Source organism: Haliotis rubra, unplaced genomic scaffold, assembly GCF_003918875.1.
Source record: "Haliotis rubra isolate DU_JTF1 unplaced genomic scaffold, ASM391887v1 Scf2228, whole genome shotgun sequence".
Taxonomy (NCBI): Eukaryota; Metazoa; Mollusca; class Gastropoda; order Lepetellida; family Haliotidae; genus Haliotis; species Haliotis rubra.
The window spans coordinates 1-53730 of NW_025766257.1; the positions used below are offsets into that span (position 1 = coordinate 1).

Genomic DNA, 53730 nt, shown 5'->3' on the forward strand with positions numbered 1-53730 from the left:
AACCCAGCCCCATCAACACAGATATGGTAGTTGCCATTTGAGGGTTTAAGCGCCACATAGGTCTACAATCTGACAACCTGTATACTGTATATTTCCAGACTGTGATTCTATCTGCTTGCTCTGACCGAGTGTCCTGTGCCACTGAATTTAACAAGATCACAGCTCTAGTCTGGAAGCTGTACAACAAATTAAATTTAGCCATGAGGTGAGTGTGTCATTGAAATGAACGAGATCATGGTTCTACTCTGGAGCCACATGAACCTCTTATACCTGGCCATAAGGTGAATGTGTAAATGATAGAATCACCTTCAGTGAAGAGCATATATTGTTTGGCTTTAAGGGTAAACATAAAAATCCTTTGAAAGTTGTTATTATGATACCGGTAACAAAATCTTCCGTATACAAATTTTATAGAAAAATGACTAAACCAAGCTTTTTATCCTTTCAAAAAGAAATAGTAAGATATTACGAAATTTCAAAGTTTATTCATATTCAAATTGTAACTTTGCAGGCATTCATGCCTTCTGGTCCTCCTTCTTTTTACTGTTTAGAAATCCTCTACTCTAATTCCTGAAAACTGAACACATTCTATATAGTATGACTAGAAATTATTGAGAATTTTAGGAATATATTTAATTGGATTTCTAGTATAGACGACCTTGACCAGCTATCAAGTGCTTGGTTTCATTCAAGAGAGACAACTCTGTTACTCCTTTTTCATTAGTTTGTGAAGAGTTATCCCCCTTTGTTTACTTGCTAGCAGACGACATTTCAGTGATCCTCAGTATGGATGATTTAGAGAAGAGGAAGTTGATTTTAGAGTATTATAACAAGGACATCAGATTAGCTAAAGTGATTTCAAGTAGAACAGGCATCCCTTTGTCCACTGTTTATCGTGCTTTGAAAAATATTGCAAATGGATATGGCACTGAGCACCAGGGAGGCGCAGGTAGGCCCAGAAAATTGAATGTCGTTTTATTTCTAAAAACAAACGAAGGAGTTTAGAAAACTTAAGGCTGGATATGATTGATAGAGGAACTGTGGCTGTCTGTAAGGAAACAATTGGAACTGAGCTGCATGCAATGGGTTGGCAGAAAGGTCGAGGAATTCCATCACCGATCATGAAACCTGAACAAAAAGAGCGAAGGTTGAACTGGTGCTCAGCATAGAAATTTTAACTGGGACAATGTGATTTTCTCAGATGAAAGTTCTGTGTGGCTGTTTCCTAATACACTGAAATTCTGGACCAAACAAACTGAAAAACCTTTGTATCAGCGTCCAAAGTACAGTCCGAAATTTAACATGTGGGGTTGCATATCTGTGTTAGGGGCAACACCCCTCTGTGTATTTGAAGGGAGCGGTACACAGATATTCTCGAGGGACATTTACTTCTTTCTGCTCATGTGTTCTATGGAAATCTTTGGATTTTCCAGCAGGACAACGACCCAAAACATCGTTCAAAGCATTCACAGGCCTGGTTTCAGACCCAAAATATGACATGATTAGATTGGCCAATCTGTAGCCCTGACCTTAATCCAATAGAAAATGTTTGGGGACTTATGAAGGAAAGTGTCAATAATAAAAATCTGACAAATATTGCTCAAATGAAAGAAGAGGTGGTCCGATATTGGGACAGCATGTACCACGACTTTCTAACTTCTTTTATCAGTAGTATGCCCCATCGCATTGAAGCCTGCATTGCTGCCCATGGTGACTTTACAAAATACTAACTGTTCACCTGTCTTTGAATCTGAAGTTATGTTCTGCTAATATTCAAATTTAATACGTGAGTAACGTGTGAAAAAAATAAATAAATTTACAATCTTTAAATTCTCAAAAAATTCTGGTTGTACTGTACATGTGTGTATGTGTATACGTCAGGGCAGAGACTGCGATCGGAGTCTCTACTGGCAAAATCTCTGATCCTACTGGTAGGGATTGCAATTGAAGTCTCTACCAGTAGAGACTCTGATAATATAGAATAACCTATACAATCGCAATCTCTACCAGTAGAATCTCAAATCTGATCCTACTAGTAGAGATTGCAATCTAAGTGAATATTTAGAAAAACAAAATTTACTTTCATATATTGTAAAATTACATCTTTCATTGAAAAGTGCACACTGTTTGTCCAACTTAATGTTTACAAACAAAATGAAAAAAACAACCCATTGTTACTTTGTTTTCATTTATTATTGTTATTGTAAACAAATGTTAACTCTAAAATTAATTTAAAAAAAAAATTCAATGTTCATTTTAGAAAATCTCACACTTTGTTGTGAGTGCTAATGTCAGCTATGTCCATCAATAAATGACATTAGCAACATTTAGGTCTGTCATAAATGTGACATTATTTGTTATCAACAATCACTTTTCAATGGAAGATATCGAATATAAACATAAAACAATATGTCACAATAGTGAGTTTTGTCGGATCCATGTCACCTTCTTAACATGTCTCAGATCTCACCTCTCTGACCAGTAACTGACTGGTGTAATTGTTCATGGTGTCCTCCCAGGAATCCAGTCATTTCCCCACCATTTCCCCAGCCGGAAAATACCTCACCCAAATATATATCTGGCCAGTCATTTCCCCACCTTCCTGTTTTTTTGGTTGTTATTTCACTCAAATATAAGAATGAATGAACAAGAAGTAGTGAATGAAGAAGAAGTAGTGTAAAATACATTTCATTCTTTAATATTCAGGTCCCATCCGGGTTTAAGGAAAGGCTTCCAAAGTACTGACAATATTTTTGTGTTGGACACAATAAATCTCTAAATATTTAGCACTTCATTATTAAGAGTTTTTCGATTGATTAAAAACATATATTTTAATGTAAAGTCTTGTGTCTCACTAAATGAAGACTTTACTGATTTCTTGGAGTGTATGTATGACATTTGACAGGGCTGTCAGTTGTCACCCTAATCCAGGAAGGAGGAAAGACCGGCATAGCACCCAGCGAAAGATTATGCCCCTTTTGTATTGTACCCATTATTGAGTCTGAACATCACTTCTGCTTAGAATGTAAATTTTATAATAATCTTCGTCAGGCCCTGCTCCCTAAGTATTATTACACTTCTCCATCTCTCCATAAATTTGTACAATTGTTGACATCTTATAATGCTTCTCTTCTTAATAATCTAGCTAAATATGTATTTCTAGCTTTTAAGAAAACGTTCACAATTTCTCAACTGAATTGATGCAATGTGGTATTTTACCTTATTTTATCTCATCTCTTATACATCATGTTCTGTGTACCTGTATAATGGGCTGGTGGCCCCTTTACTGAAATAAACTAGAAATTCACTGGAAACAGTCTAGTGTTACATCCGAATAAAATGCATATTATTGTTCAGCAAATAAAGTGTCTTTGTTGTTTGCCCACAGATGAATCGGAGTCTCTACCATTTGAATTGGAAACTGTACTGGTAGGATGTACCCGATTGTACCTAGTAGAGACAGTAGAGACCAGTTGCAATCTCTACTAGTAGGATCTCTTGGAGATTCTACCAGATTGCAATCTCTACCCTGACATATATATGTGTGAGTGTGTATATATATGTATATATGTGTGAGTGTGTGTGTGTGTGAGATAAAAATATATGTACATGTATATGTGTGTGTGTGAATATGTATATGTTGCTAATACATTTACAACAATAACTATACATTTTGATGCACACTTTACCTTTGAATGTCCATTAAGGAGGGAAAATGTAACTTCAAAAGATGGAAATAAAAAAAATAACTTTAGCCTGTGTCTAGTTTGTCTAGACATGTGCAAGTGTTGTGGAATAGAACAAGATCACGTTTTAGTCTGGCAGATGAATCACCAAGTATGTCTAGCCATGTGGCGAGCGGGTCATGATCACAACTCTAGTCTTCCATATGTGACATCGAACTATCGATGGATTGCAATTGTTGAGTCTCTGATAGCAATTAATTGATGGGAGAAATGAATAACTATGGATGCATCGATAGTATGTGTGACTATTGATAGTTTAGTAATTGACTTCCGTTGATAAATGCGCAGCTCAAAATACAGGACGTACCAGATTCGTTCACTTTCATTTAGAGTCATTAGCTAGCCCCTGTTACCTCTTAAACAAACTTGAACTGGGTTTCAGGTTTCTTGTCAGTTATTAAAAGAGACTGAAACTACTTCAGCTTGTTTATATTTCATATAAACTATACATTCATTTGGGAAATGACTTCAAATGAGACAATTCAAGGAAAATCTATTGCAGTAGTATTGCAATAGTTGGTCGCAATAGGCTATCGCTATCGCAGTTAGTATGTTGCAATAGACTATCGCTGTCGCAATAGTTGTTTCCCCTCAATAGTCACCACTAGTGACACGCAAGTATATCTAACTGTGTGGTGAGTTTGTCCACAAGAGGATTAAGAGGATCTCTTAGTGTCAAATAACTGTACAATGGCCACATACATTTTGTCCAAAGGAACCTATGAATGACTTCATGCTATGCTTGTAACATAGGGACTACTTCTTATAGTCTAAGCTGTATTTGGTCAGATTATAATTTTTGACTGTTTTAGAAACATATTCTAAGTGAGTATATTTTGCCCTGTTATTTTCAGGCTTGTTGTCATTCCAAGCAGAGACCTTTTATTGTGTGAAAGTCTGAGGGTGGAGATACAGATGTGGGCCCCCAGTGTCAGGAAGTACATCAAGGTAGGGCTTGTTAAACAGTCCAGACAGACACCTGGTGCTGTGTGAGAGTGTAGGGTGGAGATACAGATGTGGGCCCCCGGTATCAGGAAGTACATCAAGGTAGGGCTTGTTAAACAGTCCAGACAGACACCTGGTGCTGTGTGAGAGTGTAGGGTGGAGATACAGATGTGGGCCCCCGGTATCAGGAAGTACATCAAGGTAGGGCTTGTTAAACGGTCCAGACAGACACCTGGTGCTGTGTGAGAGTGTAGGGTGGAGATACAGATGTGGGCCCCCGGTATCAGGAAGTACATCAAGGTAGGGCTTGTTAAACAGTCCAGACAGACACCTGGTGCTGTGTGAGAGTGTAGGGTGGAGATACAGATGTGGGCCCCCAGTGTCAGGAAGTACATCAAGGTAGGGCTTGTTAAACAGTCCAGACAGACACCTGGTGCTGTGTGAGAGTGTAGGGTGGAGATACAGATGTGGGCCCCCAGTGTCAGGAAGTACATCAAGGTAGAGCTTGTTAAACAGTCCAGACAGACACCTGGTGCTGTGTGAGAGTGTAGGGTGGAGATACAGATGTGGGCCCCCAGTGTCAGGAAGTACATCAAGGTAGGGCTTGTTAAACAGTCCAGACAGACACCTGGTGCTGTGTGAGAGTGTAGGGTGGAGATACAGATGTGGGCCCCGGTGTCAGGAAGTACATCAAGGTAGGGCTTGTTAAACAGTCCAGAGAGACACCTGGTGCTGTGTGAGAGTGTAGGGTGGAGCTACAGATGTTGGCCCCCAGTGTCAGGAAGTACATCAAGGTAGGGCTTGTTAAACAGTCCAGACAGACACCTGGTGCTGTGTGAGAGTGTAAGGTGGAGATACAGATGTGGGCCCCCAGTGTCAGGAAGTACATCAAGGTAGGGCTTGTTAAACAGTCCAGACAGACACCTGGTGCTGTGTGAGAGTGTAGGGTGGAGATACAGATGTGGGCCCCCGGTGTCAGGAAGTACATCAAGGTAGGGCTTGTTAAACAGTCCAGACAGACACCTGGTGCTGTGTGAGAGAGTGTAGGGTTGAGATACAGATGTGGGCCCCCGGTGTCAGGAAGTACATCAAGGTAGGGCTTGTTAAGCAGTCCAGACAGACACCTGGTGCTGTGTGAGAGTGTAGAGTGGAGCTACAGATGTGGGCCCCTGGTGTCAGGAAGTACATCAAGGTAGGGCTTGTTAAACAGTCCAGACAGACACCTGGTGCTGTGTGAGAGTGTAGAGTGGAGATACAGATGTGGGCCCCAGTGTCAGGAAGTACATCAAGGTAGGGCTTGTTAAACAGTCCAGACAGACACCTGGTGCTGTGTGAGAGTGTAGGGTGGAGATACAGATGTGGGCCCCCGGTGTCAGGAAGTACATCAAGGTAGGGCTTGTTAAACAGTCCAGACAGACACCTGGTGCTGTGTGAGAATGTAGGGTGGAGATACAGATGTGGGCCCCCGGTGTCAGTGGTCAGGAAGTACATCAAGGTAGGGCTTGTTAAACAGTCCAGACAGACACCTGGTGCTGTGTGAGAGTGTAGGGTGGAGATACAGATGTGGGCCCCCGGTGTCAGGAAGTACATCAAGGTAGGGCTTGTTAAACAGTCCAGACAGACACCTGGTGCTGTGTGAGAGTGTAGGGTGGAGATACAGATGTGGGCCCCCCAGTGTCAGGAAGTACATCAAGGTAGAGCTTGTTAAACAGTCCAGACAGACACCTGGTGCTGTGTGAGAGTGTAGGGTGGAGATACAGATGTGGGCCCCCCAGTGTCAGGAAGTACATCAAGGTAGGGCTTGTTAAACAGTCCAGACAGACACCTGGTGCTGTGTGGAGTGTAGGTTGGAGATACAGATGTGGTCCCCGGTGTCAGGAAGTACATCAAGGTAGGGCTTGTTAAACAGTCCAGACAGACACCTGGTGCTGTGTGAGAGTGTAGGGTGGAGATACAGATGTGGGCCCCAGTGTCAGGGAAGTACAACAAGGTAGAGCTTGTTAAACAGTCCAGACAGACACCTGGTGCTGTGTGAGAGTGTAGGGTGGAGATACAGATGTGGCCCCGGTATCAGGAAGTACATCAAGGTAGGGTTTGTTAAACAGTCCAGACAGACACCTGGTGCTGTGTGAGAGTGTAGGGTGGAGATACAGATGTGAGCCCCAGTGTCAGGAAGTACATCAAGGTAGGGCTTGTTAAACAGTCCAGACAGACACCTGGTGCTGTGTGAGAGTGTAGGGTGGAGATACAGATGTGGTCCCCCGGTGTCAGGAAGTACATCAAGGTAGGGCTTGTTAAACAGTCCAGACAGACACCTGGTGCTGTGTGAGAGTGTAGGGTGGAGATACAGATGTGGGCCCCCAGTGTCAGGAAGTACAACAAGGTAGAGCTTGTTAAACAGTCCAGACAGACACCTGGTGCTGTGTGAAAGTGTAGGGTGGAGATACAGATGTGGGCCCCCAGTGTCAGGAAGTACATCAAGGTAGGGCTTGTTAAACAGTCCAGACAGACACCTGGTGCTGTGTGAGAGTGTAGGGTGGAGATACAGATGTGGGCCCCCAGTGTCAGGAAGTACATCAAGGTAGGGCTTGTTAAACAGTCCAGACAGACACCTGGTGCTGTGTGAGAGTGTAGGGTGGAGATACAGATGTGGGCCCCCTCAGGAAGTACATCAAGGTAGAGCTTGTTAAACAATCCAGACAGATAATCTATTATGTAAGCACATACATGCTGAACTGGGTTAAGGACCATTCCCTCTGCAATTTCAGTTGGCTCATGTTTCCTGCATTGATGACTATGTTGCTAGGCGTCTGATGTGTTACCATAGCAACAACCAAGCAGATTATAAACAATTTCAACACCTACAGATGGTATGTACATAAGGTTTTGTTTATTTATACACTATCAGAACATGATTGCTGATGCTATTTTGTTACCATAGGAACTGCAATAATCGATTCATTTATTCAGGTGATTACCATTACACACGTTTCTCAGAAATAAATGACATTTTATAAAAACCTCTTTCTCACTTATTGTGTTACATGTTTTATAACATTCTTTGAATTAATTCGTGACATGGATCATTTTGCTTTGCTTTGAAGGCGGATTTTAGTACAGGTATTTATAACAGGGTTTTACATGACGTGTGATTCCTGCATATTTGACGCAACAATTTTGTAAAAGACTCTCAAAATATTATCATACGAGTCATTCTTGACGCAATTTTTATGAGTGACCCTCAGAATTCAGTTCAATAAAATCGATTTGATAAGCAAACAATGATAACTTTCGTTTTATTGTAAACTATATTGAAAACGCTCGTTGTATTAACAGAAAGTACGGGAACACCTAGTGGCTACAAATATAGAGCCATGCTAGAATGCGGTAAAGATACCAGCCAATAGCATTTGAGTATGCCATTCACTATATTTAGACAGCCAATAGCAGTTGAATAGGTCAGACGCTATGTTTAAACTTTGTTTTGGTCATTTTAGCATTGTCAGTCCTGCTAAGAAACAGCTGTAGCTTGACTCGTTTTTCGGTAATGAAAGCAAGAAAAACTAATCTCATGACGTTTCTAATGATGAGCACTAAAACCAACTGCAAAATCATGACCTGTGATATATACATTCGGGCAAAAATAAATCGAACCCCTTTACATTTGTTTGTCAAAATTTTAAGAACTCAACCTTAACCAGTCATAAATCTTCTAAAGATGACATTGACTCAGTTAAAATTCACGTGCAAAATCATTTCAGCATATCTGTCAAAATGCAGAAAAGGCTAACGAAGTTCACCGTAGTGACCAGACTGATGGTCACATATGCAAATGCGCACTGTTTATGTCATGGCTCAAAATATATCCATGCCGATACCTTTAGAGATTTGATGAATCTACAAGTTATCAATGGTGTAGAACAGTGCAGTAACTTTTACAGAAATGCTCAGAGGAATCGATCTTCGATATTATGGAAGAACAGCAAATTGAAGCCATAAAAAGCAGTCCATACATTGGCCTTTTGTTGGATGAGACCTGTGATATCACCATAGAAAAAAAGCTTGCAATTTATGTTAGGTACATTGATGGTGAACTCTCTGGGTGAACCTGCTTGTATACAGTATACTGGACTTTGTTATAGTTGAATTGAACAGTGAAAAATATACTATTTATTAACTAATCTTATAAATGAGTGAGTGAGTGAATTAAAATTTTATGTCACCTTGGCAATATTTCAGCCATATAGTGACGAGAAATGTTTTACATAGGCAATAAATTTTAATCGTTAAATAATCAGTCATCAAAGGACTGTAAAATAACTAGAGTATCACAGATGGAGTCTAAAACTAGCATGTAAATCTAAAACTATTTTACTTATGAAGACAATGCAATATAAAAACAGGCTATAGATCGCCAACTGAAAGGTAGATCGCCACACTAGGGACCTTGGGGACTTACATTGCTGTTTGCTACCTACAAGGACTCATATAAATGACAATACAACACAAAACAACAAAATCGTTGCACAACTCTTGCTTTAGGATTTACACATTGAAATATTACACCAAATATTAAACTAAAGTTTTCATGACTCCCAAATACTGAAAATGACTCTCCAAAATAAATACTGTGAGTCACCATGACTCCCGTTTTTCTAAGTCTGTGTAAAACCTTGATATAGAATGGTCCAGTTGATGTAGGGGTTTTAAGAGTGTGGGACAAAATTTATTTACCAGCAGTGAAAATTAAGATAAGAAAAAGTTTTTTAGTTTATGTCTGAAGAAATATTCAGGGCAAGTGGGAGATTGGAAACGAAGAAAAAATATAGGCAGCCTTACTTTGTCCATGTTATATGAATTGAGTATGCAGGAATCCTGTGGTTGGTATTTAAATCCCTGAATATGTTCATTGTTTGTGATAAGAATACCCTTGTTTGTGCTTTCAGTAAAATGGTAGGGTGTAGGGGTAGCCTAGTGGTTAATGCCTTCGCTCGTCACGCTAAAGACCCGGGTTCGATTCCCCACATGGGTACAATGTGTAAAGCCCATTTCTGGTGTCCCCTGCCATGATATTGCTGGAATATTGCTAAAAACAGAGTAAAACTAAACTCACTCACTCAGTAAAATGGTAATCATTTGACCTTCATTGCTTTAGCTGTGTTCCCATGTCAAACTGGCATGCTGCACTACATTTGAAGAGGAACACTTTTTATGGATAGGCAACTTCTTTGTTGCAGTAGATTCATTGTTTCGGTGTAGATCCTAACACTGTTATCAAACAAATGATGACGATGTTAGAATCTACTCCGAATCGTCACATCTATTGCAATAAATCAGTTGTCTATCCAGAAAAAAATGTTCCTCTTCATCATACAGGCTTCTAATTGTCAGTTAACAGAACTTTGCACAACATGACAATACAACACAAAACAACAAAATCGTTGCACAACTCTTGCTTTAGGATTTACACATTGAAATATTACACCAAATATTAAACTAAAGTTTTCATGACTCCCAAATACTGAAAATGACTCTCCAAAATAAATACTGTGAGTCACCATGACTCCCGTTTTTCTAAGTCTGTGTAAAACCTTGATATAGAATGGTCCAGTTGATGTAGGGGTTTTAAGAGTGTTGGACAAAATTTATTTACCAGCAGTGAAAATTAAGATAAGAAAAAGTTTTTGTTGTATTGTCCAAAGCGGTGTAGAACCCATATCTCTCACTCATGCTTCAGGGTATTAGTGACGGTAGATGTGTTATCATTTAGGTCTATGGAGAGGTTTTGGATGTGACTCGCTTGTTGGGAGTTATGTTGGAGCAAAGACCAAGTTCCAGTGATGTGGTAAGTGTGAAGTTATGATTCCATGGGGGTGGTGGGGTAATCTAGTACTTAAAACATTGGCCCCTCATGGGTACAATGTGTGGAACCTGTTTCTGGTGACACCACTGTAATATAGTTGGAATATTGTTAAAAGCAACATAAAACCCAACACACTCGCTATGACTCACTTAGTCCAGTTTAGATTTGGTCCCTTGCATCTTTAGGTTGTTAACCCCGTGAAGATCCAGGTTAGAATTGATCTTCCGTAACCCATGCTAGTCGCAAGAGAAGACTTACAGGATCGGGTGGTCAGGTTCGCTGACTTAGTTGACACATGTCATTGGTTATCAATTGCATAGATCGATGCTCATGCTGTTGATCACTTTATTGCCTGGTCCAGACTCGATTATTTACAGACCGCCACCATAGCTGGAATATTGCTGCGTGCGGTTTACAAACTAAACTCACTCACTCACTCACTCTTATGGTTGTTGTTTAAGGTGACTGGATGAGTTGGTTGGTCGTTGACCTGGTTGATTGCTCGTCAGTGTACCCCAGAAGCTTGAAGATTTTGCTCATAATGTCAATCACTGCATTGTTTGGCCCAGAATAAATCATGAAAAGACTACATTTTGAATTTTGCTCATAATATCTATCACTGGATTGTTGGACTCAGAACTGTTTATGAATAGACTACCTTTAGGTTTTTGCTCACAATATTAATCCCAGAACTGTTGTGTCAGGAACTGATTATGAACAGGCAACCTTTTGGTTTTTGCTCATATTATCAATCACTGGATTGTTTGGCTCAGAATTGACAAAGGATAGACCACCTTTGTACAGATGGAATATAGCTGCGTGCAGTGGTAACTAACAAATGAACAAGTAACCAACAGTAATATGTATACATTTTGTCAACTAGTTCCAGTACACATACCTATCGATACAAACAAATTTTGGTGACATTGTGACAGTGTAATATTTTAAATGTATACTGTATTGACAGTGTAACATTGAATGTAGAATCTATTGACCATGTAATATTTTAATGTACGCTCTATTGTTAGTGTTACATTTTGAATGTACAACATATAGACAATATAACCTTTTGAATGTACAACATATGGACAGTGTAACATTTTGAATGACATCATTTGACGGTGTAACATTTTGAATGTACAAGATATGGACAGTGTAACATTTTGAATGTACAACATATTGACAGTGTAACATTTTGAATGTACAAGATATGGACAGTGTAACATTTTGAATGTACAAGATATGGACAGTGTAACCTTTTGAATGTACAAGATATGGACAGTGTAACATTTTGAATGTACAACATATGGACAGTGTAACATTTTGAATGTACAAGATATGGACAGTGTAACATTTTGAATGACATCGTTTGACAGTGTCACATTTTGAATGTACAACATATGGACATTGTAACCTTTTGAATGGACAACATATAGTCAGTGTAACAATTTGAATGTACAACATATGGACAGTGTAACATTTTGAATGTACAAGATATGGACAGTGTAACATTTTGAATGACATCATTTGACAGTGTCACATTTTGAATGTACAACATATAGACAGTGTGACATTTTGAATGTACAACATATGGACAGTGTAACATTTTGAATGAGATCATACGCACAGTGTAATATTTTGAATGTACAACATATGGTCAGTAACATTTTGAATGTACAAAATGGACAGTGTAACATTTTGAATGACATCATACACACAGTGTAACATTTTGAATGTACAACATATGGACACTGTAACATATTTAATGTACAACATATGGACAGTTTAACATTTTGAATGTACAACATATGGACAGTGTAACAATTTGAATGTACAACATATGGACACTGTAACATTTTGAATGTACAACATATAGACAGTGTAGCATTTTGAATGTGTGCTCAATTGACAGTGCATCATTTTAAATGCATGCTCTATTGTCAATGTATCATTTTGAATGTGTAACATGGACATTGTAACATTTTGATTTATCCAGTCCTTCTTAAATCCTAAATAGGCAGTGCCAGTGGACATGTTATCTGATTATTCTATACTCGTCCATCGGGCTGGCTAGCTGTAAAATTAGACCGTCCGGCAGAAATGAAATAAGGACGGGCCTTATTTCATGCACTGATATAGACAGTGTAACATTTTGAATGTACAACATATGGACATTGTAAACTTTTGAATTTACAGCAAATGGACAGTGTAACCTTTTGAATGGACAACATATAGTCAGTGTAACAATTTGAATGTACAACATATTGACAGTCTAGCATTTTGAATGTGTGCTCAATTGACAGTGCATCATTTTAAATGCATGCTGTATTGTCAATGTAACATTTTGAATGTGTAACGTATTGGCTAGGTGATCTGTTGACGGAGTAACCTATCAAGAGTGTAACCTATTGACAGTGTAATCCATTGACAGTATACCATGTTGACAGTCCAAACTATTGCAAAGACATGCCACGTGTGAAGGGATGATGAGGCTGTGGTTATTGTTTAAGGGTATTTGTATGTGTTTCAGAGTGACCTTATGTTGCCTGACTTTGGATTAGGGAACCAGGGACCAAGAGCGGCATCTGAGGAATATATTCTCAGTCTTCAAGAATTGTTCTTCTCACCAAAACATTTGGTGTCATAGAAACTAGTCTTTTCTAGAAGTACACAGGGTTTAACAGGAACCTGAGTGTATTCTGAATTTTGTTGAATGTAATTATTTTTATGGATTGCATTAAAGTTCTTGATGCACATTATCTCATATGCCTTCACTTGTTGAGCAGTATATTTTTATTTGACAAAGTATCCTGGTGCATGTAGCATCACAGTTTATTTCTATTAATGTATAGCTTTCATAGTCACGATATGCTTAAATACTGCCAATGCGAATAAATCATAGCAAAATGCATGGTGTGTTGTGTTTTCAATTTAAGAATAACTGTATTATGACATTTACTAGTATTTGGCAGGTAGTATGGGATGGGTGGGGTAGCCTAATGGTTAAAGCGTTCACTTGTCATACTGAAGACCTGGGTTCAATTCCCCACATAGGTGAAGTCCATTTTTGTGTCCCCTGCCGTGATATTGCTGGAAAATTGCTAAAGACGGCATAAAACCATACTCACTCACTAGTATAGGAGGGTATGGTCTAGGGAAATACAGATTCAAACTGGCCGTACCATCCCAAGCTAACTTACAAATGGCAGTGTCATGGGCAGGGGTGTTGTCAGTGGTTTGTCAAAATCCCACCTCGATTACATGTCTTCCACATGTTTGAACTCACAAGTTAGTTACCATTTACACATAACTTTAATAGTCATATGTATGCTGATTCAGACAGTGGGGCGGTGGGGTAGCCTTATGGTTAAAGCGTTGGCTCGTCACGCCGAAGACCCGGGTTCGAATCCCCACATGGGCACAATGTGTGAAGCCCATTTCTGGTGTCCCCACCGTGATGTTGCTGGAATATTGGTAAAAGCGGCGTAAAACCAAACTTTACAGACAGTAAAGGTTTCCTGTTTCGTTCAATATTTATAAAGGCAATGATAACATTGACAGAATAACAACATTAACCTCATAGTGGACAATAGAAACAGAATCAATGACCTATGCTAAGAGCTGTGGGAAGGGATGTCAGAGCAAGAAGGATGGGAAGTGGGACTGAATCCAACCTGACACTGCATGGACTTCTCCTTATACAGACATATGGAGACCACTTATGCTATGTTGTACTAGAGACCATATTATATGGTCTCTGGCTTTGCAATGATATTCCTGTGCTGGTATCTCTAGATGCAGATAACTGGATGATTATCATTACTAAACGTTGAAGTCATCAGGGACCAATATTGCGTACAGCTCAACAACAGCCCTCTTAATAACACATCCAGCAGACATCATTTTCAGTCTTGGACAAGAGGGCTGTTATGTGTTTCACCCTTCTGATCCTGACCCGAGTTTTATTATCCGTTTTTCTTGCTTCCAAAGAATCTCCGGATGGTCACTAAACTGGAAGTACTGAACCGGGAATACCTTTGACGACTTCACAAGGTTCAGACGGAAACAATTCCGAATCTCAGTCAGCCAATCTCCACATGGGACTCTATGACCTTGTTACATAGTTACCTGCCTTGGATGCTCGATCAGCCATGTTCTCAAAGAATATATTAGGAGTAACACTTGGTTGTAGGCATACCTTACAGTGAGTTACCTTTTTACTCCAGCCATGAGGCTGGTTCTTGTGAACAATGCCTCAAATGGCAGATTGCCTTTAAATTGGTGAGCAGAGATTATCCTTCAAGGAAAGAAGTCCCTGAAAGTGGAAAAGAGACTGACCGGAAGTGACGTCATTGTGACTTCATCAGGTGTACTGTTCACTGGAAGTGACGCAGTAAACGTCCACCTATGTAATTGTGGCAGCAAGATTCCAAATGTCACAACCGAATACGAGTCTATTTAACAGTTAATGTTTAGTCACTGTCGTTTATGGGTGTCCTCCTTACTTGTTAAGGGCCTCACCAAACCCGATGTGAGATACAGCAATATAAGGGTAATGCTATTTTTGAGGCCATTATCATTTGCAGAAGCCCGAGGTCTTCCATTAACTGAAAAAGACCGAGGGCTTCTGCAAATGATAATGCCCTCAAAAATAACATTACCGTTATTATTGCTAAAATACATGGAATTTGTGTTGAAAGAAAAGGAAACAATGAAGAAATTTGACTGTAAGTTTACCCAAATCAACTTCTGACGGGGTTGACTGCCCGAATGCAATTACGTCATCGAACAATTCAAGTGACGTCACAACAGAAAGTGACGATATTCGACCTTGACCTTTGACAATACCATAGCCTACAACATGTCAAACTCTGTCAGTATTCGATTTTGGTCCATCAACAGACTTAATAGTGCAATTGTTAAGGTTAGCACCAACAAGAAAGCCAATATTACCGCTATTTAAAGCGGGAATTCGGCCAGTTGTCGAGTGAACCGTTGACTATGTTTGACCAGAATATCTGCCAGTCGAAAGCCAGATAATTAATGATAATTCCCGAATGAACCGTAAGCCCATGCACCTGAACCACTATGACGTCATTTGACAGGGACCAAGAACTGATAGTCAGCCAGTCGTCAAAACATAGGTTGATCGGTCAGGGTTTAACAATATCATGGATTGCAGCGGCCACTTGTTGAGCGGTATAATTTTTCCTGGTGATAATACAGTTTGGAGGGCCGTTTGCCAATGCGAATAAAATTGCCATGTAACTTTTAGCTACTAGTATTTGGCAGGTCATGGGAAATGAAGTAGCCTAGTGGTTTTCACGGCGAAGACCCAGGTTCTTGCCAACGTTGGTACTTGAAGCCTATTTCCAGGGTGATATTGTTGAAATATTGTTCACAAAGGATAATGATAATCCACCTGAAGAAGGGCAAGAACTAGCCCAGGAACGTTGTGAAAATTAAATCAAGTAGTTGTTATCCATAAGATTTGTCTTGTGTTACTACACCAACTTCTAAATGCCTTTGAAGAATATAATACAGCTCGTCACGGCGAAGACCCAGGTTCGGTTCCCAACGTTGGTACAATGTGTGAAGCCTATTTCTTTTGTTTCCAGGGGTGATATTGCTGAAATATTGTTAAAAGCCGCGATAGAAATGGCGTTTCATTGTTTCATATAAATGTGTGTAAGTTTATTTTATTCAATTTATAGCCTTTCCAAATATTACAATTACATTTGATCATTTATATCACAGGTTTATGAGAGCACTTTGCTAGCTAAAGCACTATGAAAGTACACGCACGCACGCACGCACGCACGCACGCGCGCACGCGCGCGCACACATCCATGCATTCCAGAATGAAATATTTTATGATACATGTGACATTAATATCATTCACAATAATGACCCTTCTACTGAGTCATTTAATACTTTTGAGAGACGATAAATGCTTATGCTAAACGAAGTGAGGGACAAATATATACTGCCTTGTGGAACCCCTGATGCTGATTAGATTAACCAGGTGTATATATGTGGGCGATCCATCGTTAAATATGCATACATTATTATTTGAAATGAAGTCGTCAATCATTTCTTTGCTGGTATCTGTACTACCCGTGAGGATCCAAGTTAGAACTGACCTTCAGTGTCCCATGCTTGTCGTAAGAGGCGACTAACGGGATCGGGCAGTCAGGCTTGCTGACTTGGTTGACACATTTCATTGTATCACATTTGCGTAGATCGATGTTGTTGATCACTAGATCGTCTGGTCCAGACTTGATTATTTACACATCGCCGCAATATACAGAACAAACACGGAGAAGGGAGGTCAGTGATCCGCTGGTTGGATATGCAATACAAGCCATGAGGCCAGTGAGGTGGTGATTAGCTTTGGTGATAAACATAGGCGATGCAGACAGGGTGCTGTTGGCTGTTGACTTATGACACACCTGCTACAACATCTCAACGCCCAACATCCTAGAATCAAGTTCACGTTGGAAACGGAGACCGACCACCAACTCCCTATCCTTGATGTCTCCCTGCAAGCCACAGACCATGGACTCACGATGGTCGCTCGGCACGCTGAAGACCCGGGTTCGATTCCCAAAGTGGGTACAGTATGGGAAGCCCATTTCTTGCGTCCCCGCCGCGATGGATTTGGTGGTCAAAGATGGAGATTGGGTGGTTGGGTGTGGATTGGGTGGTCAGTTATGGAGACGTGTGAAGTGGGTTATCAGACTACAAACTGGGAGGTCAGGCTTATGGACTGAGTGGTCAGGCTTATGGATTGGGTGGTCGGGCTTATGAATTGGGTGGTCAGGCTTATGGATTGGGTGGTCAGGCTTATGGAATTGGGTGGTCAGGCTTATGGTCTGGGTTGTCAGTGGCCTAGAAAAATGTGAAAAAATCTTCATAGAGTGAATTCTATCTAATTGGCTTTGTGATTATATAGCTATCTTTGTACATTCTCCCACCTTGTATTTTGAAAACATGTTTTACAAACAGAGTGCAGTCGATCCGGACATTTAGTATTTGTAATATTATCATGGGAAAGGTTTTGTCGCCTTTGTTAACTGCTGAACATGAGAGATACGTTTTTATTCTAATTTTTGCCATGAGGGAATAAAATTATGTAATTATAAAAATGTTCATGGCCAACCGATCGTGTAGCATATAAATTATTTGATCTTGATGTCCAGTACAGACATCTTTAGGTGATACTCATTTATATGCAATCCTGTTCATTACGATTCAACTTCATGAACATGAAAAGCGACACAAACATTTCATGTTTATGGAAAGATCTTATCTTCGTTTACAAAGCACAAATGCTCGCATCTCGTATACTTAGATATGATAGGGGCGGTTGGGTCGCCAGCCTAGTTGTGAAAGCGTTCTGAGAAATCTGAACGTTCACAACGGATGGAGAAGTCTGCTCACACACACAAATCATGTGTTGACAGTAAAACGCTGACTATAATGCCGTCCGTTTAGTAAGCTGAAATGTTCATAGTTTCATTCGGATATGAGGTGTCTTCCCATTCTGCCTACAGTCCCATTCTGTAGTGCGAAACGAGGGTTGTGGAAGCCTGAAACGATATCTTACTTGTGTTCAGATCGTGACAAATATAACCCATTTAGCACGAACTGCGGGGTCCTGTGGAAATCTGTGCATGGTGACGCCATCGCCCGACATCGGGGAGCAATTGACGACAACGCTACGATTCGGCATGTCTTCGTCGAAAAATTTTGACACTTTTGGCTTGTTTTTGTTAGGGCGACAACGTGACAATGTCCTTTCCAGGAGTCCACATTAACCCGACCAATGAGATACAATTTCCGTCTCACTCTGAACATATCTTGAAACAATTAAGTCTTTTAAATAAATGAAGATTTAAAGAAATTCATTTTATAACAACAACATCAGGGAATATAATTAAGTAATGTAAGTTAATTAGGTGTTTCCCCACCCTTGTTATTGTTATCTCTTTATCGTATCTTGTATATAAACTGGTGTACCCCATCATTCCCCAATATGCTTGAAAACGGTATAAGAATCTATACCGAAACGTCGCCATTGTTAACATAAAGAAGTTGATCATCCATAAAGTTGTGTCATCTCGACATAATTAGTTGTACATGTATTAGCAAATAGTACTGTGTATTGCTGGTCAGTCATATTTTTAGGCTGAAGGAAATATGATATACAAAAATATAATTGAACTGGTTAACTTAATTGTTTTTAGACATAATCAGATTCCTAAATTCTGCTCCACCCCCACCTCACTCTATACCTAATGTATAATGCCATACTATTTATTTTACAGTAACGCTCATTATTTTGTAAACCTGGTTTATTATAGTATCCCTTCCATAAAACACTTACCTTAAGTACATATGCTCTTTACAGATGTATTTAAATTCCTTACACATTTATAAATTTATGAGCCTTAAGCACTGTATTCATTACAATGAACTTCAGCTCGGAGAACTGCAATAATGCAGGAAGCATAGAAGGAATAAACAACATGCAATTACTTTGCATACAACTCGGTTAAACATTTCATTTTGCGAAATGTTGCATATATCTTTCTTCTTCATATTGCAACCACATTAGGTCAAATACTGAGTATTTTTTGTAGTTGGAAAATCGCCTTTGAAAGGATGCACCAATTAATTTGAAACAAAATGCTGAGTCATCGCTTCATCACATCCGAGTGGGCTATGGACACAGTTTGGTTTGTTGTTTTACGCCAGCTATGTGTCGGCTACCTGTAAACAATCGAGTCTGGACCAGACAATCCAGTGATCAACAGCATGGGCATGGATCCACGCATTTGGGTTACAATGACATGTGTCAACCAAGTCAGCGAGCCTGACCACTCGATCCCGTTAGTCGCCTTTTACGACAAGCATGGGTTGCAGAGGATCAACACTTAGCCGGATCTTCGCGAGTCCACAGCTTTGATTTGTAAGACTAAATGTTTTAGGTTCAAAAAGACAGTTATACCTCAGAATACATTTTCAAACCTTTTGACTTTCATCGATACAAAAATCCCCCTTGCTCCTAGACTCTATATTATTAGTGTTGATTAACTATAAAGTCTTTGTTGTATGTTGGTTTCACGCTGAGTTATTTGGCAGAGAGGTTTCAGGATTAGTCACCGAGCCTGAACAAAAGACCCATTTAGTCAACAAGAACAGGTATACGTTGCTCGGAAATCCCAGGACACATGTTTGTGCAGATGTGTGAACCATGCATCCGAATATTTCAAAGACGCCCACAGCTGGTTGTAAACATATTTCTATCAAGGTTAGTAAACAAACTGCGACCCTGTTTCGAGTTGGGCAATGTATGGGATCCTAAAAGGGACATTGTCACGTTGTCGTGCTTTGTTAATTATTGATTTTATGTAGTAATTACTTCAAGCGTGACAATGTGGCGGCGCGACAATGTGACATTTTGGTGAAATGTTGTGGATATCGCTTTGTCGCATTAAGTGAGTGAGTATGGTTTTACGCCGTTTTTAGCAATGTTACAGCAATATCACAACGGGGAAAACAAGAGATAGGCTTCACATAGTGTACCCATGTGGGGAATCGAACCTGGGTTTTCGACGTGGCGAACGAACGCTTTAACCACTAGGCTACCACACCGCTCTTGTCGCATTAACGTGCTTGGACAAAACGAAGGGAATGCGTGCTCATTACGAAAGTTTGATTGGTTAAATGGGAACTGCAAAAAAAAAGAAAAGAAAAAACCCTATTTGGATCAAATTGGTCTTTGTTATTTTTGAATAAGAGAAACAGTAATAAATCCAGTGTCAATTTCATGGGCTTTCCCTGAAACGGCTTAACCCCTGACCGGAGACCTTTGGAATACAGGTTGAATATGGGTATGTATACTGGATCAGTTTGATAAACATATTTTGATCTTAAACACGTGTATGTTAAGTGAAAAATGAATGTTATTGTTATTTTAATAATATACTCGAAGATTGCTTGGAAAATCCTTTTTAAAATGTAATGCGTCACACCGAGTGCATTAAATTTCTGTTAAAACAGGCAACTAAATGTTTGTGCTATACAATGCCAACAAACAATGTGTGACCCACAATCAATCAGACCACCTGTTAAGTGAGTGAGTGCGTGAGTTTAGTTTTACGCCACACTCAGCATTATTCCAGCTATATGATGGCAGCCTGTAAATAATCGAGTCTGGACCAGACAATCCAGACTGAGTGATCAACAGCATGAGCATCGATCTACGCAAATGAGATACGAAGACATGTGTCAACCAAGTCAACGAGCCTGAACACCCGATACATTTGTCGCCTTTTACGACAAGGATTGGGGGTCTGAGGATCACTCGTAAAATTGGGAATTCTTGACCAAACCTGAAACGTCGAAAAATCACGAGCAGAAATCCATTGTCCAACTTGGGAGAAAGGCAGAACATATCCAGGATATGATCATGAGGTAATACATGTAATAACTCGCCGCCCTTATATACACAAGAACAAGATACCAGAAAGTTCTGCACTAATACAGATGATCTTTATGTCTAAATATATATCACACCACTACCCCCTAACTGAATTGGGGCGGTGGGGTAGCCTAATGGTTAAGTGTTTGCTCGTCACGTCGAAGACCCGGGTTCGATTCCCTACATGGGTACAATGCTTGAAGCCCATTTCTAATGTCCCCCGCCGTGATATTGCTGGAATATTGCTAAAAGCGGCGTAACACTAATATCACTCACTCACTCACTCACTCACCCTAACTGAAACTACAGGTACAATCATAAGAGTTAAAGCATTGTTGCGCAACGTATAACACAGCATCTCAACAATTAACACTGGCATGTCCTTTAAGTGCGATGCTATGGCAAGCAGTTTTCACATTTAATGAGAAATTAAAGATATCTTCAATTGTTTTAAAGATATATGCATTCTGTTTAAAGATATCAATAATGTTTTTAAGATATCGTTAAATAATTGAAGATATCTTTATTTAATTTCTGATATCCAAAACAGAATTACTGATATCGTAAAATGTTATTCAGATATCAAGAAAATATTTTGTGTTGTCTCTAAATGTGTTTCATTTATCAATAAAACAATTCAATTCAAGATATCTTGAAATAATATAAATATCTTCATTTCTGGCTTTACTGATATCTTTAGTCAACTTAAAGATATCAGTAATAATTTTGAAGATATCTATATATCAGTTATTAATATCTAAAATACAAATTTCAGGAAAGGAACTATCTCAATTTAAGGTATCTTTAATTCATTCCAAGATGTATCCAATTCAATTAACGATATCTTCATTTCAATTTAAGACATCTTTAAACAATTCAAGAAATCAGTTATTTCTCAATACACAGTCTCTGTTTGAGATATCATTAATTTCATGACATTTCAAGTTTACCTCAAGATATCAGCAAATCTTTTCAAGATATCATTGATATGCTTCATCATATCCCTAATTCACTTTGCGATGTAATGAATTCTATTGCAGATATGCAGTGTCCGAAATAGTTTCCAAATTTTGCAAAGCAGACTGTCTAGCTATGCCTGAAAGTTACTTGCCCACAAAATTATTTTCTGGCCCGAAATTTGAATGCAGACACGGGTTTCACCAGTAAGCTGCTAATATAATGCACATTTGTATCAGGCCATAATCTTGCATGATTTAAAAGTGTATTATAACTAAACAAGTCGGAGAGAGTGATATACATGCATTTACAAAATGACCCCTTGAAAATTCACTAGCCAGTCGGGCCAGTGGCTGTGGAGATTTAATGGCCCGACTGGATTTTTACTAGCCACTGGCTAGCAGGCCAGGTGTGAGGGAACACGCCATAAATGGCTAGTGTGGCCACCCTACACGCCAACACACGTCCCTTCATTGGCGTCGTCAGTCAACGGATGACGTCAGCAGGCATCATGTTCTATAAGTCCAATAGAGTCTGTTCAAGTTCCTGTCGGTTCGCTGGAGGCGGTACACGCTGCCTCAGATGACGATCAACATGATCCCAGGTATATCCAATGGGGTTCATGTCTGGAGAACGCTCTAGCCAAGGAAATTCGTTGAGGTTAACGTTGTGCAGGTATCCTCGAACAATTCTGGCGGTGTGACGCCTTGTGTTGTTGTGCTGCAAAATGACCCCTCTTGGCTGTTGTCGAATAAAGGGCATCACAAAAAGGTCTCAACGCTTCATTCCTGAATTGACCATGCCCAGTCATTCAGATTTTCGCAGACTTTGGGGCAGCTGCGTTGTTAAAGGGACCATGTTGCGTTTTGGGGAATGTTTTCTGCTTGGGTTCAAACCTGCACCAGCGTTGTTTTTTTTAATAAAATTACTTTAAAAGTGATGTTTCTTTTGCCCGGTAGTTTATATGTCACTGAATGCAGAACTATGACAATACACAGATAAACTGTGTTTAATAACCTAGTGTGCCATCAAAAAAAGTTACAACATAGCAGTCTCTTCACATTATATATGTTTTAGCACTCTTTTACTGTGCAAGTTGTCAGTGTTAACACTCAGTCATTAACAGATGTAGGCGATCTAACTAAACGTATGTCGTATAGTTCATGAGCAGTGTTGTGTGTAAAATGCAAACACAACATATTTAAACATTAGCACAATTGGCTCAGTTAACATGAAAGTTGGTTTTGTGTGTGAACATACTAAATAAGAGATTGGTTAGGCTGGAATCTGAAAGATATTTTACTACTGTTTTTGGACAGCTGCGTTGTTATCGGGACCATGCTGAGTTTTGGTGAATGTTTTCTGTTTGGGTCAAAACCTGTACCGGCGGTTCTTTTGTTTTTTTTATACAATTACTTTAAAAGTGATAAGTTTCTTTTGCCCGGTAGATTATATGTCACTGAACAGCAGAACTATGACAATAAACATACAAATTGTGTATGATAACCGAGTGTACCATAAAAAATAGTTACAACATTGCGTCCATAATCCTATTACCTAGAAGGCTTTTCACATTATATATCTTTTCGCATTCTCTTACAATGCAAATTATTAGTGTTAACACTTAGTCATTAACAGCTGTAGGCGATCTAACTAAATGTATGTCGTTGTTTCAGTGTATGTATCTTGGTTCCTCTAACCCAATATATCCAGAAGTAATATATTACAAAGATGTGCCATGACAACAGAACGAAGCTTCTCATTGGCTGAAATGTAGATATTGTCTGATATTGCTCAGTGCGTATGTCTTGTGGAACTCTGTGTACAGAACCATACTTTAAGAGAGCCTGAGTTACCATGACAATTGGCTCAGTTAACATGAAAGTTGGTATTGTGTTTGAACATACTAAACAAGAGGTTGGTTAGGCTGGAATCTGAAAGATATTTTACTACTGATAGTGAAACCCAAATAGGTTCCAATGTTCTTATCCATCATTTGATAATATTTGCAAATGATACACAACCTGACTCATGAGATTTAACTAATGAAAACCTTGCCCTATATTTGCATGCATTAAACCTCGTACATGTCTATCAATACCCTAGAGCCGTTCTGGAAATCCGTTGTCCAACACGACATTGACATCCCCACGAGAGGGTTTGAGGAAGGGTTACTCTGGTGCTCACTCCATGTATATTGGACTCCACGTGCCATTCACCTTCTTGAGTTTGTTTTTAACTCAGTTTCGAGAAAGAATATGTTTAATCAAGAATGGCATTCAGTAATACATAATAGTTCACGGTACGACTCTTATAGAATATACAAATCACTACTCCAGCCGGAGAAATATCTGTCGTTTTTAACATCAAAGAAATTAAGGTATCCATTTATACGTTTTAGGTTAGGTTTGATCAACATAATGGTAAACGAAGGAAGACGTTTTTATATTGAACGATGCAAGAGAATGTGCCCATTGTGTAATATAGATGTGGAAAATGAAATCCATTTTTTTGCTTGTATGTCCTTTGTATAAAGATTTGCGTACGAAATATATAGCTGAATATTATCTACGTAAGCCACCTACATTAGCATTTAAACTACTTCTTACATCAACTGACCAGCATGTAATAATAAAGCTGTCGTACTATATCAATTATGCTCTTATTAAACGTAACAATCTGATAAAAAAGTGTTGTATGTCCATCTTATTTCACTACTTGTACATCATTTACTGCCTGTATCATGATTTGCTGTTTGGATCACTAATTACTACTTATTGCACCATATGTTTAATGTATATGTATAACTCCAATGTATATGGGCCGGAGGCCTTTTGTACAATAAACATCTTTGACTTGACTTGACATGTGGTAATTATATTATGTTTCTTTTCCAGGTTTAAAAGTTCCAGATATCTGCAGCAACATGGTATGGTTGAATCCCTAATCTTAAACTAGCAACATCTACTGTATTGCTACAAAAACGTTCAATTGTCCATTTTATTATATTTTTTCTCAGTATTTCCTATTCCTCCTCGCGACAGCCCAAAGTTCTGACATAAAATAGTAAAACGTTTTCTGATCTCAATTGGCCCCTCCACTGTGGAATTGAATGCGTGATGCGATAAAAAATAGTACACTCTTACCCTTGCATACAACAGAAATATCAAATTTATCTTTCTTCATCTACATATATTAAACACTGTTTCGGAGGCAAAGAGACACGGTATACGTAATAAATTAATTCAAACATTGAATATAAAGTAAGGTACAGCATTAGTGCTAAACAGTTTGTATTATTTATCACTTATATATTTTCTTGGCCCGTCCGCTCTCTTGTTTTTTCAAGTTGGAAATGAAAAACACAAGAATACAGATGGTCTTGCTCATGTAATCACCCTACAGCTTATCAAGAGCGGGGTTTACAGACATGTTGTTTAGCAGTAAGGTGGCAGTTTTCAGCGTTAACACACTGAATGAAAATAGGTGTTGTTGCTTTTATTCATTTGAGTGAGTGTGTATTTATACGCTGCTTTTATAATGACATAAAAATATTACCGCATGGGACACCAGAAATGGGCTTCAAACTTTGTACCGGGTGGGGAATCGAACCGGGTCTTCGGAGTGACGAGCGGACGCTTTAACCATTAGACTACCCCGCGCCCCTTAAGATATTAGTCTGTGAAAACCATCTGCTTTTTGTGTAATTTGGAAAACAAAGCAGGCAACAGAAAAGACTAAATGTAATTGCTCCTAACTGTAGCTACAGATGATGAGCTCGGTAATGTCTGGAGGAAGGATTCAGAATACATCTTTTTGATTCACATTTCAGAAACTGATGAATAATAACAACTTATACCGAAACGTCGAATCATAATGTAATAAAGAAGTTGTCATCCTTAACGTATCTTACCTTTCTTATATTCAGAATACGTGTTGGTAAATAGTCGAAGCTATGTCACAACAAAAGGTAAATACCCGAATCTGGACCCGGAAATCCAGTGACGTAATGATGTATGGACATATTTCTAACTGGCAATGGCGACGTTTTGATCTATCTATACCTGTTTTATCATTTCAGAGCATTCAACCACAAATAAACGTTATCTTGTACAGCAATGCCAACCTCACTGGCGACTGTTTACCAGTATCTAAAGACATAGCGGATTTGAACATCTTCAAGAACAGGGCTCAGTCAGCCATTGTAGTCCATGGAAGGTAAGTATATATTTATATATATTATCACACAAAGTAACCCATAATGTCCCACAATATATACTGACCATCAGTTGGATGTGGCCGATGAGTGATGCTACTGCCTTCTACACCAACAGAAACAGGAGCTAGGTTAAGTATAGGGCAAGTATTGAACCCGGACATAGCCCGTAGTGGTGGTTACCCTGTGTGGCACTTGAGTCTGTCACACATAACTGATTACAAGTGCCACACAGGGAAATTGTGTGGAGGGCATGTACCACACAGGGACAATTTCTTTTAGAGGCATTTTAAAAGTTGTATAGATGAAGGAAAAACAAGTTCTATGGATAGTCAACTTCTTTATTGCAATGAGTGCGATGTTTCGGTGTAGGTACTAGCACCGTTATCAAGCAAGTGGTTTTCCTTCACACAGGGACAGCTCACTATTTCAGTTAATTAGCTGTAGTGAGGTGTGAACTCATGTGTGGAGTACAGCATGTGTGAGAAAGACATTCAGTCATACCTGAACAATATTTCATTTTCCAATATTTACATTTTGAACAATATTTCTCAAGTTATTTAATGAGTAAACTTCAGTATTTTTTGTTTATATGGTATTCAAACTCAGTTGAGATTGATAGATGTTTATCAATGTAATGTAGTAAATGCATGAACATTGTTCTGTTTCTCGTCTTTATAAATACTTACGTGAATAGTACTAAATCATTGGTGTTATTGCTATCTAATAAGGTTAATCAAAGGTGTTAATGATTTAGCCCTGATCAATGAGTTACGCCTTGCTGCACACATGCGCCATAGATGGACATAACAAACAATCAAGTGCCACACAGGTAATCTTCACCCAGATGAATTAATTTGCCGACTGTTCATCAAGGAAGCAAAATGATGTTCTGAAGTTTTCTACCGTTTTAATTTCTTCTAGTTGGCAGCTAGCAAGCGCTTCGGGACACACATATTCTCTTTCGGAGGGTACCGGAACATATTCTGACCTTGGTACTTTCAAACAAAAGGCCGTCTCCATCACCCGAGTATAAGGTATATATATTTTCTTCTATAAAAAAAGCTTACAGCAGGGTGTAGATTTCGAAACTCTCTTAGCGCTAAGATAGTCGTAAGTGCCATACATTAACATTAAATTACGACTACCTTAGCGGTAAGAGAGCTTCGAAAATCTAGGCCCTGAAGGTTATATTGATATAATCAATCCAAACGCTTATTCACTGGGTGTCCGATGTTTATTTTGCAGGCGCCGTTGCCATGAAGGAGACCCTCCCGACAAAGGGACATACCAGCCACCTGCATTTCTGCATTTTCCTCTGCACTTTCCTGTACTCTTGATGTTCCTTTACTCCAGATTATTATGCTTTTAATGTCTAATGTTTAGCTATGCTTAAGTGGGTTTGCTTAAGGTGGGGATAGGAATCGACGTAGGTTGTAAGTGTGTGGTTATTACAGTGTTCAGAGACAAATGGGTTTACTCTCACTGCCTCTTGGTACAGTTCAAGTCAAAATCACGAATGGTCATAATATCTACAGATAAACTAACTCGACAGAGCAATTACATCATCTTAATCCAACAATTTTGGCTTTAATTTTACAGTAAAATGATTATAAATAAATACGATGCAGAAAATTATTGCTCATTTCTATTCTGAAGTTCTTGGTGTAACATTAACTTTACCACCTGTGCAATTGCTTCACAAAAGCTATGTTCATTCTGAACAATGAATGCTAACAGGATGAAGGTCACATTGTTGACATTATGCCTCAAGTTGGAGTAGCTGTAATGATATTTGAAATGTATCAGGCTAGATAAGGAGCAGTCCGCTTTTAACTCGCTTCATATTTTATGATGAATTTTCTGCCCTGAGTTTTGTCCAAGTACGTAGCTTGGCGTATAATTATGTTATTTGACTCTATATAGAGTCAGTAAGGAATGGGAAAAAAACCGAGACAAACTGTGACTCCTTTCGTTGTTGAAAATAAACATTTGATGAAATTGAACGTTTCTTGTGTGTTTGTATATGTGCACATGAAGTATGACGGTGTCTTTGTCTGTTACAAATGAACACAAATCTGGGACTTCCAACTACGTGTGTGTCATTGTTTGTTTTTTTGTTCAACACCGCACTCAGCAATATGCCATCCACATTGCGGCTGTCAGTAAGTACTTGAGTCATGACCAGACAATGCAATGATCAACATCATGAGCGCTATCCACGCATTTGGAATACGATGACATGCGTCAACCAAGTCAGCGAGCCTGACCACCCGATTCCGTTAGTCGCCCCTATTACAAAAAGCATGGGTTGGTGAAGACCAATTCTAACCCGGATCTTCTCCGTTTAAAGGTACACAACTCTAGAGCTGGTACAATTAACAACTATGTGACTAATGTCGTTCCACCAGATGAGTGATAACAAGACTACAGACTGGCGACATCTTATTCATTTTACGAAATGACCGAAATTTTTAGTCATTTCACGAAATGAGTGATTTCACAATCTGTCTGTAACATATGCGTCTGTGGATAAACTTTATGTTATAATGATGTGTGGTCTTGTGTATGTAGGTGTTTGGTCTGACCTTAGGCAAGTGTGTTTGGTCAAAATTGCTGCTATTCTCCCAGCAGAAAACGTCATATGACTATTAACCTTCTAGCGCCTCATAAGCAGTTTTTTTTTTCGGGGTAATAATGTCCATTATACTTACACCAGCCCCGTGCAGTGTGGATTTCAGTGCTATTTTGGCCTTGTTATTTCCCACCACTTTACGTCCAATTGTAATAAATATAATGAGACTTTCTAACACCTACTCAGTGCACGCCCAGCAATACCACAAACACAGTATCTTAACACGATGGGGTGGGTCGTCCTTTTCTACCCACCTTCGCCATGTTTGTGGTTGTGACTCAGTTGTCTGTGTCGTCATGGAAAAATGACAATTACAAAGTTCTCAAAACCAACAAACCCAACCTTTTTACTATACCAATAGAAACTATTTACATCATGGCAAATATGCGGGCCTCCCTTTGAAATGCCTCGCTTGCATCTTAAGTTCCAAGTTATTATTATAGGATATCTACATAGCGCACATATCCAGGCAACTAGTGCATGCTAAAAAGGCGCTGGTACTTTTTCCCCTCGAACATTTGATGTCATCTAAACGGCACATCGTATTATCAATCTCAACTCCCTGGGGAGTATACAACTCTTGCAGCCAATAGGCGCACCGAGTTATTGTGGCTTTCTCATCCTAACGATGTCCAACTCCTCGATGTTCTTGGTGCCATAGGTTTGGTACCACCTAATCTCTTGACTGAAATTGGGAGAGTATTCGGATTTGCTGTCAAGGAGACAGGCCTTCTGGCACTCTAGTTAATGCATAAGGCTGCAGACCTTTACATCCCCCGAAAGGTTTTTGGTGGGTTTGGCTAGGCAGCGCTTCCCGGGAGAAGTCCCATAAGGCGTCTGGGCTGCATGCTATCAGGAACACAGCCCTTCTGACACTCTAGGTAATGCGTAAGGCTGCAGTCTTTGTGGAGTCTTCACTTCCTCCGAAATGAGGTTCGACATTCGGTTTGTAGACAGTTCCTCGGGCAGAGGGATGGACTTATATAAATTCCCGTCCCGTACTTAACTAACGAGCAACAGAAACGATATCAAAATATATTTTGATAATTCGAACTCAAATTTTGTAGGTAGTTATGAGCTTAAAACACGAAAATCTTTCGTGAACGGACGTGCATCTTTGGGTTATGAGCATGCACGCAAACCTTCCTCGACATCAGACCTTCAAGTCAACTTTAGCGACCATGCCCTGATTATCGCAGTAATCCAGAGATCGAGCCATTGGAATGGTACAGATGGGGCCTTGTGCTGTCATCACGAGGCTGATCACCCGCTACAGGCAAACAGGACGGACAGTAGACAGGCCCATAAGTGTAGGACCTCGTGTCACCCACACCCCCACCCCACCCCCACCCCAACGAAGACTGCTACTTACGTATCCTGCATCTGAGAAACCGTTTCCTACCTGTGACGTCATCAGCAGCGAATGGGCTTCGACATCCTATCAGTCGACGAATAGCAGCTTGACGACTCCGACAATACGGTATCTGTGCCTACAGATCCTACCGTGGTGTACGGCTGACGCTTCAACATCGACGTCAACGTTTTCGATGGGCACACATAGTTCGCCAGTATCAAAACAGACAGTGACAGGGAGTGATGTTCTCAGGCGAAAGGAACATCGTCCCCCAGCTGTTCGGGAATGATTGCAGGGCTGGTGTCTACAGACTCCGTGGAGAAAGTTTTCTGTGTATAGGAAGTGGAACCGTTTGATGGCAGCGGTGTCGTGGTTAGGGGCTGCATATGTGACGATATGAAGGCAGATCTTGTTGTGGTGGATGGTAATCTCACTGCTCAACGATACATTGATCAAATTCCGCGTCCGGTTGTGCTACAATTCCTACGTCAACGCCGTAACCGGATCATGTTCCAGCAGGACAACGCCCGTCCCCATACAGCACGTATTGTCATGGATTTTCTACAGAGAAACAACGTCAACGTACTTCCTTGGCCCCCAGGTCACCTGACATGTCACCAATTAAACACCTGTGGGACCATATGGATTCGTGCTATAACCGTTGTTCCTGGAAACCGACGCCAGCTTGCCCAAGCCCTTCAAGTGGAATGGCGAAGGATCCTTGCCCAAGGTGTACGACTTCTGACGTTCTCAGCACGTCGTAGAGTTAGGGCTTGCATTGATGCCCACGGTGGGCATACCAGACACTGCCCACGTGTGTTGTTTTGTTTACATCTGTGATCGAATACTGGACACTTCATTCCTTCATTTTTACAGTAACTCAATGGACTTTTATTATTGCTACTCCGATGTTGCCCACCCACCTGTTATTAAAATTCACTGTCCTTTTTCACAATGGTGGTTTGTCGTTTTGTAATGACAGTGATTTCGACTTGATATCGTTTCTTTTGCCCGTTAGTTTATATTCTATATCAAGCATCCTTTGCCTGGGATATTCTTTAGAAGGTTCCCTAGTCCGTGTTTTCAAAAAACTTCCCTGGGATATAGTATGGAAAGTTCACCTGTTCCAGGCATGTTCTATAAAAAAGTTCTCCTAGAATGTTTCATTATGCGAGGCATATTCAATAGATAGTTCCTATGTCCAAGGGATATTCTATAAAAAGTTGCCCAGTTTTAGGGTGTTCTTATAAAGGTTCCTTGTCTCCTGGATATTCTACAGAAACTTCATCTGTTCCTGTGATATGCTATGGCAAAGGTCCTTTTCCCAGAAATAATCTGCAGGAAATGTCTATGATAAGCACGGTAGTTTTTGGTAGACATTGTAAACCAGAATTAAGCAATGACCAAGCTTGTAGTTCTATTTTAATGCAAAGTTCCCCTTTATTGTAAATATTGTTTACAGGTATAAATATGATTTATATTTGGACACACTCCACACCTATAAGATCTGAGTTAACGTAATGCTGTTTCAGTGCATTCAGCAGTATAACCTCTCAGCTGGGACTTTCTCCAAATTATTCCCCTGTGTCAGTGATATTCAATTAAAACAAAGATTTTCTACAGACAGTACCTCCAGCCCAAGGGTATGGATACCCATGTCTTATTTCTAGAATATGCCCTCTTACCATCCGGCCGGCGATACTCAGTGCCACGTTTTAAAATTAATAGATTTAAAAACTCTTTTGTACCATCTAGTATTAGACTCCTAAATAATTGTTAGATTTTGTTTTACCTCAGCGAACTGTATGTTCTATGTACATGTATGTGTTATGTCTGTCTTATGTCTTATATTGCTATACGTGTCATGCATCGTATATTATTCTATACTTTCAAATGTAAAAAGAATTCCCTCCTGTGGGTAATAAAGTATTATTGTCATTGTCATTCTATAAAGAGTACCTCGCTTGAGACATTTTTATATTTGAGTACAATCCACATACATGAATGTGATATATGATGAAAAGTCAATCCACAAAAGTACTCTGTATGTTTCAGTGGAAGAAACTTGCACTCTTTGTATTTCCTACTGAGAGAAGATTTCAAAGTCTCTTTCTCAAACGCTTCTAAGCCAGGAAGATAAATATTTTACGTCTGTTTCAAAGATGCACGGAAATTGTCCGGTCCCGACACAAATATTTACTGACTGCCATAATAAGGAGGGAATATTGCTGAGCGCGGCTTAAAATGACACACAAACAATGACATACACGTAGCTGGAAATCCAAGATTTGTGTTTATTTGCAACAGACAAAGACACGGTCATACCTCATGTGCACGAATACAAACACGCAAGAAATGTAAAAATTTCATCAAATGTTTATTTTCAACAACGAAAGGAATCACAATTTTCCCCACTTTTGTCTATTATTTCTTTACTCTGTATAGTGTCAAATAACATAATGTACAACACTGAGGGCAGAAAATTCATCATCAAAAGAGTAGCGAGCGCTTGAAAATTGACTGTTCCTAATTTTGCTCTACGCATGTTCAAATATCAATACAACTTCTTCAATTTAAGACTTAATTTCAACAACGCAATGTGACCTTCATCTTTTTAGCTTTCATTGTTCAAAACGAATCATAGTATATGTGAAGCAAAGCGCACAGGTGGAAAAGTTAACGTTACACCGAGCACTACAGAATAGAAAGGAGCAATAATTTTCTGCATCGTTTTTTAATAATCATTTTACTGTGAAATTAAAGACATCATTGTTGGGATTGAGATGATGTAATTGCTCTGTCGAGTTTATCTGTAGGTAGTATGACCATTCGTGATTTTGACTTACAAAACTGTCCAAAAGAGGCAGTGAGAGTACACCCTGTGTCTCTGAACACTGTAATAACCACACACTTACAACCTACGTCGATTCCTATCCCCACCTCAAGCAAACCCACTTAAGCATAGCTAAACGTTAGACATTAAAAGCATAATAATCTGGAGTAAAGGAAAATTAAGAGTACAGGAAAGTGCAGAAATGCAGGTGGCTGGTATGTCCTTTTGTCGGGAGGGTCTCCTTCATGTCAACGGCGCCTGCAAAATAAACATCGGACACCCAGTGAATCAGCGACTGGATTCATGTATCAGTATATGGACCGTATTGAAGCAAGAACATATGTCTAGATTATGGTTGAAGGCAGTAAATTGTACACAGTTCCAGTTTCATGGACCTAGACAAAGGCACGTTTTGTAAATCAAAGCGATATAACCTTCTGCTTTGCGCTTTTGTTATAGAAAAAAATACATATATACCTTATACACGGGTGATGGACATGGCCTGTTGTTTGAAAGTACCTAAGTCAGTATACTTTCCGACTGTCTCGACAAGAGGGTATGTATTCCCCGCAGCGCTTTTCAGCTCCCATCTGGAAGAATTTAAAACGGTAGAAAACTTCAGAACATCTTAATGTGAAAGAGTTTCAACGATGAGCATTCAATACACTACAGGTTATGTCCGGGTTCATTATTTGCCCTATAATCACCTAGCCCAGCGATGTTCTGATTCTGTTTGTGTACCTTGCAGTAGCATCACTCATTAGCCACATCCAACTGATGGTCAGAATATATCGTGGGACATTATGGGTTAATTTGTGTGATATATATATATATACTTACCTTCCATGGATTACAATGGCTGACTGAGCCCTGTTCTTAAAGATTGTCAAATCGGGTATGTCTGCAGAGACTGGTACACAGTCGCCAGTGAGGTTGGTATTGCTGTACAAGACAACTTTTATTTCTGGTTGAACGCTCTGAAATGAGAAAGCAGGTATCGATAGACATCGCTATTGTCAAGTACAAAACTGTCCATACTCATTTAAGTTATCAACGTTCACACTTTTAGCCATACTCTTAGCTCCTGGGTCAAGATTCGTGTATTTTACCTTTAGTTGTGGCATAACTTTGAATATTTACCAACATGTATTCTGAATCCTCACTCAAGTGATCACTGGAGCTCATCATTTGTAGCTGAAGTTTTCAGCAATTTTTCAAATTAGACAAAGCAAAGAGATGGTTTTCACAGCAAATGATCTTAAGGTGATGGCTCTTATATAAATAAATGGGCGGTGGAGTAGTCCAGTGGTTAAAGCGTCCGCTCGTCACGCTGAAGACCTGGGTTCGATTCCCACATGGGTACAATGTGTAAAGCCCATTTCTGGTGTCCGCCGTGATATTGCTAGAATAGCTAAAACCCGCGTAAAACCATACCCACTCACCCAATGAATAACGGTTATTGTTCTTTGGTAATTTTATTGAAGGTGTTAACTCTGAAAATTGACACCTTACTGTTAAACAAAATGTCTGTAAACGACACCCTTGTTCTTCCTTTGGGTGTTAAAGTAAACAAGATCATGCGTTCTTTTTGTAATTCTCATTTCCAACTTGAAGCAGTAAGAGAATCCCCCCCCCCCCACCAATTAATAAAAATAAAAAATAAATATGTAAAATGAAATAAAAGTAAAAAATGCATCAAACTTGATTGTCCTAATTGTGTACCTGACAATTAAGTCTTTAAATTAATATAATTATCTTGATGAAGTCTTTTGCCTCGAATTCATTTTTAATAGATGCAGATGAAGAAAGATCCAGCTGATATTTTCTTTTTATGTAAGTGTTTTTAATCACATCATCGCATACACTTTCACAATGGAGGGGAAAATAGAGATCAGAAACCTTTTACTGTTTTATATCGGAATTCATAGCTGGCGCGAGGGAGATGGGAAACACACAGAGAATGAAATGAAGAAAAAAATGGACAATTCAGCGTTTTTGCAGAAACACAACTTAGATGTTGCTAGTTTAAGATTAGGGATCCAACCATACCATGTTGCTGCAGATATCTGGAACTTTCAAACCTGAAAAAGAAACATGATATAATTACCACGTGTCAAAAAGGTAAATGACACATGGAGTCCAACATACATGGGGTGAGCACCAGAATAACCCTTGCTCAAACCCTCTCGTGGGGATGTCAATGTAATAAGAAAACCATCGATAATAACTTTTGGTTCTGACCAGGCTAGCTATTCTCGAAACGTTCGAAGCCGTACGAACTTCTTAAGCTTATTTTTACACATTGGCTACGATCAAAGTTAAGAATTCTTAGGGCTACAAACGTTTCAAGAATAAGGGCCCTGGCTAGCTATTCTCGAAACGTTCGTAGCCTTACGAACTTCTTAAGCCCATTCTGTACAAACTGACTACGATCAAAGTTAAGAATTCTTAGGGATACGAACGTTTCGAGAGTAAGGGCCCTGGTTCTTACCCATAAAGTTGCATGTTTTTTCATTTTCTGACCAACTTCTAGAACGTCAAGCACGCAACTGTCAATGCATTGACTGTTGGACATCAGATTTCCAGAACGGCTCTATGGTATTGATAGACAAGTACGAGGTTTAATGCATGCAAATATAGGACAAGGTTTTCATGAGTTAGATCTCATGATTCAGGTTGTGTATCATTTGCAAATATTATCAAATGATGGATAAGAACATTGGAACCTATTTCGGTTTCACTATCAGTGGTAAAATATCTTTCAGATTCCAGCCTAACCAACCTTTTATTTAGTATGTTCACACACAATACCAACTTTCATGTTTACTGGGCCAATTGTCATGGTAACTCAGGCTCTCTTAAAGTATGGTTCTGTACACAGAGTTCCACAAGACATACGCACTGAGCAATATCAGACAATATCTACATTTCAGCCAGTGAGAGGCTTCGTTCTGTTGTCATGGCACATCTTTGTAATATATTACTTCTGAATATATTGGGTTAGAGGAACCAGGAGACATACACTGAAACAATACGTGTTTAGTGTGTAAATGTTGTGTTACATTTTACACAACACTGCTCATTAACTATACAACATACATTTAGTTAGATCGCCTACAGCTGTTAATGACTGAGTGTTAACACTAATAACTTGCATTGTAAGAGAATGCCTAAACACATATAATGTGAAGAGTCTGCTAGGTAATAGGATTCTGGACGCAATGTTGTAACTATTTTTATGGTACACACGGTTATCATACACAATTTGTATGTTTATTGTCATAGTTCTGCTGTTCAGTGACATATAAACTACCGGGCAAAAGAAACTTATCACTTTTAAAGTAATTGTATATAAAAAAGAAAAGAATCGCCGGTACAGGTTTGGAACCAAGCAGAAAACATTCACCAAAACTCAGCATGGTCCCGATAACACCGCAGCTGTACAAAAACTTCGTGTGAATCGTGCATTTTTCAAAACGTTGTTTGCGGAGTTTTACCAAAGCCTCCAACTGAATAGGATTCATGACGCAATGTTGTAACTTTTTATTGCACACTTTTTGAACACCGCACTCAGCAATATTCAAGCTATATTGCAAGTCATCGAGTCAGGGCCACACAATCAAGTAATCAAAAAATCATGTTGTGAATATATGTTTTACATATGTGGCTGTTGTGAACTTAAGCACCTTGTATGTATATATACGTCCCATTTACTTCATCTGGAGGCGGTTCACGAGTCAGCCCGGTTCCCTGGGCAGAGTTACAGAATTGTATCGTTTGTTTCCACGCACCTCAATATGGCAAGAAATGAAGCCGAACGTTGCCACTTTTGCAGCATGAATTATGTTTTGCAATAGAAATATCTCGTTGCTTCCACTATTATTTTTCTAGTTGTTTCGAGTTTCTTTAAAACTTCATCTTTCGTGTATTTTTCGTTGCTTCCATTATTTTCCCGGTATTTCGATTATTTTCTGGTTAGTTCCAGATTTTGGAAAGAAACTTGAAGTAACGAGAATATAATGGAAGCAACGAGAAAAATATTCCAATTTTCAAGAACAACTTTCCATCATTTCAAACTAAGTAAGGGTCATGTAGTTGCAAATCAATTTCTTGCCCCATACTTTCATTAAAGTAAATTATATTTACACAAAATTATATTTTACAAGATTACATTTGACAACATTGAACATTGTTTCTACTACTGGTAGTGATCATGTTATGTTTCTAGATTCCGGTCACCCTAATATTTCATTATCATTGCACATAAAAGGTACACTTAGTTACTTGTTATTTAACTTTACTTTGGCTACACTTGGCTACACTCCAGCTACACTCAGCTACACTCAGCTGCACTCAGCTACACTCCAGCTACACTCAGCTGCTTGTTGTTTTAAGTCTGATAAGGATTATGAATTACGGCGCAAATGGACTTTAAAGATGACATAGGACACTTTGGTATTACACAAAAAATACTAATAACTCTAATAGATGGCTATATTTTTGTGTGTAAAATACAGACTTTTCAATTCACATTTTTTAAATTCAACAATGTTGATTACAAACACAACTCTAAGGGACTGATTAAATGAGCGTAAGGACAAAGCTGAAGAAGAATCATACTTACCAAAGTTTGTTGATCGTCGTATCTTGTCTGTTGTGTCAGAGCTGGGGAGTAGCGAAACACATGTCTCCAGCAAGATTTATAATCGCTTGAATCCGGGTATGAAGTTCCGTTATCCACCCACGGATTTATGCGGTTGACCAATCGTAGTAGGTCTAAGTCAGTGGCCTTGAATCCGGGTGCTTATGCGGTAAAACCAATCTGTAGTGGTTCTGATTCTATGGCTTGGAATTGAGGGAGGTAGCAGCACGGACTTTGTGTGTTTGATCAGTGGTAGCTGGTCATATTTAGGTTTATAATCTTGAGGAACGATAGTGCGTGGGTTAAAGTGCCCGTTTAACTGTTTACGTGCACGTAATTTCACATCCGTGGAGATATGTGACATATGTCAAGGTCATCAATAACGTGTATAAACATTGAGGAACATTTTCATGGGAGAGCAGAGATAAAACAAACGGCAAATCAAATCAAAATAATTTTCTATATTTTCTACCACCCATTCTAGGTGCATTTACATGTCAGCACTGAAGGGATGTGATATGGCTCTGCCCCACTATATCCCTCTTAGACAAATGCTGGAGAACTATGATATGCTATTGTTTGCAACACAATTAGACAATTAGATTGTATGTACCAGGATTTACAATATTCTATCACAACAGAACAACGGACAGTATAAAAATTCAGGATGAAAATTGGCAGCGCTCAGAACTTATATCACAAGTCACTTAAAAGTTACAGCGTGAATCGAAATATTCTCTGTATTATCTGGTTTTGAAACATCATGTTGGTTTTACATGTGACACACTATGGACAAAATGACACAGTGTATATCGTTATACCCAACGATCACATATATGCATACAAAATGATCACGATATGCATACAAATGACATACTGTATATCGTTATCGCATATATATACCCAACGATCACGATATCACACATACAAAATGACACTGTGTATATCGTTATAACATATATACCCAACGATCACGATATCACACATACAAAATGACACAGTGTATATCGTTATAACATATATACCCAACGATCACGATATCACACATACAAAATGACACAGTGTATATCGTTATAACATATATACCCAACGATCACGATATCACACATACAAAATGACACAGTGTATATCGTTATAACATATATACCCAACGATCACGATATCACACATACAAAATGACACAGTGTATATCGTTATAACATATATACCCAACGATCACGATATCACACATACAAAATGACACAGTGTATATCGTTATAACATATATACCCAACGATCACGATATCACACATACAAAATGACACAGTGTATATCGTTATAACATATATACCCAACGATCACGATATCACACATACAAAAATGACACAGTGTATATCGTTATAACATATATACCCAACGATCACGATATCACACATACAAAATGACACAGTGTATATCGTTATAACATATATACCCAACGATCACGATATCACACATACAAAAAATGACACTGTGTATATCGTTATAACATATATACCCAACGATCACGATATCACAAATGCAAAATGACACAGTGTATATCGTTATAACATATATACCCAACGATCACGATATCACACATACAAAATGACACAGTGTATATCGTTATAACATATATACCCAACGATCACGATATCACACATACAAAATGACACAGTGTATAGTGTTATAACGTTATAACGATATATACCCAACGATCACGATATCACACATACAAAATGACACAGTGTATATCGTTATAACATATATACCCAACGATCACGATATCACACATGCAAAATGACACTGTGTATATCGTTATAACATATATACCCAACGATCACGATATCACACATACAAAAAATGACAGTGTGTATATCGTTATAACATATATATACCCAACGATCACGATATCACACATGCAAAATGACACAGTGTATATCGTTATAACATATATACCCAACGATCACGATATCACACATACAAAATGACACAGTGTATATCGTTATAACATATATACCCAACGATCACGATATCCACACATACAAAATGACACAGTGTATATCGTTATAACATATATACCCAACGATCCCAACGATCACGATATCACACATACAAAATGACACGGTGTGTATATCGTTTAAAACGATCACGATGACACGGTGTATATCGTTATAACATATATACCCAACGATCACGATATCACACATACAAAATGACACAGTGTATATCGTTATAACATATATACCCAACGATCACGATATCACACATACAAAATGACACAGTGTATATCGTTATAACATATATACCCAACGATCACGATATCACACATGCAAAATGACACAGTGTATATCGTTATAACATATATACCCAACGATCACGATATCACACATACAAATATATGACGACACGTGTATATCGTTATAACGTTATAATATATACCCAACGATCACGATATCACATAACAAAATGACACAGTGTATATCGTTATAATATATATACCCAACGATCACGATATCACACATGCAAAATGACACGGTGTATATCGTTTATAACATATATACCCAACGATCACGATATCGCGCACATACAAAATGACATATATACCCAACGATCACGATATGTGTATATCGTTATATAACATATATACCCAACGATCACGATATCACACATACAAAATGACAGGTGTATATCGTTATAACATATATACCCAACGATCACGATATCACACATGCAAAATGACACAGTGTATATCGTTATAACATATATACCCAACGATCACGATATCACACATACAAAATGACACAGTGTATATCGTTATAACATATATACCCAACGATCACGATATCACACATACAAAATGACACAGTGTATATCGTTATAACATATATACCCAACGATCACGATATCACATATACAAAATGACACAGTGTATATCGTTATAACATATATACCCAACGATCACGATATCACACATGCAAAATGACACACTGTATATCGTTATAACATATATACCCAACGATCACGATATCACACATACAAAATGACACAGTGTATATCGTTATAACATATATACCCAACGATCACGATATCACACATACAAAATGACACAGTGTATATCGTTATAACATATATACCAAACGATCACGATATCACACATACAAAATGACACTGTGTATATCGTTATAACATATATACCCAACGATCACGATATCACACATGCAAAATGACACAGTGTATATCGTTATAAACATATATACCCAACGATCACGATATCACACATACAAAATGACACAGTGTATATCGTTATAACATATATACCCAACGATCACGATATCACACATGCAAAATGACACAGTGTATATCGTTATAACATATATACCCAACGATCACGATATCACACATACAAAATGACACAGTGTATATCGTTATAACATATATACCCAACGATCACGATATCACACATGCAAAATGACACAGTGTATATCGTTATAACATATATACCCAACGATCACGATATCACACATACAAAATGACACTGTGTATATCGTTATAACATATATACCCAACGATCACGATATCACACATACAAAATGACACAGTGTATATCGTTATAACATATATACCCAACGATCACGATATCACACATACAAAATGACACAGTGTATATCGTTATAACATATATACCCAACGATCACGATATCACACATACAAAATGACACAGTGTATATCGTTATAACATATATACCCAACGATCACGATATCACAAATGCAAAATGACACAGTGTATATCGTTATAACATATATACCCAACGATCACGATATCACACATGCAAAATGACACTGTGTATATCGTTATAACATATATACCCAACGATCACGATATCACACATACAAAATGACACCGTGTTTATCGTTATAACATATATACCCAACGATCACGATATCACACATACAAAATGACATAGTGTATATCGTTATAACATATATACCCAACGATCACGATATCACATACACATGCAAAATGACCAACGTGTATATCGTTATAACATATATACCCAACGATCACGATATCACACATACAAAATGACACAGTGTATATCGTTATAACATATATACCCAACGATCACGATATCACACATGCAAAATGACACCGTGTATATCGTTATAACATATATACCCAATGATCACGATATCACTTCTACAAAATGACACAGTGTATATCGTCATAACATATATACCCAACGATCACGATATCACACATGACAAAATGACACAAGTGTCCGCACTTATTATCGTTATAACATATATACCCAACGATCACGATATCACACATACAAAATGACACAGTGTATATCGTTATAACATATATACCCAACGATCACGATATCACACATACAAAATGACGATATTGTGTATATCGTTATAACATATATACCCAACGATCACGATATCACACATACAAAATGACACAGTGTATATCGTTATAACATATATACCCAACGATCACGATATCACACATACAAAATGACACAGTGTATATCGTTATAACATATATACCCAACGATCACGATATCACACAGTGTATATCGTTATAACATATATACCAAAATGACACAAAATGACGCAGTGTATATCGTTATAACATATATACCCAACGATCACGATATCACACATACAAAATGACACAGTGTATATCGTTATAACATATATACCCAACGATCACGATATCACACATACAAAATGACAGAAGTGTATATCGTTATAACATATATACCCAACGATCACGATATCACACATACAAAATGACACTGTGTATATCGTTATAACATATATACCCAACGATCACGATATCACACATACAAAATGACACAGTGTATATCGTTATAACATATATACCCAACGATCACGATATCACACATGCAAAATGACACAGTGTATATCGTTATAACATATATACCCAACGATCACGATATCACACGCATACAAAATGACACAGTGTATATCGTTATAACATATATACCAACGATCACGATATCACATATAGTGTAAAATGACACCCAACGTGTATACCCAACGCACATCGACACGAGGTGTATAACGTTATAAACATATATACCCAACGATCACGATATCACACATACAAAATGACACGGTGTATATCGTTATAACATATACCCAACGATCACGATATATCGCATACAAAATGACACAGTGTATATCATACAACATATATGCCCAACGATCGATATCACACATACAAGATGACACAGTGTATTTCGCTGTAGCATATTTACCCAACGATCACGATATCACACATACTAAAAATGACACTGTGTATATCATAACATATATACCCAACGATCACGATATCACACATACAAAATGACACAGTGTATATCGCTATAGCATGTTACCCAAGGATCACGATATCCACACAAACAAAACTTTCTCGCAGAAAAATTCTGAACTCTCCAACTAAATCTAAATCTATACTAATTGTTGCTGACATAAAACTCACTTACAGGTGTTTACGAGACTATCGTTACTGTCGAGTATGATATTGATTAATGAACATCTATTACCTGATGAAATATGTAATTTCAGTAACGATGCTGAAAAGAGTAGAATCGGCTGATAGCTCGCTTGTAAGATTTAATCTGGACAAATGCAAAGTTAATTCACACTTATAAAATGTTCTTGAACTCTGTTATAACATTATACATTGTCAACTTCAGAACTGGAGCAGACAAGGATATTTTGTGAGGTAAGAATCTACAACAAAACGCCCTATGCAATAAACAAGTCATTATTGATTCACCAACGTCTAAGTAATTGTTGATTTGAAAGAAAACATATACGAGTTAAACATTGTACTACTATTGGAAAATCAGTATCTAGTTATTAAAACCAATTAACTGACATTACAACAGAACTCATTAGAATATGGCATAAAACCAGCGAGTATATCACTTGTTTATTTAATATCTCTCGACAATGGCCTCAGTCTCGTAAACCCACCTAATAAAAGAGTGGACTATCGCTTAACGAAACCGTTGGAATTTAGTTAGTTTTGTTTGTCAATATCTTTATGGCGACTATACGCTGTCATTTGTATCAATGATATCGTGATCGTTGGGCTATATCTTTGCAGTGTCATTGTATATGGCTCGAATATCAAACGATCACTGGTGAAATATGCTGGCGATACGCTGTGTCATCACTGTCGTGATGGGCCAACAATGACCTTACTGTCGCTCATTTTATTATGTTATGACGACTGTACGCAATCATTTGTAGCAATGTGATATCGTGATCGTTAATTTATGTTATAAACATTTATGCGCTGTCATTTTGTATTATTGATATCGTATCGTTAATTTATATATGTTGCTGGCGACGCCGCATTTTATTATTATTAGTCGTTAGTCATATGTTATGATACGCTTTGATCATTTTACGTATAGCTGATATCGTGATTGTTGAATATATACTGATGACTATACGCTGGTATTTTGTCGTGATCGTTGAATATGTTATGGCGACTATACGCACGTCATTTGCATTTCTGATAATAGACGAAGATTATCGACGTAACGATATACGCCAATGTCATTTTGTGTCGATGTCGTGATCGTTGGTATATATCGGCGCTGTCATATGCGTAATTATTGATATCGTGACCTAGTTCTGCCGCTATCGATAACGATATGCGGTCATTTGTATATTGATAATAAATGATCGTTGAATTATATATGTTGTAACGATGCGCTGTCGCAAGTGATATCGTGTCGTGGTATGTTAACGCTGATATCGGCCCCGTAATCATATCAAACGATCGTTGAATACCCTTGACGCACTGTGTCATTTTGTGAAATCATTGAATTGCTATATGTTATGACATTAAACGCGGTGTCGTATTATTGATATCGTGATCTTGGTTATACTATCGTAACGACTATGCGGTGTCATTTGTATGATGATATCGTGATCATTGAGCTATGTTATGACGATATGCGGTCGTCATTTGCCCGTATTCGCTGATGTTGATGGTATATATCTTTGCTCAAGTATACGCTATGTTTTGTATATTGATATCGTGATGCGTTAGTATATATGTTATGACGACAAACGCAATCGTTACCGTAATGATCGTTAATTTATATATCGTTATAACGACGCACGGTGTCATTTGCGTAATGTTCGATATCGTGATCGCGCATCATAACGACAATACGGTCGATGTTGCGGAAATCGTTGAATATATGTTATGACGATATACGCTGTCGTCGACACAATGAACTGTCGTGATCGTTTGTTATTGTTTCGCTTAATGTCATTTTATATGGTGATTGGTATATATCGACCATAAACGATTATGCGTAATATCGTGTCGTGGTATATATGTTATGACGACTGTACCGGTGTCATTTGTGTCGTAGATAATTGTGACGATATACGCGTCGACGTAATGTCGTGATCGTGGTATGTAACGATATGCGCTGTCATTTACGTAAATATTAAGTTGGTACCATGTTATGGCGATGTACGCTGTCATTTGTATGTGTGATAGACATATCATTGTAACGATATGCGGTATATTGTCATTTTGTATGTGTGTGTCGTTTGTGTATATTATGACGATACTGTGTAGCTTTTACGTATTATTGATATCGTGATCGTTGGTATGTATGTTATGACATTATACACAGTGTCATTTTGTGACTGCTCGTGATCGTTATTTTATTGCCAACGATATACTGTGTCATTTTGTATGCGTGATATCGTGATGGTGGTATATATGTTATGACGATATACGCTGTCATTTGTATGTGTCGTGATCGTTAATTATCGACTTATGACGATATGCACTGTGTCATTTGCATGATAACCGATATATCGTCATCAGGTATATGTTGTGACATTATACAGCGATATTCATTTGTTGAAGTATGTGATCATTGGTACATATGTTGTGACGATGGCTTGCTGTGTCATTTTACGTATGATATCGTGATCTTTGGTATATATGTTGCAACGACCCTTGCACGTGTCTTTAACCAGTGATATCGCCGATGGTGGTATATGGTGCCAGCAGCTGCTGTGTCATTTTACGAATATTGACCAATAATTGTCGTTAATTGCTATATGATACGCTGTGGTATTTTGCGTATTGACAATTGAACTATATGACATAACGATACGCTTTTAATGTTCCATTTTAATGTTCGTGATCGTTAATTATATATCATTATAACGATATGCGTGTCCATTTTGCCCGTATTGACAACAGATGTTGGTATATATGTTATAACGATACGGTGTGATAGGCGTTGTCGTGATCGTTAATTATATTTTGGCGACGCTGTCATTGCCCGTATTGATATCGTGATAGATTGACCCGCTATGTTATAACGTATACGCTTGTCGATAAATTTTGCATGTGTGATATTGTTGTTGAATACCTTATGTTATGACGACTGTACTGTGTCATTTTGTAATGTGATAATCGTGATCGACTATTGACACTGTTGTAACGATATGCGCTGTGTCGACTTTATTATGATATAAACGATCGTTGAGTATATCGATATACTTTATTATTCATTTGTAATATTATTGTCGTGATATATGTTATGACGTTATGCGCGTGTCGTTTACGTATTAATGATATTCATTGCGTATTGATAGCAATGACCCTTTTGGCCCGTATTATTGATATAAACGATCGTTAATTATATATGTTATAACGATATGCGTCATTTTAACGTAGCTCATCTTGCAACGACGCTGCGCATTTCATTTGTATGATGCCGATATCGTGATCGTTGAACTGTATGTTATGACGTTTTATTTTGCATTTATTGATAATAGATAATGGTATACCATGTTGCGCAACGATATGCGCTGTGTCATTTTTGTATTATTCGATAATGGTGATAGACGGTATATGTTATAACGACATGCGCTGTCGTCATTTTGTATTAACGATATCGTGATCGTTGAGTATTGCGATGCGCAATGATCATTTGCCGTATTAACGATAATGATGATCGTTGGTGTATGTTATGGCGTTAATACGAATGACCGATAGGCATTTGTCGATATCGTGATCGTTGAACATAACGACTGTACGCTGTGTCATTTTGTATTGATAATAGTGATCGTTTGTTATTGTTCAACGATATGCTGAAACTGTATTATTGATGTCGTGATCGTTATTGCTATGTTATGACGACGCTTATATTGTCATTTGTAATAATGTTGTCGTGTCGTTAATTATGACGATATGCGCTATTGATAATTTTATTATTGATAATGGTGAATCGTTGAATTGCTATGTTATGACGATATGCGCTGTATGATATCGTGATAGACAGTGCTGTTATGACGATATGCGCTGTGTCTCGTTTTATACCGTAGTCGTTAATTATATGTTGTAACGGTATGCCTTGTCGTCGTTTGTATTATTGATGATTGGTATATCGTTATGCGATATGCGCGCTAGCTAATTTTGTAATATCGTGATCATTGAACGCTATAATGTTATGGCGCAGTGTGTCGTTTGCGTATTGATTTCGTGATCTTTGAACATATGTTATGATTATGCGCGATGTTTTGTATCGTGATCGTTGGTGTAATGTTAACGTATGCAGTGTTCATTTGTGCGTCGCTATCGTGATCGTTGGTGTATGCTATCTTATAACTGATGTACTGTGTCATTTTGATCATGGTGGTCACGTAAACTAACATGAAACCGAATAATACGAAGAATATTGCGATTCGCATGGCATTTGAAGTGACTTCGTGATAAGGATTCTGAGGCGCTACCGGCCTGCGTCTGGTACTGTCGGTGTTCTGTTTATTGATAAGAATATTGTGAAATCATTCAATTCTGGTTATGTTTACATTTTAATAACATCGCTCGGATTCTCCGGCTTTGTCTAAGGAAGGATAGCGATGACGAACTTCCTCCTTCGATGCTTTGTTGTACCTGAAGCTGAATTGTTAAACTATGAAAGGTAACACGTTTGTTGCCGTTTCATCTTTAACTTCAACAATATTCAATCGCGTTGATGATGACGCAGCGGCATGTCATGCGGACCGTTAACGATAAACGATTAAACGGGCGCGCAACCCGCGCTATCGTTATGAAACTGGCTATGACCGTACCACTGATCAAGCACTGAAGTTACAACACCACTCCAGATCAGAACGCGATTGATTAATACATCAATACCAGTTCGGAACTTCAGACGCGATGAACCGCTGGTGAACTAACGGAACTTCATGCGGATTCAGCTATAGGCTTGCTGATGTGTTCATACCCCGGCTCTGACAACGGTAAAATACGTTGATCGACAAACTTTATTAGTATGATTTATTTCTTCGTAATCGCTACGCTCGTCCTTAGGCGACCGTTGATTTAAAAATGATTGGTCTTAACGATTTTTACGCGCGAAAGCCAATACTCGACCAGGTGTCGTACTGTGTAACTCTTCTATCGTCGTCTTTAAAGTCCATTTTCAATTCAATCATATCGGTAAACACAATGACGGCATTCAGCAACGGCCAGAATAGCGGCTTTGGTCTAACGGTGTAGCGGTAACAACCGAAATTGAAAACAAAGTTAAATAACGAAGTATTAAAGTCAATGCCTTTAACGATGATAATGTTAGTGAATACGGAATCTAGAACATGGCATGATCGCTACCGTGGTGAAACAATGTTCAATGACGATAAAATATGACAGCGAAAGCGCAATTTTGATAAGTAATTTGCTTGATGATTTTAACTATGAACTTCGCGATGAATGGAAGGATGACTATTGAGAACGGAATATTTTCGCAATGGCACATTATGTTCTCGTTGCTCGAGTTTCTTCCCAGGTACCAGGTTAACCGAAGGCTAATCGATACTGCGAACAGACTGACGAAATACGCAGTTGGTTTTAAAGAACTCGGGCTGGCTGGCGGTGGGCTGACGGATGTTTTGTTGCAGGCGTAATTCATTAACGCGAATGACGACGTTCGGCATTCTTTACTATTGATGTTAAACGATACGGTCACTGACTTCTTGAGAATACCGAATTTTGATGAACCTCCAGATGAAGTAAAATGGTGATATATACGTAGTCAGCAGGTTCACAACGGTACGTAACAACAGGCAATATATTCTGGTACGATTACTTGTTGATGACCTGACTCGTTGATAACGGGGCACGGTCGCGATATTCAAAAGTGTTATAATAAAGTTACGAACGACCGTCGTAGTCTATTCGGTGGAGGCTTTGATGAAACTCATAACTGGCGTTTGAAAATGCGCGATTCTTGCGAAATTTTTATTGCGGCTGCGGTATCGGGACATGTGATTTTGGTGGTCGTTTTCTGCTTGATTCCAGACACTGTTGCCGGCATTCTTTTCTTTTATACGGTACTTTAAAGAATGAATAGTTGCTTTGCTTGACAATACTTTGAACAACCGAAGATATGACAAACGCTGGAGTATTGAATAACCGTCGATATTGCGAAAACTGGTTACGACGTGCGTCCGAATCTATTACTAACGAATATTCGTACTTCGTTTGGGCATTCTCTTACGATGCGAGTTATCGGTCGTTAACGCTTTCGGTCGTCGGCGGCAATGAACGTCTAATAGGCAATGTTGTATGGACAATGAACGGTGTTGAAATCGTAACACCTTTGATTTACGCTAAACGTATTGTTTCTATTCTAACCCAATGTATTCGGAAGTAATATTAGCCATGATGGCGTTCTCACTGATATTCAGATATTGATCGCGATGACCGAAGTGCTGATGAACTCGGTATTCTGAACCGTGGCTATTACCATGAACAATTATTTATTAGTATTGACATACTAAATAAAGGGTTGATCCTGAAGATATTTTTACCGCTGATAGTCGAACGAATGTTGTCGTTCTTATCGTCGTTTAATATTTGCGAATGATCACGCAACTAGTCATCGGATCGCTCATCAACCTTGTCTATGTTTACTGCATTAAAACACTAGGTATCAATGCCATGGAAACCATTCTCAATCTGATCAACAGTCGATAGATCCAACTAGAAGTTGATCGAGAAAATAATGCGGCTTATGGTGCGAACGTTCGTGTCACAAAATTCTTAACGATCGTATTGTACGGGAAATGAAGCAGAAGTTCGTGGAACAGAGATGGCTGGCCAGGCCCGCTATTCTTCGAGCGGTTCGTGGCCTAATAATTCTTGGCACGATCGTGGCAATGTGTGAATAAACGGAAGTTCGTGCGTCGGTTCGAAGAATGGCAACACCTGGTCGAAGGCTCAAAAGTTGTCCATCGATCGGTTTTCAATACGTGACGAGTTTGGCTGTACCTATGTTGAACTTCATGTGTCACGTTTGAAAGTTCGAATATCTGCGGCAACATGTATGGTGAATCCCCTGTCTTCAGTAACATCTGAATTGTATGAACTACTGCAAAACGCGAGCAATCATTTTCTTCGACTACTGTGTGTTCCATCTCCCCGCGCCAACTATAATTCGATATATATTTCTCTACCAACAGTATGCGGCTGATAACGATTAAACACTTGCATAAAAAGTATCATCTTACCTATTTCATCTGCAATTCGAGAACGCCAGATATTATATTGGTAAAAGACTTAATTGTCGAGTACACAATGAGAACAATCGGGTTGTGCATTTTACTTTTATTTCATTGTTATTTTTATTTTTATTGAAAGTTCTAACTACTGCTCGAAGACGAAATGAGGCGAAAACAGTCAGCGAAACGAAGTCGTTACGAGCATTTGTTTAACGTGAATAATTTCGAGTGCTACCTTCAATAGTACCAGAACAATAACCGTTATTCATTAGTGGTATGATGTTACGCGGGTTTTAACTGCTGTCATGGCGAACTTTTCAGAAATGGCTTTACACATTGTACTGTGAGAACAGTCTTCAGCGTGACACGAAGCAGACATCTTTAACCGCGGCCCACATAATGTTTATGAAGCATGCTGCTGACGAGCTGCTGAAAACTTCGTACAAACCGAGCTCGGTAATCGCGGTGAAGATTCGAAATACGTGATGGTTATGCCGACTGAAATATACACGAATCTTGACAGGAAGCAAATATGGCTTTAAAAATGAACGTTAATAGCAAACAGTATGGTTTAATTTTTTGTACTTGTTTAATAGCGGCTGTCTATCTTTCCCATTTCGAAGCGGTCAACAAGTAAAAAAGTTGATATTTATGCAACACCAACACTCACCCCGACTGGTACCGATATCTCTGTTGCCGGTTGACAATCTTCAAGAACGGGGCTCAGTCGGCCATTATCCATGGAAAATATTATATATATATATATGTCACGCAAACCAACCCATGTCCCCGCGATATTCGACCATCGGTGGATATTGACTGAGTACACAAACACGAAATCGAAGGCGTCGGCACGAAGGCTGGAAGTGATACCAGAGCAATTCCCGGTTTTCAACAGTGTATTGAGTGTATCGTTGACTGCGCATGAGTGTTCTGAGGATTTTCTGCAGATGTTCGAAGGCACTGGCGCGAGGCTCCTTCCATAACGACATCTGAAAATATACTTGGTACTTTCAACGAGCCCTTGCGTATGTCTTTGTTTTCTGCTAAGCGCAAGGCTGAAGATTATCTTTGATTGCAAAACGTGCCTTTAATCTGGAATACGTGAAGGCACAGACTGTTACTGTTTGCCTTCAGCCGCCAATCTACGCGCTATGTTCTTTGCTTCAATACGATCGCTATACTGACTGCATCAATCGGTCGCTTATTCACTGGTCGATGTTTATTTTGCGGAGCGCCATTGACGAAAAGAACATGCCGGCTACTTTCTGTGCTGCTGTCCTTTACTCGAATTGTCTTTTAATGTTTAACGTTGTATGCTTAAGAATGAGTTTGCCGAGGAAGGGATGAAGTCGACATTAGCTATTACGTGTTCGAAGACACGGAATATTGCTCTCACCTCTTTTAACGGTTTTGTAATCAAAAGAGTACGAATGATCATACTACTACGAATTAACTCGACGAAACATTACATCGTAATCCCCAACGTGATGTCTTTAATTTCACGGTAAATGACATTACTTGACCACCGAAAAGTATTGCTCCTTTAAATGCTGTGGTGCTCGGTGTGGCATTCACCTGTGCGCTGCTTTCACGCGCCTATATGATTCGTTTTTGAACAATGGCTGAAGATGCGACGATCCTTTTCAGCCTCTACTCTTTGATGATTTTCTTGCTTCAATGTTACATTACTGTTGACATATACGGAAACGAAAACCAATACTGTTGTTGAAAATAGAAGCATTTGATGAAATTTGTTTCTGCGTGTTTGTATTCGTGCGCATGGTGTTACCAAATATTTACAAATCTTTGTTGTTTTGATGATGTCATTTTAAGCCCGCCTTCGACTCCTCCTATGACGATCGATAAACTATTTGTAATTTTATTATACTGAACGAACGTAAATATTTGCTCTTCTGGCTTAAGCGTTTAATCTTCTCTCGGTAAATACAAGAGTGCGGATTTCACTGGTATACGGTTCTTTATTGACTTTCATCATATATCACATTCTCTTAGTTGTACTCAAATATAAAATGTCGAAGCGGTACTCTTTATAAACTGATGACAATACTTATTACCCACGAATATTTTACGAAAGTATGGAAATAATATACGTGCGTAACACATATAATAGATTTGAACGCCTTTACGCTACGTATAGAACATACGATTCATGAGTAAAACAAAATCTAACGGTATTTGAGGAGTCTAACTAGATGGTACAAGGACGCGAAATGTTAATTTTGAGCGATGACTTTATTATTCAAGAAGAACAGAAATAACGTAGTCTACATGACTGGTATAACGACATTGAACAATACTTGACACCGAAGAATGTGGAGAAATTCGCTTCGAAGACCGCTACTGCTGAATGCACTGATACTTATGAATTGATGAATGTCCCAAATATGAATCGTATTTATACCTGTGTATTTTTATGTACGTTAAAAATAGAACTACAACTGGTCGTGCTGAATTACTGGTTTGTCTGCAAAACGTTATTTCACCAATTATTTCTTGGGAAAGACGCCATAACATCGGGTGCAATGAAGGTTTCTGGCCAGAATATCGGGGAGACGAGAACGGTTGCCCGTAGGCGACATGGGGTATCGCTGGTTATAGAACTATCATTGATATGGCATAATGAAACGTTCTGGGAAGCATATGCTGGGTGGTGACTTTCGATTTTTGGCGAGCAGATAGCGATATGGGGTATAAACTTAACGGTGGCTCTCGAGTCGAAATCACTGTCGTACAACGACGAAACACCATTGTGAAAGAACGTGGTACGGCTTAACGGGTGGTGTCGGGTAACACCTGTATGAGAGGAATGAAGCTGATACAAAACAACGCACGTGAATTTGATGTCTGCCGTGCAAACAATACGACGTCTTTAACGTCATCGCTGCACCGCGAACGGGGCTGCGCCATTCACTGAAGAATGGCTGGCACCGAGAACAACGGTTATAACGCGAATCATATGATACGCGAATCGTTATTGTTGTTGTCGGTGACCTGAGGCGTGCTCTCTGTGAAATCCATGACGACTACGTTAACGACAATGAGCGCGAGCTGCTGAGAACATGATATCGGTAACGTTGACGTGAGTATTAGTAATCGTTGACGAATGATTACCATCCGCGAATCTGCCTTCATACCGAAAAGATGCGTATGCGGCCCCTAACTACGACATATTATTCCGCAGAAAAGGCTTTCGGTCATAACAGACACCGTACGCGTCGATACCCGAGCAACTGAGGACGATGTTCCTTTCATACAATATCGCTCGCAAACAACTGTCGTTTTGACTGACTGTCAGCGGCGATAGATGTCGGCATTTTATAGCGATGAATCTGTGGGCACGAATCACGTGATGATCAGCTGCTGATTAAGATATTCGTATTCGATGAACGTCGACGAACGGACTATCAATGGGATATAATTAACGGT

General features: G+C 38.7%; 1 protein-coding gene and 3 long non-coding RNA genes across 5 annotated transcripts; 3 read left to right on the plus strand and 1 right to left on the minus strand.

The window, feature by feature from the left end:
- The first annotated feature begins 77 nt into the window (after positions 1-77).
- Positions 78-13463, plus strand: LOC124277537 (serine--tRNA synthetase-like protein Slimp). 2 transcript variants are annotated; one of them, XM_046713244.1, is made up of 5 exons: positions 78-205; positions 4601-4694; positions 7460-7561; positions 10462-10536; positions 13085-13463. In XM_046713244.1, the coding sequence occupies exons 1-5, from the start codon at positions 201-203 to the stop codon at positions 13199-13201; spliced, it is 393 nt and encodes a 130-aa protein (XP_046569200.1). In that variant the 5' UTR covers positions 78-200; the 3' UTR covers positions 13202-13463. The 2 variants fall into 2 exon arrangements, with proteins under 2 accessions (XP_046569200.1, XP_046569202.1); XM_046713246.1 differs by lacking the exons at positions 78-205; positions 4601-4694 and adding an exon at positions 7206-7272.
- Positions 13464-17691: 4228 nt separating this feature from the next.
- On the plus strand, positions 17692-35399 carry LOC124277536. Its single transcript, XR_006898852.1, has 3 exons — positions 17692-17703; positions 19845-19847; positions 35283-35399. It is a non-coding gene; the product is annotated as an uncharacterized LOC124277536 (long non-coding RNA).
- LOC124277535 lies at positions 24906-27988 on the plus strand. The gene is made up of 4 exons (XR_006898851.1): positions 24906-24929; positions 26082-26218; positions 27141-27253; positions 27465-27988. It is a non-coding gene; the product is annotated as an uncharacterized LOC124277535 (long non-coding RNA).
- Positions 32480-37696, minus strand: LOC124277534. The gene is made up of 5 exons (XR_006898850.1): positions 37663-37696; positions 35088-35119; positions 33879-34015; positions 33516-33628; positions 32480-33296 (listed from the first exon to the last, which is right to left on the minus strand). It is a non-coding gene; the product is annotated as an uncharacterized LOC124277534 (long non-coding RNA).
- Positions 37697-53730: the final 16034 nt, after the last annotated feature.

Coding starts and splice junctions, on each gene's coding strand:
- LOC124277537 (XM_046713244.1), top strand. Junction 4,695..7,459: donor GTGTCAGGAAGTACATCAAG/GTAGGGCTTGTT, acceptor CTGCAATTTCAG/TTGGCTCATGTTTCCTGCAT. Junction 7,562..10,461: donor AATTTCAACACCTACAGATG/GTATGTACATAA, acceptor GTTATCATTTAG/GTCTATGGAGAGGTTTTGGA.